Consider the following 72,089-nt stretch of genomic DNA (forward strand, 5'->3'; position numbering starts at 1 on the left):
TGAATATTCCACAATTTAACACTTTACAAATCTCAATTCAAGTTGGTCATTGGTTTCACGTTTAACGAAAGAGCTCACAACACCATCTATGAATGTGTTGCAACTTTCTAACTCCATATTTCATGAGGTGTCATCAAAACTTACTTATTTGGATACAAGGTTGAAAATATGCTCTACTATTTCAAATGTATATTCCAAAAAACATAATTGGTAGCGAAGAATGATTCATCATAGATCAAATCATATAGCATTCGATTCAACTTTTAGTAACATCATTGCATTATGATGTCCTTTGAGAAGCCAATTACTGAAACCATTCCACAACCTCTATGATCATCATAAATATTAAATACCCTTTATCTTCATGCCTAATTGATTCCCTACTTTTGTTCTGATACTCTTTGAAACTTTTAAAGTGTTAGAACTATACTTAATCCCTTGTTGTGGATTTGAAGGTTCCATATGCATTAGTGTGTACAAGATCAAACAATCGTTTGTCTCAATTACATGTTCATGTAAATGGTGACCAAATCATCTTGCCAAAATACAAGACTCGCATACATCATCTAACTCAAGGTTGAATGATTCCAAGTCTGGTCCAATTGGAGCTTCGTGATGTGATTCTCACTTATGTGGCCAAGGCGATTATGCCACAAGAACTCACATATCTAAACTATTAGAAGAATCAATAATCAAGTCATCATTGTTATTATTAGAAACAAAAACTATAATTTCATGAATGTCAATTACAAGAAGATATTTTAGACATAAAATGATCATCTTTATTAATAGAATTATCACCTTTCCATTAAGAAATGAAAATTAAAATTCATGTTTATACAATGCATAAGATGACATTTTGATTTCTAGACATCTTCGAAAGTAATAACAAGCGACTAGATTTATCCTAATTCCATTACTAAACACAAGATCGAAATCTTTAATCATTGAGACATGTGACATTCATCTATTTCAGTGATTAGGTTTAGCTCTTTATGCTTAACTTCCTTATTCCCTATAGATTCTATAATTCCATCCAAATGTGATTATCACATAATGCATCAAGGATCCATGAATTTGATTTATTTTGAGTTAGATTACTTAACTACTTGATGTAGAATCAAACATTTAACTTTACCATCTGAAAGTACTTAGGGAAACTTTGTTTCCTATGATCCTTGTCATTGCATTAATTTCATCGTGCAAGTTTCAAATCATGGTTGCTTGGAATAAAGGACATGCCCATTCCCTTCTTATTAAGTGTAGCGTCATTAGGCCTATTCTTTTGAGTCCATTTTGTATAAACGAGTTGGGCCTGTCCACTCGTATTTACTGCTAGGGTTAGTATATAATGTTCATGCATGCTATGTATCTTGAGAAAGCTTTTAAGTATTATCTTTGTAACCCTACTCTCCACCTCTACAGAAGTAATTCTTCATCGAGTTCCTTTGAGGCATGAGTATTAATCATTCAACACTTGTTTGATCACATTGTGTTCTTGTTTTTCCTGCTTTAATCTATTCGATCATAAAGGATTTATTCCTGTCAATTGGTATCAGAGTAGGGGATTGTGTACTTAATACGCATCTCTTTTGTTTGAAGAAATTATTAGGGTTTCCGTAAATATTAGATTTGTTAAGAGCCGTCACTGATCTATTGGTGTAACTATGTGATCTCGATATTAACCAAATAAGTCTTTATAGTTTGACTAATTGCAGATATTAAAAGATTTTTCACCACGCAGAACAACGATTCAAACATAAACTCTTTGAATATCTCAAGCAGCATCGGATCGACAACAAGAATCCCGATTCTTTTTCCTCAAGAATATAAAGTTTGGGCAATGCACTTTGAAGATTATGTTGTAGGTTCAGAAGATAATGGTTATCTGATTTGGGAAGCAATCACTCTAGGTCTGTTCATTCACACAAAAACCAAGAGAACAACCAAAACCCAGAAAGAATACAATCAACTGCGTATGACGTGAAGGATGTGCCTCAAGACGAAAAAGACAAACTCTTAAGCAACATTAAAGCAATGAGGATTATCAGATTCGCTTTGCAAGCAGACACCTTTCATCTTGTAAGTTTATGTGATGCAGCGAAGGCCATATGGGATAGGTTGAGAGAGCTCTATTCCACAGACGCAGATCTAGAACACTCGACTCAAACACTCTTGTTATAACGAAGCATGGTATTGGACGTGAGGTGATTGAGCAAAAGGTTACGTTCATGAACGGATTAAGATCAGAATGGAAGGCAGTAGTGTCAACTGTTAAAGCACATGAATAGTTCAAGAACTATAGTCTTACGAAGCTTGTAGGAATTCTGAAGGCAAGAGAGAGTGAAGTAATGAAAGTGGCAAAGGTGGTGTCCGGGATGGGGTCTTTAGCCTTGGTTGCAAAAGGAAAAATTGTTGCTTATGACAGATCTGATTCAGATCATTCTGAGTTCGAGCTCTCAAACGAAGATTATGCTTTAATGGTATCTAACCCTAAGCGATTTGCTAGAAAGAAGTTTCCCACGAGCAAAAATAGGAACTATCAGGGAAGCTATAGCTTAGAGAAAGTCAAAGAGGAGAACAAAAGTAGTTCTCAGAAAGAGGAAGAGAAGAAGGAGAAAAAGGTTGTTAGTGACTACGGATACGATTGCAATTATTGTTATGGTAAAAACCATCTAGCAAAGGAGTGTATGTTGCGTAGGAAGAATGAGAAGAATGAAGTAGAGGATGAGAAGGCCTATCACATGTGAAAGCTAGAAGAGATTAGGAAGAAGAAATCTAATGATGATTCTATGCCTGCTTTTGTTGTATAGAAAAACTTGGCTTAAAGTGAGTTTTGAGGAGCGAAAGAACATAATTCATAGTACTCAGGAAGACGCTTGATGGTAACTAAAGGAGGATCGCAAGAGAATGCAAGTAGGAGTGGAAGGAGCGAAGATAGTTGTTTCACAGCACGACCTGTTTCAGAACAGATCAACGAATGCGAACAGCTGATCAATAAGGTAAACTCTATTCTTGAATCACTTAGTATTCCTGTATCTAGATACGAAACAGAACTTAACGATCTAAAATTCACCTTTTCAAATATAAGCGATAGTTTAAAGCAAACCCGACTTTCAAACTCTAACCTAGCTGATCAATCGAACAGGGCAACATCTAAGAGTGAGGAGAGGCGTATCTGGATCCACAAGGTTGAGTCACATTTTTCTAGGTATAAGGACGAATCTATTTATTTGCAGAGAGATAATTTAATGCTTTTGAAACAACGAAACATTTTTTGTTTAATTGCAAAAAGGCTTTAGTTTAATATTATTTAACTGCACCTTGATTTTGAAATCGGTAAGAAAATCCATAAAATGATTTTGCCATGTCTAGAATTAAAGGAAGACGAAATAGATGCAGACTGTTACAATTGCGAATCTATTGTTTCATCTGAAGAAACCTCTGATGCATACAAAGTCGGACTTGAACGTACTGAAAATTATATTAAGTCCAAGGACCACAAGAACATGTTGAAACAAATTTTGGATGAAAATGATAAAAAGAAGATCAAATCTGAAACTGTGAAAAAATTTGATTCATTGAATGTTGTGGCAACCTAAAATTTCTATCTTGTACAACATTCAATTCAATCAAAGTCAGGCTCGCTTCTGCTATCTTTTAGCATTGTTTAGGGTCTATCTGAGTGTTATAAGCCTACACAATTAAGGTGTGGGTTTAGGGATGAGTTATCCTAAGTCATAAGTATTGCATTCGGGCCAAACACTCCTTCAAGAGGAGTGTACGGCCGTATACACGGATGTACGGCCGTAAACCCATCCTGGTCGTAAACTCATGCCCATATATATGCCAATCCTTCTTTTTCCCTCACTTTTCACACTCCCAACTCAAGAACTCGAATTCTCTCTCAACTATCATCAAGATTTTCACCTTAATCTTCAAAAATGTAAGCATTCCTTCCATTGATTAGTTGATACATTGCTTTATCTGGTGAAGATCTATGATTTCATCCATGAAATTACCTCTTTTGACTAGATCTTCAAGAATCTCACCTTTCACCAAGAACACTAAGAACACACACTAGTTCTTGGTGGCCATGAACTCTATAGAGACCATCAAAAGTGTAAGTATCCCTTGTATCTTCTAGTGAGGCTTGATAAACACTTGATTACTGGCCTTAAATCATCTTCAAATGCATAAACACCAAGGGTGTACGGTCGTACACTCCTCATATGGCCGTAAACCCTTGTTTATCCTATGATTTGTCCTCAAACTCATTTTATGTCCCAACATAGGATCATGAACACTAAATGGATGCAAGATAAGACCATAAAACACCTCTTTTACAAGTTTTTCCATGAGTGTACGGTCGTACACTTCATGGTTGAACACACATGGACCGTACACCTCTTGGATGTACACACCATTGTGTGGTCGTAGACCCCTTTGATACAGTCATTTGTGATTGTAACACTTCAATTTAAGTGTTTCCTAGTCCCTAAGGTTGTTTCCCTTCATAATTAGTTGTTATATACACTAATTATATACTTATATGTTTCATTATATGCTTAATAGGATCCGTTTGTGCTCGAGACTTCACTTGATACTTAGCATCCTTGTCACACCCCCGAACCAGATGGCGGAAACGTCCGGGGGCTTGCCGTGACTCAATTGTATACCATAACATTGAATATATATGAAACATAACAACATTCGTTACCATTCATCAACATAGTACAACCAGTAGTGTTTACATATCAAACATTGTTTAAACATTACATTCCCAAAAATTAATTGTTTGATTCATACGTAAATAAACTGCAACCGTCACTGAATGTGATTTCCCTTGATTCACTGGTTCCCTGAGAATACAAGTATTTTGAAAAACGTCAACATATGAAATGTTGGTGAGTTCATAAGTAGTGTTTAAAATCGAATGTTTGTATCGTTTGAAGAACCACCAGAAAATCCGATATTTTCTGAAAAGAAAAGCTTTTAAAAAGGTTTGTGAAGATCCATAGGTATGCTTTGTTTGTTTCTATACTTAAAAAAAAATTGTTCATTGAAGTTGTATGCCTTTTTAAATTTGTGTGTATTGAAAACCCTAGGAAAACCCGATGTTCTCCTAGTTCCTTGAATTACGTGATGTTACATTGAAACCATTGCATAGCGTAGAGTGTCAGTCCCGGGCGACGTTGGAAGGTTCTCGAGCATTGATTATTTACTACAAACCCGCGTTACACAAACACCCAGTTTGTAGTTATACTAACGACTCCGAAGGTGTCGTCGGTACTAATCACGTTATCCAATCGCCCTGACTATGAGTGGTCCCACATCCGAAGAGTAAGAGGTCACGAAGACCCCGGTAACTCCGTTAGCCGGTTGGGGATAAAATGTACGAGGGGTCCCAGACCCGCCTCGCATAAAATGTAGACCTTACTAGCAAGACCAAAGGACCCTTGGGGACCGGTGGTAAACAAGCAAGTGAAAGTCCATTTACGTTGTGTCGGATCGGTAAAACCCAACACTCCGTAAAAAAAATGTCTTCGGGCCTTAAGATCAGGTCATTGGGCTAGCTAGGCTCAACGAACAAGATTTTACACTTGTGGGGCCCAAAGATGGTGCATAGACGTCTGCGCACACTCGTATGTGTAAGTATAACCAAACGTTACTTGTATGAGTTGTAGTGTTAGTAGTTGTAGATTTTTATTGGCTCGAGACCGAGCCAATTCGTTTAACAACGACTTTTGGTATTGTAATGTTTTGTATTTCGTTGATAGTCGCGATGCCATTATTTGATCAAATTGTGTATATTGAACTAGCCTTGAAATATTTCTGTTTTCAGCCCCTCATCATTTGTAAAAATTACATTTTTAACCCTTTATATAAAATACTTCCCGGTTTAGTCCTTAAACTATTTTTCTTGACATTTTAACACCAAAAATTATTGAAATCAATATTTTTCAACATATTTTTCATAAAAACAGTTTAAGTTCCTGGAAATGCAGTTTTTACGGTTTTAACCCCTTCTTTTCGCAACTTTTACAATTTTGGCCCAATTTGGAAAATTTTTGCAACTTTGGCCCTTTTTAAATTTAAAAAAAGCATTTTAAACCTTTGAAAAGGATTTGGAACACTTATAGTCCACTGTTTTACAGAAAGTTACAGTTTTGCCCCTCCAAAACAGAAAAATTCGCATAATGGGCCTTATTGGGCCGAAAATTACAATTTTAGCCCATTAAGCTTAAAATGTATGATTTTAGTCCACTAAATGAGTATATTTCCAGAAATTTACTTATGAAAACTGTTTTAGCACACTTCATCCATCAGAATCTGTGAAATGTCGTTTTGGACCCTTATTTTTGCATTTTTCACATTTTAGGCCCAAAATTTGTGTTTTTAACCCAAAGAAATTATCATTAACTACTTAGCCAAATTTTTCTTGAAGCACTTAGTGTTTAGAAATATATTTGAAGTTAAAATCATGTAGCACAAGTTACATCTCGGTTTTGATGAGTTTTGAGGCTAGATCCAACATAAAAACACATAAAAGCATACATATAAGCATAAAAATCATACAAGGCACACAAATACATATAGATCTACACATATGACTTGTATTCTCCCCCCAAAAACAAGTGAAAACAGAAAAGAGGGGGTATGAAGCTCACCTTGGGGTGTTGGTTCGGTTTTTGCAAGGGAATGGAAGGAAAAATGAAGTGCTTTTGGCCTTGGTTCCCTTTGATGAAGATCTCGAGTTTGAGATGGTTCTAGGATGCTAGATCACGATTTTTGCATAGATTAGGGAAGGATTTTGATAACAAAAGAATTTAAACCATAGGTCTATGCATAATCTTACCTTAGGAGATGATTTACTTGAAAAATCCCTTTGGAAAGCCTCTAAATTTCGAGATCTTTGGAGAGGGGAAGGAGAGAGCTTCTTGAGTGAGTCTAGAGAGAAATGAGAATATTTTGTGTGTGTGTGGTGATGCTCTCGGCCGAACAAGAAGAGAAGAGGGAGAAGAGGTGATTTTGATATGATGTTTGCTTGGAAACATGTGTGGCATGCATGGAAATCCAACATGTAAAAGTGAGGTGTCAACCCAAGGTCAACTCCCCCTTTTTCCTTGGGTTTGGGCCGAGAATGGAGAGAGGAGAAGGAAAAATTTGGGCTTTTGCCCCTAAGCCCAACATTAGAGGTAGTTTAGGGTATTTATTGGACTTATAAAATAAAATTGTGATTTTTATGCTTTATTAAGCTAGGTTAGGTTAAATTATGGATCAAAACTTGTGTTTTATTTCATCCTAGGTTCTACCTAGCCCAAATTATTGAAATAAACGAGTGTGGGTCTAATTAGAGCCCAATTAGGGTCCTAAACCCATGATAGTCCAATTGGAAGGTCATTGGTCCATTTGGATCCAATAAGGAAGTCTTAGTCCAAAATGGACTTAACAAGAGCTTCTAGAGTCTCCAATGGTTTGATGACTACTTATAGTACTTGTATTTGATTGAAGTTTTTGATTCACATTAGGTTGAATGCATAGATTACATGGCTCAAAATTTACAGTTGTGACATCATCCCCCCGTTAGAGGGAATTTCGTCCCGAAATTCTGTTTGAAAGCTAGATTTGAGAAAACTAGAATAGGTGAGGGTACTTTTGCTTCATTTGATCTTCGCGTTCCCACGTGAATTCTGGCCCACGCTTTGCGTTCCACCGTACCTTCACGATCGGGATGCGACTCTGCTTAGTACGCTTCACCTCCCTGTCCATAACCTCGATTGGTTCTTCGACGAACAGGAGATTCTCATTGATTTCGATTTCGTCGAGAGGGATGTCAAGGGTTTCATCCGACAGGCACTTTTTCAGATTAGAAACATGAAACACGGGGTGCACACCATTTAGCTCTGGGGGTAGTTGTAGTTTGTATGCTACTGGACCTACTCGGGCGACGATTTCGAAAGGTCCAACGTATCGCGGGTTCAGCTTTCCCCGTTTTCCGAAACGTATAACCCCTTTCCAGGGTGAGACCTTCGACATTACTCGATCACCGACCTGGAACTCTAAGGGCTTTCGCCGTTTATCAGCGTAGCTCTTTTGCCGGTCACGCGATGCCTGTAGTCGAGCTTTGATCTGGACAATCTTTTCTGTAGTCTCGCGAATGATTTCCGGTCCCGTTAATGCTCCGTTCGACGTATGTGTTCCTGCCAGCTGGGTGTCACCTACTTCGGCCCAACATAACGGTGATCTACATTTACGCCCGTACAGTGCTTCGAAAGGGGCCACCTTAATGCTCGAATGATAACTATTGTTATATGAAAACTCGATCAACGGTAGGTGGGTATCCCAAGACTTTCCGAAGTCTATCACACATGCACGAAGCATGTCTTCAAGCGTCTGAATGGTTCGTTCGCTTTGCCCGTCCGTTTGTGGGTGATACGCCGTACTCATATCGAGATGAGTTCCCATTGCCCTGTGGAGCGACTGCCAAAAGCGTGACGTGAACCTACTGTCCCTATCCGAGATGATAGATTTTGGTACTCCATGAAGTCTTACAATCTCTCGTAGGTACAACCGCGTCAGCCTTTCCATCTTGTAAGACTCTTTGATTGGCAGGAAATGGGCAGATTTCGTCAGTCGGTCGATTATTACCCATATGGTGTCCAAACCGTCCGACGTCTTAGGCAGCTTGGTCACGAAGTCCATAGAAATCCCCTCCCATTTCCACTCAGGGATTACCGGTTGCTGCAACAATCCGGAAGGTTTCTGGTATTCCAATTTTACTTTGGCACACGTAAGGCACTTACTAACATAAGTTGCGATTTCCGCCTTCATGTTAGGCCACCAATAGTGCTGCTTAATGTCCAAATACATCTTGTCCGAACCAGGATGAATGGAGTATCGTGTCTTGTGGGCTTCCTTCATAACGATCTCCCTGAATCCTCCGATCTTTGGAACCCAAATACGGTTCATGAAGTAGTATACCCCATTCTCTTTGACTTCCAGGTTCTTCTCCATTCCGCGTAATGCCTCGCTAGTTCTATTTTCCGCTTTCATAGCCTCTGCCTGGACTGATGCAATTTGAGTGGTCAGATGAGACTGAATGGTTATCGAGTGCGTTTTCGTACGGCGATTTGTGTACTCCTTCCGACTTAATGCGTCAGCTACCACGTTGGCCTTGCCTGGATGGTACTTGATCTCGCATTCGTAGTCGTTTAACAACTCCACCCATCTTCGTTGTCTCACGTTCAGCTCCTTCTGATTCAAGATGTGCTGGAGACTTTTGTGGTCCGTGAAGATGGTGCACTTCGTACCGTACAGGTAGTGCCTCCAAATTTTTAGAGCGAAGACCACAGCCCCCAGTTCTAGGTCGTGGGTGGTGTAATTTACTTCGTGCGTCTTTAGTTGGCGGGACGCATATGCTATCACTTTTCCACGTTGCATGAGAACGCAACCTAAGCCTTGATTTGACGCGTCACAGTAAACTACAAAATCTTCCGTTCCTTCGGGTAGAGATAGTACAGGAGCGCTACAAAGAGCTTGCTTCAGGGCTCGAAACGCAAACTCTTGTCGGTCTGTCCACTTGAATGGCACACTCTTTTGCGTAAGCAAGGTAAGTGGCTTGGCGATTTTAGAGAAGTTTTGGATGAATCTCCTATAGTAGCCTGCTAGGCCTAAGAACTGACGAATTTCTGTGGGCGTAGTCGGAGTTGCCCATCCTTCCACAGCTTTGACCTTAGAGGGATCCACATGAATTCCGTCTTGGCTTACTACGTGGCCTAGGAAATTCACACTCCGGAGCCAGAACTCGCACTTGGAGAGTTTGGCGTAAAGCCTTTCCGATCGCAGCGTCTCTAGGACTTGTCGGAGATGTTGGCCATGCTCCTCTTTGCTTCGAGAGTAGACGAGGATGTCATCGATAAACACAATGACGAAGTTGTCCAAGAACGGTCTACAGATTCGGTTCATTAGGTCCATAAATGCGGCGGGTGCATTTGTTAGACCGAAGGGCATTACGACGAATTCATAATGTCCATAGCGGGTCCGGAAAGCGGTTTTTGGGATATCTTCTTCTCGGACCTTGAGTTGATGGTATCCGGACCGTAGATCAATTTTAGAAAAATAGCTAGCTCCTTGGAGCTGGTCGAATAGATCATCGATTCGTGGGAGGGGGTAGCGGTTTTTAACGGTGAGTTTATTCAACTCTCTGTAATCGATGCACATTCTGAAAGATCCGTCCTTCTTTTTGACAAAGAGCACCGGAGCTCCCCATGGCGAGTAACTCGGTCGGATAAATCCCTTGTCCAGAAGCTCACTGAGTTGGCTGGACAATTCCTGCATTTCAGCAGGTGCCAATCGATATGGTGACTTAGCGAGAGGAGTTGCTCCTGGGACGAGGTCTATTCGGAACTCAACCTGTCTCTCTGGGGGTACTCCTGGAAGATCTTCAGGAAACACGTCCGGGAATTCACACGCTACCGGAATGTCTTGGATGTTAATTTCTTCTTTGGCCTTGTCCACTATGTGGGCCAAGAACGCTAGGTTGTTCTTTCGCAGTTGTTTTTGTGCTTTGATGCACGAGATAAGACGAAGATTCGTGCTAGGTTTGTCTCCGTAAATTACTAGGGTTTCGTGATTAGGGAGACGAAGGCGAACGGCCTTCTCGTGGCACAAAACCTCAGCATGGTGGGGACTTAACCAATCCATGCCGATAATCACATCGAAACTCCTAATTGACACTGGCATCAGATCTATTCGTAAGACGTGTTGGTTAAGGGTTAGGGTACATCCAGTGTAGATTTCCCTAGTGGATTCGGTCTTCCCATTGGCCATTTCCACCGTATAGGTTTCATTTAGCTTTTGGGGTTGTTGTTTTAATAAGTGTTTAAACTTCTCGCTTACGAAACTCCGCTCCGCTCCGGTATCAAATAAGATGCATGCATAAGTGTGGTTTAGGAGGAACGTACCGGTCACAACTGCGGGGTCCTGAACTGCATCACTCTGACCCATAGTCAGCATTCTTCCTGCTCCTCTGTTTCCTGAGTTGTTGTTGTTAGGGCAATCTCGGCGGACGTGTCCAGTTTTCCCGCATCCGTAGCAGGTGTAACTAGGTCCTGCGCTGTTGCCGCTGGCATGAGGGTTGTTGTTGTGGCGAGGGTTATTGTTGTTCTGGTTGTTTCCTTGACTCTGGTTCTGAGAAGGATAAGTCCTGCAGAACTTTGCGGTGTGTCCCCTTCGGTTGCAACTGGTGCAATGGAACTCCCTACATTCTCCTTGGTGATGGAAACCGCACTTGTTGCATTTGGGATGAGTACCGGAATAGGGTCTTGAAGCATTTGTAGCAACTGAGGCTGGTGCATGTGGTGTGGCTGGAACCGGTGCAGTGACAGCGTTAACTGCCACTGTTTGCTGCTTTTTAGAGGCCTCGGGGCCCTGACGCCCCTTTCTCTTGTTGTTCCATCCTTTCTTACCATCACCCTCCTTTTTCTTCTCAGTCTCTACCGGTTTCTCGCCCTTCTTGTGGTTATGATCATATAGCCTCTTTGCCAATCTCTTCGCACTGTCAAAAGTTTCAGGATTCGCAGCTATCACATTTCCTTGGATGGGGGATGTCAGTCCCCAAATGAATCGTTCAATCTTCTTTCCCTCTGATGTGATCATACCCGGGCACAAAAGAGATAGTTCGCTGAATCTCGATATGTAAGCATCGATGTTCCCATTTTGCACCGTGAGATTCCATAGTTCCTGCTCCATCTTCTGTATTTCGCCTCGGGGGCAGTACTCAGCCGTCAGCATCTCTTTCATCTCTGTCCAGGGAATAGAGTTGGCTATAGGGAGTGTCATAGCTTCCACATGACCATTCCACCAAGTGAGTGCTTGGTCCACCAAAGTGCAGGCCGCGAACTTCACTTTCATCTGCTCGGGGCACTCGCATATCTCGAATACCGATTCTACCTTCTCGATCCATCGCTTTAGGGCGATCACTCCTCCGGTACCGTTGAAAGTTCGGGGTTTAGCGTTCGCAAAATCCTTGTAGGTGCATGCTCTAGTGAGTCCTTGGTTCGTCCCGTTGTTCGAACTTCCAGATCCTTGCCCGTTACCTCCTCCGTTGTTCCCTCGGTGGAGTTGTGCCATCGCTGCTGTGACTGCAGCAGACACAGCTGCCTGGAAAGCAGTGGAATCAGCTTCGGGCGGGGTTGGTCCTGGGTTTCCGCGAGTAGTTGGGCGAGGCATCTTTCTGTCATGAAACGGAAAGATGTTGAGTGTTCGTGGTTTCTGAGAGATTGCGACCCTACTATCTAGGTGTATGGTGCGAACCTAAACATTACTATCATCAAGCATGCAATCATAACGTCTCAACACATAGCAACTAAGAATAATTTATCAAAACACACAAAAGTTCATTAATAGTATCCGCATTTAGTACAAGAAAATTTGCTCGTAGGAGCATACATAGATAACGCTAATCCGACAGCATAACGGCTCCATGAGTAGTGTAGTCCCTTAATCATAGAGCCGGAGTACATAACATAGTTCCTAATAACCTACTATGATAAGTCTATTTCTAACCGCGATGAGCTGCGTCAGGAGGTGGTGCCGAAGATGTGGATGCTCCCTGAAGACGAGCAATCCAGCGTTCCGCGTCCCGGAGTCGAGACTCCCACCGAACCTGTCTCATGTGAAATTCTCGAAGGACGTCACGCGTCTCCTGTTCCGCACGTTCGACCCTAGTCCTCAATTGGTGTACCTGATCCGCAGTGTCCTGGGCAAGATCGCCCGTATTCCGTAACCGTTTCACCATGACTGGGAGGGCTCGATCAGCCGGTCCTCCATCCCTCAGGTCAAAGAACTCGCGTGACATGCCATACGGGGGTCGTTGTCCCTGCTGTCTGCTCCATCTCCAGAGGTCCATACCCCAGGGAGGGGTAGGGCCAGTGGGACCCACACGATATGCAGGCACTCGGATCGGGTAAGGGGGGTCGATGACTTCGGACTCTGCATCCGAATCACCCCCTTCGCTGTCATCGAGCTCCTCTTCGAAAGGTTCTTCGTCTTCTTCGGGTTCGACAGGCTCGCCCTCGACTTCTGCCTCTGGTTCCCCGTCAGGTTCCTCTTCGGAGTCCTCCTCGGGTTCCTCTTCAGGCTCTTCCTCAGGTTCCTCCTCAGGTTCCTCCTCGGGCTCCTCCTCGGGTTCCTCCTCGGACTCCTCTAGCCACCCGTTGTTTCCCTGATTAGGGAAGTAGGGGTCTCCCGAGTGATGAAAGCCAGCCATGCTGTCTGCGCGAGTACGTAAATATACTTCGTTATCCTAGGATGCCCTATCTATCATCAATACTAAGCAATATTCTCTTTTTGGGTGATAAGGGTATAGCTTTTGGTTACCTGACTATCCCGATCTCATCAAGACGTGTGTTAGTTTTACCTTGGAGAGAATGTAGTTGATCAGGTTACATTCACTCCTCGGTATCCCTAAGAACAGTCCCGATTTAACCAAGACACCAGTATTATTGTGTTTGATTCAGCGTTGGATCTTCATTCCTAATGCAAGCAAGAGTGTTTTATTTACTTGTTCTGTTCAGGGTTATGTTAGCCCCTCTTTTTGGTTTATAGTTGCATATCAATGTATGGCTCGACATGCTAGTTCACTATAAACAAGGCTCTGATACCAACCTGTCACACCCCCGAACCAGATGGCGGAAACGTCCGGGGGCTTGCCGTGACTCAATTGTATACCATAACATTGAATATATATGAAACATAACAACATTCGTTACCATTCATCAACATAGTACAACCAGTAGTGTTTACATATCAAACATTGTTTAAACATTACATTCCCAAAAATTAATTGTTTGATTCATACGTAAATAAACTGCAACCGTCACTGAATGTGATTTCCCTTGATTCACTGGTTCCCTGAGAATACAAGTATTTTGAAAAACGTCAACATATGAAATGTTGGTGAGTTCATAAGTAGTGTTTAAAATCGAATGTTTGTATCGTTTGAAGAACCACCAGAAAATCCGATATTTTCTGAAAAGAAAAGCTTTTAAAAAGGTTTGTGAAGATCCATAGGTATGCTTTGTTTGTTTCTATACTTAAAAAAAAATTGTTCATTGAAGTTGTATGCCTTTTTAAATTTGTGTGTATTGAAAACCCTAGGAAAACCCGATGTTCTCCTAGTTCCTTGAATTACGTGATGTTACATTCAAACCATTGCATAGCGTAGAGTGTCAGTCCCGGGCGACGTTGGAAGGTTCTCGAGCATTGATTATTTACTACAAACCCGCGTTACACAAACACCCAGTTTGTAGTTATACTAACGACTCCGAAGGTGTCGTCGGTACTAATCACGTTATCCAATCGCCCTGACTATGAGTGGTCCCACATCCGAAGAGTAAGAGGTCACGAAGACCCCGGTAACTCCGTTAGCCGGTTGGGGATAAAATGTACGAGGGGTCCCAGACCCGCCTCGCATAAAATGTAGACCTTACTAGCAAGACCAAAGGACCCTTGGGGACCGGTGGTAAACAAGCAAGTGAAAGTCCATTTACGTTGTGTCGGATCGGTAAAACCCAACACTCCGTAAAAAAAATGTCTTCGGGCCTTAAGATCAGGTCATTGGGCTAGCTAGGCTCAACGAACAAGATTTTACACTTGTGGGGCCCAAAGATGGTGCATAGACGTCTGCGCACACTCGTATGTGTAAGTATAACCAAACGTTACTTGTATGAGTTGTAGTGTTAGTAGTTGTAGATTTTTATTGGCTCGAGACCGAGCCAATTCGTTTAACAACGACTTTTGGTATTGTAATGTTTTGTATTTCGTTGATAGTCGCGATGCCATTATTTGATCAAATTGTGTATATTGAACTAGCCTTGAAATATTTCTGTTTTCAGCCCCTCATCATTTGTAAAAATTACATTTTTAACCCTTTATATAAAATACTTCCCGGTTTAGTCCTTAAACTATTTTTCTTGACATTTTAACACCAAAAATTATTGAAATCAATATTTTTCAACATATTTTTCATAAAAACAGTTTAAGTTCCTGGAAATGCAGTTTTTACGGTTTTAACCCCTTCTTTTCGCAACTTTTACAATTTTGGCCCAATTTGGAAAATTTTTGCAACTTTGGCCCTTTTTAAATTTAAAAAAAGCATTTTAAACCTTTGAAAAGGATTTGGAACACTTATAGTCCACTGTTTTACAGAAAGTTACAGTTTTGCCCCTCCAAAACAGAAAAATTCGCATAATGGGCCTTATTGGGCCGAAAATTACAATTTTAGCCCATTAAGCTTAAAATGTATGATTTTAGTCCACTAAATGAGTATATTTCCAGAAATTTACTTATGAAAACTGTTTTAGCACACTTCATCCATCAGAATCTGTGAAATGTCGTTTTGGACCCTTATTTTTGCATTTTTCACATTTTAGGCCCAAAATTTGTGTTTTTAACCCAAAGAAATTATCATTAACTACTTAGCCAAATTTTTCTTGAAGCACTTAGTGTTTAGAAATATATTTGAAGTTAAAATCATGTAGCACAAGTTACATCTCGGTTTTGATGAGTTTTGAGGCTAGATCCAACATAAAAACACATAAAAGCATACATATAAGCATAAAAATCATACAAGGCACACAAATACATATAGATCTACACATATGACTTGTATTCTCCCCCCAAAAACAAGTGAAAACAGAAAAGAGGGGGTATGAAGCTCACCTTGGGGTGTTGGTTCGGTTTTTGCAAGGGAATGGAAGGAAAAATGAAGTGCTTTTGGCCTTGGTTCCCTTTGATGAAGATCTCGAGTTTGAGATGGTTCTAGGATGCTAGATCACGATTTTTGCATAGATTAGGGAAGGATTTTGATAACAAAAGAATTTAAACCATAGGTCTATGCATAATCTTACCTTAGGAGATGATTTACTTGAAAAATCCCTTTGGAAAGCCTCTAAATTTCGAGATCTTTGGAGAGGGGAAGGAGAGAGCTTCTTGAGTGAGTCTAGAGAGAAATGAGAATATTTTGTGTGTGTGTGGTGATGCTCTCGGCCGAACAAGAAGAGAAGAGGGAGAAGAGGTGATTTTGATATGATGTTTGCTTGGAAACATGTGTGGCATGCATGGAAATCCAACATGTAAAAGTGAGGTGTCAACCCAAGGTCAACTCCCCCTTTTTCCTTGGGTTTGGGCCGAGAATGGAGAGAGGAGAAGGAAAAATTTGGGCTTTTGCCCCTAAGCCCAACATTAGAGGTAGTTTAGGGTATTTATTGGACTTATAAAATAAAATTGTGATTTTTATGCTTTATTAAGCTAGGTTAGGTTAAATTATGGATCAAAACTTGTGTTTTATTTCATCCTAGGTTCTACCTAGCCCAAATTATTGAAATAAACGAGTGTGGGTCTAATTAGAGCCCAATTAGGGTCCTAAACCCATGATAGTCCAATTGGAAGGTCATTGGTCCATTTGGATCCAATAAGGAAGTCTTAGTCCAAAATGGACTTAACAAGAGCTTCTAGAGTCTCCAATGGTTTGATGACTACTTATAGTACTTGTATTTGATTGAAGTTTTTGATTCACATTAGGTTGAATGCATAGATTACATGGCTCAAAATTTACAGTTGTGACAATCCTATATCGATCTTACATTCAAATCACTCACTACAGGTGAGTTCATACCCCTGCAATCAATTTATTAATTGTTTTAAATGATTTTAAGGGGGAATACAAGTTGAACACAATTAAATTTGTGTTAGTATAAACATTTATATACTTGTCAAATATCTCATTTCAAACTCATTTTCAAACTACTTTTAAACATTGTTAGACTTTATTGTAAAACCCTTTCTAAACTACTTTTAAACTCCTTTTTTTGACCTCTTTTACTTTCAAAACCATATTCATTTATGTATTAGTGTATAAGTATGCTTTAATGGACTTAGGACTATTGCTGATAACCTTGACTCATGTTCCTTGTTCGGTTGTGGGCTTAGGGTAGGATACACTAGTCCGACTGTCGATTAACTCATAGTTATACATGCTAAATACGTTTAAGAATATAAAATTTTATCTTTAAAAGTTATACTTAACTCAATTGTTCAAGCTGAACAATTGAGTCTTTTTTTACAAGTCAAGATCAAAGTAAACATACTAGTAAACTATAATATGTATAGTTTAGAGAACATATACAAGAACAGAAGAGATCATATACATATACATATACAAGAACAGGAAAGAACACACACACATATATATATGTAACGCCCGTAGATTCGGGCTAGTCAATTTAGAGACGATAGGCGTCAAAAATGAATTTTTAATGAAAGATTATTTAGAATGAATAATCTTAACTAAGTTATAGTATATGTTACAAGGTTTCCGTACATATAAAGAACACCGAAATCCGAGTTATAACGAAGAAGTTATGACCTGTCGAAGTTTCGCGACAGAACCGGCACGACACAGCGCGACGTAAAAAGTGAATTTACGTTAGAGCGATATTTAGCCTTATCAATCTAAACGAAAGTCATAGAGTTCATTAAACCGTGAGCATGCATAAAAAGAACATCCAAATCTGACTTCGTATGAGGAAGTTATGATTTTTCTAAGTTTCGACTTAGCAGTATGCAGCCCGAATGCTCGATTTGAGACCGAGCGGTTTTTAGCCGAAACAATCTAAATGAGAATTGAAGATCTCATTAATTGTAGTAAAACGATAAAAAGATAGGCGAAAACGGACGTCGGATGAAGAAGTTATGATTTTATAACGGAGTTTTCCTGTCCCGGCCTACTAAAAATAAATAATAAAAATAAAGTCAAAACTAGCCGACGGAGTCTAAATGAAAGTTGTAGATCGTAGTATCACCTACGCGTGGATAAAAAGAACGTCGAAAACGGAGTTCGTATGAGGAAGATATGAATTTTTGAAGTTTATTTAATAATTTCGATATTTAATTAAATAAAAATTGACCGATATTATCCATGGGGGGAGTCAGCGACCTTATCGTCGTTACGCCCTGCGTAATGAAATTTAGGCCCCGCGTAAATCGGGCTTCAGCCCCCTATAAAAGGAAGTCGAGTGCAGCCGATTCAGTTGCTCATTTCTTCCCGTTTTCTCGCGTTTTTGCATCCTTTTTCGTGCAAGAAATATCCCAAAGCCCTGGTATCATTCCCGAGCCCAGAAGCAAGTCCCGAGGCCCCGAAGATCCTGAGAAGTGCAATTCCCGAGCCGAAGCTCTGCCCGCGAGGAGTCCAGTTTTTGTGAAGATCTTCCAGATCTACCGAAGAATACTACTTCAACAAGCCGTAGTGTGTAGCTACTTTCTTCTAATGCATAATTATGAAGTATTTTATACGAAATACGTGTTATGTATATATATATATATATATATATATATATATATATATATATATATATATATATATATATATATATATATATTGTGGTTTATATGTGTGAGTGTGCGGTTACTCTCTTCTAAACACATAAATATAAAGCATTAGCTATGAAATACGTGCTATGTGTTATATATTAATTGTCTATATGAGATGGGCTTGGAATTGATGTTTTTATATGGGTGTTAAATGATTTAAACTATATATGTAATTTATATCTACAAATATGTTGGGTAGAACATGGGTAGATGAAATAGTTGATGTGTGTTAAACGAATGTGATAAGAGAAAGGTGAGGATATAATGGTGATGATAATTAGGTGATGAGAAACAGGTGATGATAATTAGGTGATGAGAAATAGGTGATGATAGAAAGGTGATGATAATTAGGTAATGATAAATAGGTGATGTGAGATGAGAGGAGATACCATAACCTTGACCGGCGATGTGGAAATTTGGCGATGTAGTCATCTACCAGAGTATAGATGGCGATCACGGACTATTCTAGATGACCCCGTGGAAACACCAGCAGGCTCATAACCTATAGGTGATGAATTACGAGTCCAGGCGATGTTGTGGCTACGTATTCATGCGATGATACTCTAACCCTTACTATGAATTACGAGTCCAGGCGATGTTGTGGCTATGTATTCATGCGATGATAGTCTAACCCTTATTATGACTTACTAGTCCAGACGATGTTGTGACTACGTATTCATGCGATGATCCTTAGGAAAAAGTCCTTAGGAACAAACATACAAGGAAATGTGATGTAAGGAGATGAGAGGTAAATACGATGTAGGAGATGACCCTTAGGATAATTCCTTAGGGAAGGTACTTAAGAAATAAATGGAGATAACGGGGATGGGTAATTGGGTTGATTGTTTGATGATTGAATATAATAATTATATTATTGTGGGTTGAAAACCCTATATGCTCACCAGGCTCCCAAGCCTGACCCACTCAGTTTAATTGTATCACAGGTATCGATACGAAGTTGCTTTGCACTGAGAGATTAAAGGAGATGTAAATCATTAGTGTAATTGAATGTAAGTTCTGTTAATGCTTATATGTCTGTATCGGAACATGACATCCCGAGGTTTTATTATTAAATGAAAATACATTCTCTTTGAGAAATGTTTTGATAAGTTATTATCATATATTGTTTTGTGAACAAATTCCGCAACCGTTTTCTTTAAAAGATTAGTCTGATTTTATAAAACAAAGCATAAACAAATCGGTCTTTTCTGGCCGAGAAAATGGGGATGTCACAGTATATATATATATATATATATATATATATATATATATATATATATATATATATATATATATATATATATATATATATATATATAGTACAGAAAGAACATGATAATTAGAATGTGAGATACTACTTCATGATACAACAATACATTGTTGTATCACATTTGTAACCAGAGTCTCCTAGAGGGAGAGCGGGCATTATGTGTATAGATCTATATGGGACAGACACTCCCACGCCCTGACTGCTAGCTACAGTCCCAGCCGGTAAGGCCAAGGGGTGACAAAATGTCACCTCACTATTTTCGATGCTGGAAGGTCATCGTGTATTCAGCCGTTAATCAGCATGGTTACAACTACATCACATTTTAAATGTTTAATTAACCAAACCGGTTTTAAAGGAAACAAGACTCCCTAAAGCATATAGTGCATTTAATACGACTATAAGTCTTCATTTTCCCATTTCATATTTCAGTAGTGATATTGTTGGGTTAAATCATTCTATTCTTCTTAAGAAAAAAAAGATAGTAATAAACGGGAAAAACATACTTTTATACAGATATACAGTACTACTATATTTTTCCATACTATTTCAATTATATATACAAATGTTACATTTTATACGAGAACAAACATGTAAACAGTCGGGCCTCGGGTAGAAGGCCACATTTCATCGTAAGCAGGAAATATAGGATTTTCTAGGAAAATTTTACAAACATTTCAAGGTTTTAAATACAAACATTTCGAGGTTTTAATTTCAAAAAATGACACTAAACACTTATGAACTCACCATCATTTATGTTGATACTCTCTTTCAAAATAACTTGTATTCTCAGGGAACCATTAGACAGGTACACCCGCGTAGCTTTTGAAGGATGGATTGGATTCAAGACTCGTCGTTATTTTGATTATACATTTTTGGTGTCATTTAAACTTTACCAAGGAGCACAAATGTATTTAAATATTCTATTAATGCAATGGATGTTGTTGCTTGTTTTATTCTTATGCATTGTTATAATACTATACATGACATCCTCTACCCCCGAATGTTTACGCCAATTCTGTTTGGGGGTGTGAAATCTCAATGAAAGGAAACAAAAACGACAAAGGAATGACAAAGGAATGACAGGTATAGAAGAAATCTCAATGAAAGGAAACAATTTTGGCAACCCCAAAATTCAGATTATGTTCACAACGAAAGGAGAATAAACCACAAAGCGAAAGCTCCTTCGCAAGTGAACTCCAATCCATTTTTGCATTGTTGTTCTCATAGTCCAAAGGACTTTTAGCAAAAAGGGACTCCAAAACCCTTCTTCTCAAAGCAACAAAAGGAGAGACCAAAGCCTGATCACTCTCAATCCACGAAGCTAACGACTCATAATGTTAAAGGAAAGGGAAAGCTTTCCTCAAAGCCGAAAACTCCAACTAAGAAACCAAATGCTTATCCTAAGGAAGCTGAAAAGAAGTACTTCAAGAATCAAGCTGACAATAAGAATAAAACCTCTGATTCTAAAGAAGCTAACTCAAAAGTTAACAAAATCGAAGTTTTCACCATCAAACGAAAAGATGAAACCAATCTTATAAAACGAACATATTTGGTTAATCTTGATATTACTTTTCCTTGTTCTGTGAAAGGCTCACAAGGACCCAAGAAACTTTGGTGATGAACAGTTCGACATTGAATGGTATATCGACAGTGGCTATTCATGTCACATGACATGAAAAAGGGAGGAACTACGAGAGTTCAGGGATCTCAAGGATGGCGGAAGCGTAAAATATGAGAATAATTCTTTTAGCAAAATAAAGGCTATGGCATGATAAAAAATGGGGAATTTTCTATTCATAAAGTGGCTTATGTTGAAGGCTTGCAACACAACCTAATCAGTGTCTCGCAGTTGGTGGTAAGAACCGGATTGAAAGTGTCATTTAATGATGAAGGATTAGAAATCGTTGAAAAGAAATCCGAGATTGTTCTTCTAAAATCACAACGAAAGGGTGAAATGTATCCACTGAATCTAAACCCGATACAAGGGAAGCTTGCCATTTGCCTGCTTCAAAAAGCTCACTCAAACGAGAGCTGGTTATGGTATAGGTGTCTTTCGCACTTAAATTTCAAAGACATCAACAAGCTTGTTCTTAGTGATCATGTGTGAGGACTTCCTCTACTGAAATTCGACAAGGATCATTTGTGTGCAGCCTGCGAGATGGGAAAGCAAAGTAGAAAAAGTCATCCTGCTATTCTGAACACGAAAGTCGTCAAACCTTTGGAACTTCTACACATCGACCTTTGTGGGTCTTTTGCTATTGAAAGCGTTGGTGGTAGTAAGTACATTCTAGTAATTGTAGATGATTTTTCACGTTTCACTTGGGTGTTCTCTCTTAAGCAGAAATCTGAAGCAACGCCAAAGCTCAAGGACTTTATCAAGCAAATCAAGCTTCAACTGCCAAAGCTGGTTCGCAACGTTCACAGCAACAACGGGCTAGAATTCAAATACCAAACGTTTGAAGAATTTCTTGCTGAAAAGGGAGTCACACACAACTTTTCTGCTCCCTACACTCCATAACAGAATGGTGTAGTTAAAAGACGAAACGGTTCCTTATGTGAAGTTGCATGAACCATGATAACGTTCGCATGTCTGCCTCTCTACTTCTAGGCTGATGCGATTACCCAAAATAGATTTATCCTAAACAAGCGATTCTCAATAACTCCTTATGAAATCATAAATAATTGCAAACCTAACATTAACTTTTTCCACGTTTTTGGATACAGGTGTTTTATCTTCAATTCCAAAGAACAGCGGAACAAGTTCGATGTGAAAGCTGATGAAGGTATATTCTTGGGATATTCACTTACATCCAAGGCATATAGGGTTCTCAACAAACGCTCAAAGAAGATAAAACAGACCTATTATGTCACGTTTGACGACAGTTATCTAAAGCAAATTCAGTTGAACGAAAGTCGGATCAAGGAAATCTTTCGTAAACCTTATCCATCTGTAATTCATGTGTCCAACCGTTATGAAGAGTTCATGTTACTCTTTGATGAACCTGAGAAAGCTATCACATCTGAAGCTAAAGTAGCGGATAATAAAGTTGACGAACTTAAGGAGATTATTGATGATACAGCTAAAGACATACCTCAATAGCCATCCACTGTGAAAGAATCTCAAGACACGTGTTCTACTTTCCAGGGGAGAATTCTAAGTCTAACACACAATTCCAGGGGGAGGATGCTACACCTCTAACCACAAATGTTTTTTTACAGGGGGAGAGTTTCGCATCACCATTTTCTACTGAGCATTCTTCTGATGGTGATTTTTTGCCACCAACTATGACCCATGAATCTCCATTCGCATGGAATGATTCAATTCCTGAGATCAACAAGTTTGCATCATTCGAGGGGGAGAATAAAGAAGCGAATGATGATTCGGACACTCAATCAGTTCTATCTGAATTCGAGGAAGTAAACGTTGAGCTAAATCCATCCTTAGATCCAAATTATCCTCCCATGACCAAATGGACAAGAGATCACCCAAAAGCTCAAGTTATTGGTGAATCCTCTGTAGGTGTCCTTACCCGTTCTCAACTAAAAGTGAAGCGAACTGCATTATTCTCCAAAGTTGAATTTTGTATGTTTAATTCATTTGTGTCCAATATTGAACCCAAAACCGTCAACACTGCTCTCGATTATTCTGATCGGGTGCAAGCGATGCAAGATGAACTCAATGAGTTTGAACGAAACAAAGTCTGGAGGCTAATTTCAACACCTCCAGAGGCATCGATTGTTGGTTTAAAATGGGTGTTTCGAAATAAAATGGATAAATAAGGGAATGTCATCAGAAACAAAGTTAGGCTTGTAGTCAAAGGTTACTGCCAAGAAGAAGGAATTGACTACGAAGAGACATTCGCACCCGTTACAAGGCTAGAATCCGTTCGCATCTTCTTGGCATATGCAGCTCACGAAATTTTTGAAGTTTTTCAAATGAATGTGAAGTATGCATTCTTAAATGACAAACTGGAAAAGATTGTCTATGTGGAGCAACCACCTAGTTTTGTAAACGAAAAATATCCCAACCACTGTTACATTCTTGACAAAGGAGTTTATGGTCTAAAACAAGCTCCAAGAGCTTGGTATGAAACACTAACTTGTTTTCTTTAAAATGTCCAAATTCAAGCAAGGTTCGGTTGACCCAACACTCTTTCGCAAGAAAGAGGGTGACCACTTGATGATCGTACAAATTTATGTTGATGATATCATCTTCGGATCTACTAATCCCAGCCTAACAACTGAGTTCCGAAAACTAATGGAAACTAAGTTTGAGATGATCTCAATGGGTCCTAATAACTTCTTTCTTGGATTAAACATAAGACAGGGACCGGAAGGAATTATCATCAATCAGGAGGTTTACACAAAGACCCTACTTTCTAAGTTTGGAATGGTGGGAGACTCAAAGGCGAAAGTTCCAATGGCATTCGAAACCAAACTAACTCCTTCGCTGGATAAACCTATTGCTGATATACCAATCATGATTTAGAAAAGAATCTTCATTAATGATATATTAGAATTAAATCCATATAACATTTAACATTCTATAAATTATATTATATAACTCTATTTGAATAAATAAAATAGTTGTCAATATTTAATACAGTGAAAAAAAATGATATATTGGTGGTCAATGAACATCTAATTAAAATGCTTATAATTATATAACAATATCATAACTATATAAGATAATGAAATTCGTTCAACTAATAGAACAAAAAATATTGTCTCTTTGTCTTTCAATGATTATAGATATTTATCGTTTTCAATGTATTTTCTACACATTTCAATAACACCAATAACCATATATTTTTTTATAATCATTATGCAATATCTGTAGACGATTATATGTTTTTTTAATGTATTTTCCGAGTTTAACGCGGATTATAATCTAGTTTAATAGAAAAGCAAACCAAACTCCCAGATGTATTCATGATCAGGAAAATGAAAATGCATTAGGGAGCAAAAAAAAAAAAAAAAGTCCAACATAAAGTCACAGGCGGCAAATGAAGGCAAAGAATTCATCAATATATAACTGCTAGACCTAAGAACAAAACACAAATTTCCCTCTTGCAGACTAAAATTCATTATATAACATCTTCTTATTCGATCTCATTTTCACACTTTTAAATGTTAAGAATAAGAGAATAATATGGTAATCATAAAGAATTTACCTGCCCATAATAACAGTGTACTTTTATTTCATTACCTATAATAGCAATATATACTTTCATTTCATTACCATTAATAGCAACATATTTGGTCCTCTAAGTGATAATAACAATCATGTCACACATAAGATATTTTATGCAAGAGACAACCTTTTACTGAGCTCAATATAAATCAAAGGTTCATTTTTATTATAGGTAGTTTCCAATCCACCCTAAGGCCATAAGCTTACATGTCTGTCCTTTTAACCGATAATTAATTACACTTGTAACAACAACACATCTTGTTTTTCTTTACATATCCATACGTGCATAGAACCCATTCATATATATTATAATTAAGAATTGGTTTATAAAAAATAAAAATAAAAAATAATAATAATAATAAATAAATAAATAAATAAAACTTGATTTATAATGAAGAGAGCAGCTAGTTTTCAGAAACAAAAAACAAATTAAAGACCAAAATCACCATTTGAAAAAGTTCTGTATCCAACACTCTTGAATCTTGATCCTTCTATCAATGAAGGAGCGAGGTCAGCCAGACTAGATCTAGGTCGACATTGCAGGTTGCACCGCTGGCGTTGCTTTTTCTAGGGTTGCACCGTGGCTCTGCTGCACCGCCACCGGTTTATCTGTGTTTTTAACTCCACCAGTTGGTTTCTGAAAAGGGTTCTTTTCAGTGTTAACGTGACCAGCTGCAGTGAACGTGGGACTATTAGGACCACCACTAGCGGCGGCGGCGTTTTGGGAAAAAGCCTCTTGTTTCCGGAGCTCAGCCAGCCTGATCCTGTCTTCTTTCCGTAACGTAGCCATGTCTTTTTCGATTGGATCACTCGTACTTATCTTCTCAACCTTCTCTTCTAACACCGCCTTTGTCTTCTCCATTCCTGACAGCGCCGACGCGGCGATGTTCGCCGCCGTTTCCTTCATGGCCTGCATCTGTTATCTGAACGTAATTTTAATCTTCCTTCAGGTTTACTTGGTTTCTTTCTGTGTAAATGGTTGATTGAGGAATGAGGAATGCAGTACGTGTACAATATATGAGGAGGGTTCGACGATGGAGATGAAGTGACGAACATGCGTTTGACACGTGGGAGCTCTAAACTGACACGTACCTTATGACCTGACAGTCTAACACGTGGCAATAATCGAAGCTAACCCCCTTGAAATATGACGACGTTAGTGGTATCAATTTACTCCGTTGATAATCCACGATGTGCAAGAGGGAAAACAAGAGATTATTATATTGGCTTGACTTGGGTCCGAAATATAGTAAAGTAATTTTCATGAGAGTATAAACTTTGAATATTATTTGATTTATCTTTTAACTCATAGTTAAATCATGGAATAACCTTGATGTGTACTTTTTATTTATTTATTTTGAACCAATTATAGCTAGTGATATATGTATAGATGTGTTTCTATAATATGAGTGTATTTGTTTTTCTTTGTTTTTTTTTTTTTTTACTTTTTGCTTGTTAAAATTTATGTTTGTAACAAGACGAAATTATATATTAAAAAACATAACTTTTCACTATATCATCTTTAATTCATCTTGGATGATAAGGTTGTCTAGCAAATTGATTTATGTATTATCTATGAAATTCAACGGACATTTCTAGTTCCTAATAGTTTGGTGTTGTTTTTTGTTCACATTTATATAAATCCCCACACCATATCAAGCATATTCTACTGTTTCTTATTTAATTTAACAAATGCAATTATTGATTTACATTTTACATTGATACGACAAATATAGAGTTGGAAAAGTAATTTATATGATAAATTTAATCAAATATGTGTCAAATTATAATGCCTATCTTAAAGCATCATGGTATCTAATTTTCATGAGCAACAAGATTCATTAGATTCGAATCTATCAAGTATATCACCATGCCACATATTAAGTACTAACTTTTTATTTAGTGATTACTTGTTGCAGTTTAAGCTATTTTTACAAGAAAAAAAAGTAAATTTCAACCAAGTTTATATCCATTTGCACAAATTTCCATCTCAACGACTTGTACATACATTTTGTTAAACATAAAAAGTTTATGACCTAATAGTAATATTTGGTTTACAATACCACATATGTAAATCATCATTATCCTTCATCCTTGCATTATTTATGTTGACTCGGTCAACTCTCGTACTCTTGAATAGGATCAATAGGAGATTGATCCACATCCAATCTCGTAAGAACTTCCGGGACCCCACTTGTGTCTCTTAATATCTGAACAAACACAAACTCCATTATAAAAATCTTTCAAATGTAATAATAATTACATTGCAAGTATATACATGCAAACAACTTACTAGAATCTCTTCATCAAGATAAGAAATCATAAACATCCTCTGAAAAGCCCCATCTGAATCAGTCATTCATTCATTCAATAAGACAACAACACATTCAGACTTATAAAAAGAAAAAGAAAGAAAACTGACTTAGGGGAAGTCTTAATCCACCAGAAACAGCATCTTTAATTGGAGATGGAAGTTGTTTCATGGTGTTAAGTGCTTGAGTTAAAGCCCCTTTTAGTTGTTCTGGAATTGTCCCTTCATCAACTGTTGGAGTTTCAAGGACTCCTTCTATATATTCTTCTTTTATTCTAAGTGGCCCTTCAACTGTTAACTTTGTGCTTATAATAAACTTGTTTTCTATCTGCAGTGCATATTCATATTCATAAATCATATATTATATATTATATATAACATATAATATAGGATAACAATTTACAATAATATATTTTGTTACCGCATTCAGAAATTTCATGTTTGCAGTAATCTTTGCATATCCATCCTTAATCACCACATCCATCTTACTCATATTTGCTATTGATGTAGGAAATCTCCTACATTACATATATAATGAAAAATAATAATAATAATAATAACTTAAGAATATAGAAACATAATTAGAGTTAGTTGATAATTAATAAACACTTACTCGGATAATAATCTGGCAGCAAATAATCCAGGGCTTCCATATCCAATCCATTCAAAGTTCCATCTGCCTTCAAAAAATGGTGACCTGATAACAAAGAGGTAATTTATAAAAATTGGATGATTTTTGAAGGTAATAAATGTTTATTAAAAGTAATTATGATTACGTTGTTGGACGTGGTGTTGGATTAAGGCGTTCAAGGCCAACAATTCTCTCATTCACATCGATTTTTTGCATATCTGATGTCTTTCCACCAATTAATGCCTCAAATCCTCCAGCATCTTTGAACTAGAATAGAAAGTTCAAATATTTGTAGAAACAAAGCTTCAATCCAAGTGTTTGCTAGGGTTTTTATGATATTGTTATCCACTACTGTTATCTATTTTAATCAATCAAGTTCGATTCTAGAGCATCCAACAATGGGAGCTTTTTCAAGCCAAAAAGCTATTGGAGGAGCTTTTTCAAGACGATTGCTAATTAGAGAAACAAAACATTGGTAATCAAATGGAAAAAGCTCTCTTATTGTGGAGGATACAAAGAGCTTTTTCAGGAGAAAGCTCTTAAATAACACAAACAGTGAGGATGAAAAAGCATATATTCTGCAGTTGGGAGATAGATGGAGATAAAAGAGAATTAACTACTTGTTATTATGATAGTGTACGATTTTGATGAGAACTCAACTAGATTTGCTCTTAGTACCAGATAAGTGATCTTCACAATTATGCATAACTCAATTAGATAGTAACTCTACTTATCAAGGCAAAATCAAACCAACTAGCTTTATCTAGGGACGATAAACACCAAAAAAATCATGAAAATTGTAAAAATCAAGCATTTGAACCATACATTTATCAGGTCCAATTCTCGAAATTAAATAAACCAATAGAAGAAGGTTGCTGAAAACTGACAGCGAGGAGTAACGATTCTTTGGCAGAGAGTCTCTCCATTTCCTTAGCGTAAGTAGCAGAAGCTCCCTGAACCGTGGTCTGCTGCACCATTGCTCTGCAAACTTCAAATTTCTTACGATTTCTTGTGAGATTTCTATTGGGGAACTTGGCATAATTTACAGGCAAAACAATTACAGAAGAATAAGACAGGGAGTAAGATGATAAAGCAGAAACCGAAGGAACAATGGATTGAATCGAACAACAAGCCATTGATTTCAAATTAGAATACAGAAATAAACCCTAATTTCGGGTTATTGAACAGATTGACGAAATGGGAGAGGATTGAATCTAGGATGAGAATGGAGAACAGCATATGCTAACAGAAAGGTTCGATTGAACATCAACGAATAGAGAAAATGTACCGAGTACTACCGGCTATAAAGTACCAACCAATGTCCTACCATGCTTGCTCAAGAAATGTCCTAATCGGATGACCCGAAGTTCAACCCAAATAAATAAGTACATGACTTAGTTTTGGTAAGACTTTGATTTAGGTTATAACATGTTTAATCAAAGCTCTATAACGTAAGTAAGGAGTGACTTAGCGGTAACGTCAAGCCTCAAGTTTTTCCGAGCTTTGGCGAGTCACAACGTTTGTAAGGAGTCACAACGTTTGTAAGGTGTAACAACCACAAATTCGGGTTAGTCAATTTAGAGATAATAAGCGTTAAAAATAATTTTTTTTATATAAGATTATTTAAAATAAATAATCTTGACCAAGTTATAGTATATGTCACAAGGGTTTCGTACATATAAAGAACTCTGAAAATTATAACAAACAAGTTATGATCCGTCGAAGTTTACGGCAAAACCGACACGGCACTGGAAATCGTTAAAAGTGAATTTACTATAAAATATTGTGTAGCAGTGGCGTAGCCAGAATTTTGGTTTAGGGTAGGCCAAACAATTTATAAAATTCTGAATGAGTAGAAAAAAAATTCAAATGATAACAAAATATAACAATGTATGCATTCTAAAGTAAATTATTCATTTAAGTTGCACACGATGCTCTCTTACATCATTAAAATCATCTAAAATAGAATCTAAACTGAAAAACTTAGTGATATCTTTCTCTATGTAAAGAACCAGACTATCAGCAATAAAATCATCATCCATTTTATTACGTAGTCTATTCTTTACAATTTTCATAGCAGAAAATGCACGCTCAGTAGTTGCAGTAGACACTGGAAAGGTCAACACAAGGCGAATCGATCTGTCAACAAGATAGTAGTGACTTGTTTTTCCTGTCTCTGCCAAACCTTGACAAACTTCAGCAATAGATGATAGCTTTCCCAAAAATAAATGATCCTTTACATAAGCTTCAAAGTGCTTCAACTGGAATTTTAAAATATCTATTTCTTGGTCAGTGAAATCAAGATAATAATATTTTCTTGCAAGTTTGCAAATAGAATCAGAATTGAAGTGTTTGTATCCCTTTTTTGGATCCAAAGCAGCACTAAGTTCTAAAAGCTTTACAACTCTTTCATTGAACCTCGAGTCAATTTCCTGTAACTGAAAATCAATTGCTTCATTAAATATATCAAAATGATAGTGATGCTCGGTAGTAATAAGACCTCTCTTTCTGTTGCTTCTTCCTTCAAAATAAGGATCTTTGAATTCAGGAATACTAATATCATGCTTCTTACAAAATTCCATGACATCATCGAGAAAAGACCCCCATTCATCATCTCTAAGGGTTTCAATCAGTTTCTTTGTATAGGAAACCATCGTCATTGCACTCATGATATCTTGAGACTTTTGTTGTAAAGCTTGACAAAGAACATCAATAATTCCCAAAATTTGTTTCATCATATATAAAACGAAAACAAACTCAAAAGATGTCATTCGTTTCAATGCAGTACTACCATCACCTCTTGTTTTGTAGTTGGAGCCCGCTTTTTTTATGTTCTCCAAAACTGTACAAGTTGGATTGTACATCCGAAGAAGACTGCTAATAGAAGTAAAATGTGAGCTCCAACAAGTGTCTCCAGCACGCTTTAAAGTACCAATTTGATTAGCCCCTTTTCCAGTTTCAATTTCACCAGATTCTAGCATTTTCGCAATTTCAGCAGCTTGAGTAGCTTGTAGTTCATCTTGGCGTTTACAAGAAGCACCTACAACATTTACAATGAAAGATAAATTTCCAAAAAATTCATGTACAGAGTCTACTTATCTAGCTGTTGCAACCAATGCAAGTTGTAACCGATGAGCCATACAATGTATATAATAAGCACATGGATAATCCTTGAGAAATAATGCTTGTAATCCCTTCCATTCACCACACATGTTGCTAGCTCCATCATACCCCTGCCCACGAAGATTCTCAACAACAAGTTTGTAAGAAGTAAGAGTTGCACATATAGAAGAATACAAAGTGGAAGATGATGTGTCTTTGACATGGACAAGATCAAAAAAAACGTTCTTGTATGAAACCTTTACTGTCAACATATCGAAGAACAATGGCCATTTGCTCTTTCTTACTTTCATCACTAGCCTCATCAACGATTATACAATATTTAGAATCACAAATATCTTCAACTATCTTTTTTCTCACTTTCTTAGCAAAAACATTTAAAATTTCTTTTTGAACCTCATGTGAAGTGTATTTTGCATTGCCGGGGGCATTTTCTAAAACGACACCTGCAACATCCTCATTGTAAGAAGTCGTGTGTTTGATCAACTCAATGAATTTACCACGGTTTTTTGAATAAATTTTCTCATCATGCCCCCTAAAAGCAATCCCCTGAAATGAAAGAAAACGAACAACATCTATTGATGTTTTCACCCTTAACCTATTCTTTTCAATTTGATCAGCAAATTGTTTTTGAATCATTTTATCAATATGTCCTGATTGATTCATCAGAGTGTCACAAAACCGTATAGCATTATTATGCTGAGAGTTTGGTTCATCTCCCATGTGTTTCAAAAATGAACAATATTTCCCTTTAACTTTGTTCCAGTTTTTAAAACCATTGATTGTGAATGCATCATGACCATTATGGGTATTTGATTCTTTAAGAAATAGATAGCAATAAAAACAATATGCTCTATTTTTACTTTGAGAATATTCAAGCCAAGGAAATTCAGAATACCATTTAGACTGAAAGCGTCGTGGATGACTTTTTGACCCAGATGCAGGATATTTAGGTAACACCGGTTGATGTGGCCCAGATCTTAAGTATGGTCGTCTGATTTCATCCCGCATATTGGTTGCATATTTCCAGATAGGTAGACGTAGGCCAGGATCATGTTCAATAGAACAAAAGCTAGGATTTTCAACCGTCAAAGATGGTGGAGGGTTACCATCTTCTAGAGGTTGTTGAGGGTTCTCAACAGGTAATGAAGATGACGTGTTTTTATCCTTTGAAGATACTTGATTATCTATTTATGTTGTGGTTTTCTCTTCGCCTCTTGGTAAAACATTGCGCATAAAAAACGAATCTAACATTTTTTGCTTTGGTCTCATTGCTCAACAAAATTCACTAAGCACAAAAAATTTCAATTACAAACATACTCTTGTATTTTTATACAATTACAAACTTACAATAATACAAATACTTAATTCAAAGAAAACAATAATAACCTAATTTTTTATAAACCTATGATAAAAATATAAAATATATGATGAAAATAAAAACAATAATGATTATTGAAGTAATTGAGTATTTAGAAATATAGAATGACAGAAAAATGATTAATTTAATGAAGTAATTGAGTATTTAGAAATATAGGATAACAGAAAAAAAAATTATTTACTAACCTAATGGTGATGGCGACGATTGATGATTAGATGAACAACTGCTGGAAATTGAATAAGAAACAGTAAGGAAGCGAACAATTGAAAAAGTGTCGTCATATATTTTTAAGGTATATATTACAAGCGGCAGTAATACATATGGAATTTCACTTTGATTTTGAGGTGGGTCATTTAGATATATGAAGCCCAACATCTTTTACATAATATATATATATATATATATATATATATATATATATATATATATATATATATATATATATATATATATATATAACCAAATATATATGGGTAGGCCAAGGCCCACCCTTGTCTCTATGTGACTACGACGTTGCTTTGTAGCCTAAGCGATCTAAATGAAAGTTGTAGTACTCGTAAATACCAACACGTTGATATAAATAACGTCGAGAATAGAGCTTATATGTTAAAGATATGGACGAGGTTTAGTCTCTACTCTTCAAGCACGACGAATTCGATACAGTTTTGTAAATCCGAGATAGAATGAGAATTAGCCGACGAGGTCTAAATGAAAGTTGTAGTACTCGTAAATATCAACGTATGGATATAAAGAACGTAGATAACAGATCTTGTACGTGGAAGATACAGACGAAACTTAGGGACTACTCTACGATAAAATCCCTATAAATAAAGGATGAATACTTCATATTTTCTTCACACCATAAGCCTCTCTTTATCTCTCTCTAACTTCTCTCTGGACTCCTTAAACCCCTCCCAAGTCTAGGGAACCTCCCTAGCACGAGAAGGAAGCCCAGGAGCGCCCGGCGACTCCGAAAAGAAGAGCCTTTGGCTTAGAAACTCTGCTTCAGCGGAGCCCGATTTTGAGAAAAAAAAACCCGATGTAAGTGAGCTACGTCTACCATACTTTAAATATAGATTATATAAATATAATATCGTTATTATGAACCTATAAATCAGATTTATCAATCATTCGAAGTCGTTATACTGATTGATCTACATACGGGAATGATGTCTAGGCTGCAATTTAGTGAGGTGTTTAAAGTGAGATTTCCAAACAGTATACTTCGTATACCAAATGGACTCTACCTCAGATATGATCCTACGTGGTTGTTCGTTACTTGGTAGATCATGAAAGTAGACTTTGAGTTAATGATGAATCTAGACTAATAATTAGTCGTAGTGAATATTAGACTAAAATCTAGTAGTAATGATACTAGGTTTCATCGAAGGAAATCATATTATTAAGAAGCAAAGCACTGCTCGAATTTTGAGTCGTCACTGTAACAAGTGAGTGCATGGTCTCTTTCATCTTACACATATATATGAAGTCGTGTTACACTAAGAGATTAAGGAGATATAAACCACTAGTGATAATGAATATAAGTTCTGTTTATGATTATGTTTCTGTATTGACGATGCCTTCCCAAATGTTTTAAATGGATAAAAATATTTTTCTTCGGAAATGCCTTGATAACGTGTTTATCATGTTTTACTGGGAACAAATTGCGCAACATTTTTATTAAAAAATGTACTCTGATTTTTATTAAAAGAATATCTCTATTAGGGATACAATTCATCAAGATTTTGTTAGATATAATTAAATAATTCAAGCATGAATTTGATTAGATTAAATATTAAAAACGAGCATTATTTTAACAAAAATTTAAAATATTGTATAATTAATAGTTAGAATAACTTGAAATAAAATTATCATGGAGAAATAAAAATAACAACAATTGAATAAATAATTCTAGATAATATCTTCTTGAATTACAATTAGTACATACATCTAGACAAAGAATTATTTGAAAATTTAGAGATTTTGAACATCTACTAATAAATAAAGAAACTCTTGGAGATATTTTAAACATGGATTGAACATTTTTTAGAGAATGAATATTATTTTTTACCCCTCTTTACTAAAACATAGTTTCTATTTATAATCATCTTGAAGTTTTCAAAGTCTTCCAATCTTATATATATATATATATATATATATATATATATATATATATATATATATATATATATATATATAGATATATATATATATATATATATATATATAACATATCATAAATGGTCCCAATGGTAATGAACTTAACGGTAGGAAGCTAACAGAGTGAGGCATAATAATCAAACATCAAAAGTTTTGAAACCACGTACCATCTGTGAAGTTTTTTAAACTTAGGAACTAAATTTCAAATTTTACGAAATCATAGGGACCATTTATGAAGTCTATATATTACAATCTTTTCATCTTTATTCAAATTCTGTAAGAATTTGTGAGATTTCCTTAAGCAGTCAAAGTACTAGTATTTGTTAAATCAAAATGTTAAATCAAAACCAATAGTTCTCAAATAAACCTATTACTTTATTAAGCATATATATAAAGAACATGTATTAATATCGGTCTTCATTTATAGAGGAAAATATGAATTTTAATATATTTTGTTTTTGTGCTTTAAAAAAAAAACCTAAGTTATAATTTATAATATATTGTTAAAAACCAATACCATAATGACACTTTTCTTGATGGTTGGGCTACGATTCATGAGTCATGACTGTGGATTAAAACATTTATTTATTTTTTTCTTTTTGTTTTTTCTTAATTTTGTTTTATTATATAAGTGATCCTGTCAAGAATTGCAAAAGTTTCCCTATAATCAAATACATCTTTAGATTTGACATCGAATTATCGATCAGCATTTATCAGTAAAATCTTGTATGTTCTTTTAATTAATTTTTAATTAATATATTCATAACTAATCATCATTACTCTGTTATTTCGCATTTCATTTATTCCGGGTTGGAACTTCTACTGTTTTTATTACCGTGATGAGTTGTTTAAAATTTGAATAAGCAGATGCGTGCGTTCTCGTCAGTTCTTGAGTTGTTAGGGTTTTTCCATCATCTCTTCGAGTGATTCTTTTTACTAATCGCCACATTATATTGTACTGATCACCAATTCTCGTTCTGATATACTTCTTCGTAAGTTCATCGATTATACAATAACGATTTGCTATAATCAATGTAATTTGTAGGCAATTAATTGTCACTGTTTTTGTGTTTCAACTAAGATCGATCGCGATTGATCATTCGTTGTTTACATTCTTGTTGTTGCATTAATCTATAATCATTTCAATTCTTTCTTCCGTTGTATACAGTGTGGTGATTGAGAGGAAAGAACGATGTACGACTGGGTAGAAAGGATAGTACAGAGAATCTGGCAACCTCTGTCCAATCGCTATGCCCGTATGCACGGCCGTGGGCGTGCAAATGGAGATGGCTACGAAGGCCAATGGTCTACTGATCTTGAACAACATGCCTTCGGCGAATACTCTTTCGCAGTTATACAGGCCAATCAAGCTATGGAAGATTTCAGTCAAGTGGAAGTCGGCCACAACGCCACCTTTGTAGGTGTTTACGACGGCCATGGCGGCCGTGAGGCTGCATGGTTCGTCCGTGAACATCTCTTCAATAATCTCATCCGTAAGTCCTCCATTCTTTTCTTTTCAAGTAGTTACGAATAATTACTGTTAATGAGTAGATCATAACGATAAATCATATCTAAATCCATTTATCATTGTTGTTTTTGATCTTTGAAGGTTTTGCTCAAGAAAGGGAGGGATTGATATCTGAACAAATACTTAGAAATGCGTTTACTGAAACTGAGCAAGGATTCATCTATTTTGCGCGTGAAGCACTGAAACACATACCTAACATCTATTCAATTGGTTCTTGTTGTCTGGTTGGGATCATATGGAATAGAAGATTGTTCGTCGCTAATCTGGGTGATTCGAGAGCTGTTTTAGGGCGTGCGAATCCGCGAAATCTAAGCAAAGTCATCGCGCAGCCACTTACAAACGATCATAATGCGAGCATGATGGAAGTGAGACGAGACCTGCAACTCGATCATCCAGAGGACCCAAACATTGTTGTAAGAGATGAGCACGGCGTATGGCGAGTTAAAGGCATTATCCAGGTTAATTCCATTAATTCTCTCTTAATCTAAACAGTAATTATAAATATTCCAGAATCAAATCATAATCTCATACTACTTCTACTGTTCTACGATTAGATTTCTCGATCAATCGGAGATTTATACCTAAAGAGTTCTGAATTTGATATTGATGATCCAAATTTCCCACGATTTCGCCTAACCGAACCTATCAACAAACCTGTATTGAGATCCGACCCGACTGTACAGAGTAGAGACATAGAAACAACTGACAGGTTCATCGTTTTCGCATCCGATGGACTTTGGGATAATCTTTCGGATCAGAAAGCTATCGACATTGTTCAAAAGAATCCCAGATCTGTGAGTTTTCATTTAATCTCGTTTCGTTTTCCCTCCATTAAAATCTCTTACGCTTTCTAAAATTCAAATCGATTTCTGTAATTAGGGAATTGCGAAGAGACTGATTAAGAAAGCATTGGAGGTAGCTGCCAAAAAACAAGGGAGAAAGTATAAAGCTATTAGGAAGTTTGAAATGGGGAGGAGACGAACAGTTCATGATGATATTACGGTGGTCGTTCTCTACATCGATCATCATCTGGTGGCGAGAAGCGCGCTTGTGACGGAAGTCTCTATGAAGGCGTTTGAGGACTCGACTGAATCACAGTTCAAGTATATACACGGCGGTGCAAGTACTTCAGGTACCGGCGGTGCAAGTACTTCAGGTACCGGTGGTGCAATTACCTTCGGCGCCGGTGGTGCAAGTACCTTCGGCGCCGGTGGTGCAAGTAGCTCAGGTGCCGGTGGTGCAAGGAGCTCAGGTGCCGGTGGTGCAAGTAGTTCAGGCGCCGGTGGTGCAGGTAGTTTAGGCGCCGGTGGTGCAGGTAGTTCAGGCGCCGGTGGTGCAGGTAGTTCAGGCGCCGATGGTGCAGGTAGTTCAGGCGCCGGTGGTGCAAGTAGTTCAGGTGCCGGTGATCCAAGTGATTCAGGTGCCGGTGATCCAAGTGGTTCAGGCGCCGGTGGTCCAAGTGATTCAGGCGCCGGTGGTGCAAGTGGTTTAGGCTCCAGAGGTGCTAGCAGTTCAAGTTCCAGTAGTGCAAGTAGTTCAGGCGTGGTTGGCGGTGGTGCAAACGGAGGTGTAATTAGTTAAGGCGCGGGAGGTGCAACTAGTTCAGGCGATGGAGGTGTAAGTAATTCCGGCGAGTGACAAAGTTTTTGCAACGAATGCGTCGTCTCTGGTAATTGTCGATTCTATAACTCTTGATTCTTTTTTGTACAAACAGGAATCTGTGCAGTTAATATGATTTTGAACATAGATTTTGGTAAAACATTAAAATGATAGTTTCTTGAATTCATATGTTCTTGAAATTCAAAAAAAAAAAAAAAGTTTATGGGTTATGTCTATGAAGCATTGTTAGTAGTTAATTATCAGTTTAATCACGTAAAATGGCGATAAGGGTGCATCATCTAATTGAAAAGTTTTGATCAATATGAATTTCATTAGATACTGAATAACTGATTTAGCTTTTTAGTTTTTAAAAGGTTTGTAACACATCACTTCATCAAGAGGATGACAGAAAATCTCTCCAAACCTTAATTAATTACGCTTTTTTTTTCCCCTGGCTTTTTGTATACAAAGGAAAAACATGAATTAATTTCTATATTCCTTCATTAATTTTCTTTATTTGGACTTCCAGCTGCTTCTTTTTTTCACAACAAACCCTTCAAGTCCCAGCATATCACCAACTAGCATACTTTATTTGTAATTTAAGTTAGTTAGCTACATTTAAACATAACCATAGTTAATAACATACATAATCCACTTTCCAATTCAAGATTCTACTAACATCATTCTTTTGACACATGTTTTACTAAAATAAATATGCTTTTACTCATAAAAATATTAATGTTTGGGTAATGATTTATACATAACATTTTTTAGCTATACACAACAATTTATGTTTTAGATGGTTGTATTGTACAAATGTGTAAAACACAATTTACTGTCTATGGCTAAAAATTATTGTGTACCAATCATAACCATTGACGTTTAGGCTAAATGGGATATTTTGGAGTTGAATTAGGTGGATTTACAAAAGTGAAATTAATGCAAAAAATACATAATGAATGGAAATAGCCAAAAATAAAAACGACTGTTAAAGAAAACCCAAGAAAACGATCTTCATTCTTTTAATCTCTAATCCTTATAATTTCGATAAAACACACACATATAATCTTTTAAAAAAAATCCTCTAATTAATGACGGTTAATCATATTTATGATGATAAAACCTAATAAGACTTCTAATTGTTTAAGGAAACAACTAAATAAAAGGAAATAAAGTCTTATAATTCAACGATTTGAGTGATCTCTTTTCTTATGTTGTAATTTGTAAACTTTTGTTTGTTTGTCTTTCTCCTCCGGCTAGTCTCTTGTGAGTCACGTGGTCTTTTTTTTTATAATATCATTCGTCGTTTCCACAAAAAAAAAAAAAAAAAAAAAAAAAAAAAAAAAAAAAAACTAAATTAATCAAATAAGAAAATAAAAATAAAATACCCTTATTTTTATCAAACTCATTACATAAACCCTTAAAATACTTTCAAATTTTGGTCCCAAAATTACTCATTTAGGATTAGGAAGTGGCATTATGGTTTGCGTAGGTTACAAGTTGAAGCCCGAAGGCAAGTAGTATTTGGGTTGGTTGGTTTAGTGATTATACACAACAACTTTTAGTCATACATAATAATTTATGTTTTAGATGATTATATTGTACAAGTGTATGAAATATAATTTGTTGTATATGGCTAAAAAGTGATGTGATATGGGTTAAAGAAAATAAATTTGCATGGGTTGGTTTCATATATGGGTTTTTTAACTGCAAATTATATTGTACAATTATATGAAATATAATTTGTTGTATATGGCAAAAAAATATGTGATGTGTGTTAAAGAAAATAAATTTGCATGGTTTGGTTTCATATATGTTGCATGGATATTATATCATGTGATAATGCAAGGTGAGGCATCGATCACATAGTTTCTACGGGATTAAAAGAATGAACCTATTATTTTAATCATCAAAAGCTATAGGAACATTGAATTGAAAACTTGAGGTACTGTATCATGCATGTATCGGATATATGCTTATTATGGTTCTTCTCACACGATTTTCCTTTGCTTTAACTTTGATCCCACAATTCTTCAAACATTTTTTGTATTTGCTTTAACTTTGCTTTAACGACCAAATTTTGGAAAACTCCAAACAAAAAAGTTGTAGGTAATTATGTCTTCTTTAAGAGCATTTTAGATCACCTTAAATGGAGTTATGAACTGACGTATACGATCAAATCCTTTTACCAATTATTTGCACATATTTCCACAAAAAAAAAATCATACAATTCCACGCATAAATAGATATTTCAAACAAGTATTAAAGTACAAGTCCCCTTCCCTTTCGGAAAAGCTTTACCTTTGAGTCTTTTGAGTCTTGTCTGGCGGCATTATCAGAACCACTCCCAATTAACTTGTTGCCTTGGTAAAATGGAAAATGTGTGACTAGTTTTGGGATTTTCCCTTGAATGCATATATGAATAACTTGATTATAAAAGGGTTTAGTTATTTGGATTTTTTTTTAAAGGATCCATTAATAATTACTTTAATAATTAGTTTAACTTTTTTCTTAAAATAAACTAATCATTACCAAATAATTTTTTTTTTATTAATTATTATTACATAATATTAGACCCTTATGATTATTTTATATTTTATTTTAAATAAAACTAATTATTACATAATAAAATAGCTTAATATAAAGATTTGTTTATAGAAAAAGAAGATTATTTTTATAAATAAGTATTAAAATAAAAATATACTTATTTTTTTTCAAATATACAAAATAAAATATTTTAAACAAAAAAATTTAATTTATTTTCGGTTTTTAGTGCAATTTATTAAAATCATTTTTATATGAAAGCATAATAAATACGATATAATAATAATACTTAATTTTCATTTAAATATTTAATATTATTTTATTTTAATTTTTTGGTTTATATAAATATTAAAATATATAGAAAACATTAACATGTTTGTATTTTTATTTGATTATAAAAAAATAAAATATATAATAAATAAAAAGTTTATAGGAATTAAATGATAAATACGAGTTTCAAAAAAAATTAAATTTTAGTAATCATAAAAACCATTAATATTATAAATGCACGGAAATTTATGCCTAAAAAATCATTAATGAGGGGTCCTCTAAGAAAATCTGAGATCTAATTAGTAGGACCCTTATAAAAAATCATGTCGTTGCGTGATTGAACCTCCAGTTCAAAAGTTAGAGAATTTTGAATTATTTTATTTATTTATTCGTGAACCAACATATTTAGTAGAGTGAAAAATAATTTCAACTTTGTTTTGGATTAGCTATTTTTTATTTTTTTTATGTATTGTGAGTGCATAAAAAACTTCTTATAAAATATTATTAAATAAATTTGTTAGCGCTAAATTCAAAATTAAAGTTGCTAACAAACATCTCCTAAATTCATTACCATTATACCATGTATTCACTCAGTACTAATAAATTGAATATGTTACAAGCAAGTTTTCAAGACAAAGGTGGTTAATCTTTATTGAGACATTATCGAGCACAAATAGAATTTTAAAAGTTTTAGTTTTAAAAAACTTATTTGCTCATAAAATTGTCTTTAATTATACAAGGCTTTTCGTCTACGAGCAAAATGTCTAAAATACCCTTCCTCATCACTTTAAGTTCTTTGACATGCACATAAGTTTTACATACTACATTATTCACAATATTATACAAAACTTATACTATTATTTCAACACATGATGTTACAAATAAGAAATCAAAAATGTCTTTATTGTTAGTATTATTTAAACATACCTTCACTACTCATTACCTCCCTTCATGTTTGACTCATGGGAGAGAAAGCAACCAAGAAAGTTGGGAAATTAAAAGAAATAAGAGATACTAACCTAAATTTATAGTCAGCGGGACATTTAGAGAAGAACGAAACGATGACCACTAACTCAAATATCAAGACTCAAGACTGTAAAACAACAATTTTCAACAAGAGAGACGAGCACCGACGGTCCACTAACACCATTATTAGGTTTCTTAGGGTTTAACTTGTTATTTACTTTTGGTGCGTTTATAAGATATGAAAACATTTCCTAGAATATATATTAAAAACAAATTTATATTTTTCTTTGGATATAGAACTTTCCTTGAATTGTTGATAAAATTTTGAATTTATGACTAGATTTTGATTTAATGATTTTCTTTTATTTTTTTCATAATTAAAATGAATTAAAGATTGCGACATAATATTACATTGTGTATATAAATAACCAATTACTAATTTTTTTTATAATGGTAACACATAAAAATGCATTTTGCGAAAATACCAATAATATAACAATAGATTTGTCCCAAAATTTGGACCCCCCTAAAATTGGAGGCCCTGTGCGACCGCACCATTCGCACACCCCCAAGACCACCACTGAGTGCGTATTGGATTCCAAATGTGATCATTCATTCCAATAGTTATTTTGTAAGCGTTATCACAATCTACTTTCGTGTCACTTTGGTTTCACTGTCCTTGTCTTCTAGCAGGCCGATTCATTCTTCTTATTTGCTTGGTTTGAAAAGTGTGACATCTTCGGGGTTATCATCGATTCACCATCAACTTAAGAGTTTCTTTTTGTGCCTTTGACTCTTATGTCTACCGAACGTTAAATATAAAACATGATTTATATATCGTTATCTGCCGAATCATATATGGTATGTTGGTTTAAATGGATTTTTGTAGGTAATCTTCATCATGTAGATTCTTTTAAGTAGTCTAAAATACGTAGTTGTTTTCTCGTATTCTTCAAACATGTATGTGTGTAATTATTTATGTATTGGTTACGATGATACGTGATATACCTTTGAACATTTATGTGTTTTGAAAGTTTTAATAAGTTAGGGCTTTCACATTTATATAAAGATAACAAGTAGTATTATAATCAACATATAGAAAACATAATGAACCAACTAATATTTACACAAATTAGTTTATTGAAATGCAATGTAAGACTTACATTCATTTGGCTATAAATAAAAAGGAATCGTTGCTAGGTCGCTCTTCGTTTATTTTGATTTGAGACCAATATATCTAAGACAAGTTAGAGATTGCTAGAGTATATGCTTATGAAATATCAAAGCCAAAACTACTACCGATTTCATCAAAACATATTAGATCACACAACTAAGACCAAAAATTGGATATTTAAGAGAGGATCCAAAACACTTTATAACTTCTTATAATGGTTGCAAGGAGGATGACATAAAGACTGCAAATAATTGTGACATTTAAAGGATAACAATGTACAAGTATTGCTTAGTGCAAACCATGTTGTACCAAGGATAGGGCCAATGTGAACCCACCCAAGCCTAAATTGGTAGAAGCTTTGGTGTCCTCCTTATATAGTTGAAGACTCACACACCTCTTTAGGGATACAAACTATCCACAATAGATTGGTTTTACGATGGTTTGTGTTTCAGTATACTCATATTGTGAAGGATTCATCAAAACTCAGAAGAGCTAGAACTAAGTTTGTTAGAATACTGTGACATCCCCAATTTCACGGCCATAAAAGATCGATTTGTTTATGCTTATTTAATCACAGTATTCTTTTCAAAAGAGTGATAATGCGAAATTTGTTCCTAAAAATATGACAATATCATTATCAAAGCATTTCTGAGGAAATGTATTTCATTTATATTTAAAAACCTTCGGATGCCATGGTCAATACAACAACATAAGCATAAACGTAATATTACAGACCTTACAATATATTATTATTCTAATGGCCTGTTCTCCTTTAAATTTCTCTCCAGATTTAAACTCATCACATTTGTGATCTTGTGTTGTTACATGTTATACAAAGAAACTAAGTGAGTCAGGCTTGGGAAAGCCTGGTGAACATATAGGGTTTTCAACCCACAATAATTAAATTTATTAATTCCATCAATCAATCAACCTGGTTACCTGTTTCTGTTATCCTCACTTTCTGTCCCTAAAGCATCTAAATTAAGGGACCTAGCCTAAAGATTTTTCATCAGGGTGACAACATTACTTAGGGGATTCCTCAGCAATACATGTCAAATAAGACAACCATAGGGGGATGGAATACATCGATGAACACATCGTTTACAAACACTTACAAGTTGCGAGCCTACCAGCGTTCCACTAGATTGTCTAGAATAGTCTATGGTCGTCATCTATACTCCGATAGATGACTAAGGCCTCGTTTGATGGTTGCTGACTGAGAAAGTGCTGACTGGGAAAGGTCTGTATGGGTATGAAATCTTGACTGAGTAAGTAATCCTATTGTTTGATTGTACATCTGACTGAATGTGCTGAGTGATGAAAAATGACCATTTTATCCTGTTGTTATATACAGTGATGGATTAAGTTGTTGAATAATTATAAAAACGTACATATTGTCATAACATTAGACCAAGAACATTTTTTTATTACAAAACCAATTTTTGATTTATCATTTCACAAAAGGGCAACAACTCAAAACAATAATAGCAATCTACTATGATAGAGTTATATATTTCAAACTTCATTTTTTACTCACAGTCGTTTCAACATCAAATTATTGCTCAAGGTGACTGGGAACATGACAACAGGAGGCTGAAAACGTGAACAGTGTTGCTGTCGTTTCTATACCATGGTTTTTATTCCCAAATTGTCCTTAGAATGATCCCTTTGAATGGTTGGAATTATTATTCTTGTTCATTCTTTCTTTATCTAGATTTTCTAAAGATACATGTAATTAATTTTTAATTGCAATTTCAGATTTATTAGAGTTAGGTTAATTGGTTTGAGATAGCTGCTGAAACTTTGAATTTAATAAGTTTTATGTTTTTTATTTTTGTTTTAGTTAATAGGTGATTATCTAGAATTGATATTTAGGTTGACCGGATTTATGGAGGTGTACTTGGTCATTAGCTTGGTCATTATCTAGAATTGATATTTGGGTTCATTCCTTCTTGAGGAGGAGTACGTAGCATGGCTTCAATTCATGACTCACATGGATATTTTGAAGCCTATATATAGGCTTTAGTGATAATGAATAAAGTAGCAATTTTCTTTTTCCTTACTTTCAGTATAATGAATATTCAATTCATGCGATCAGAAAGTTTCTTTTCTTCTTCTTCTTCCTATCATCGAATTTGAGTATTAAACAAGAACAAACTCTTATTTTATTTTTTATATTTAGCAGATTCTAATTTTATGGATTATACATCAGATTGCGTAACATCAAAGATAACTGATTCTGATTTCAAACATTAGTAGCATAAAAGGAGAAGAATTACCAGTTTTCGATGAATAGTGAATGACAGGGAAAGCGAGAGAAATTGATCGGAGATGGCGACTTCTCTTTAGCCGGCGAGATGGTGGCGAGACGTCAGCTAGATGGTGGCGACCGGCGAAATGAACGGTAACCTGTCGATGGAGGAGGCGGCAATTTTTGTGTGTTGCGTTTTTTTTAGGTTACAATTGAAGAGGGTAACGAAGGAAGAAAGAAACAGAGGGGTAGAAGTGTCATTGTTCCCAGTCAGCATATGTTACAAAGTTGGCCCGAAAAGACATTTGGGCCAGACGGCTGACCGAGAAAGCGTATCATCAAATAGCCAATGTCTGACCGAGTCAGCCCATATGTCTAACTCAGACCTAGTCAAACAATATCAAACACAGCCTAAATCAACTTAAACATTGAGGCCTCTCATCATTTTAATTCATCACTCATCATTTATTTCATCATCTATATCATCTATCCATTTTTACCCATCATAATTATAGGTATAAAATACATATACAATTTAAATAAAAAATAACATGTATATTTTGTTAATTCAACATAAATATCAAGAACACATATAATATGCATATATATCACGTAATTTATATTAAATACTGCATATCTATGTATAAGATGAAAGTAACTATGCACTCATATGTTATAACGAGTGTAAGCCTCAGGTCGTAATAGTTCCGATTATAACTCCTTGATCTAAAATTTGCCCAGTCAATTATTATCAAAAGGGTATAACGAAAAAATTATCGTTTCACTACTTGGGTTCACCCTTAAATGTATTTAAACCAAACATATCTTATAGCATATAATTTGAAATTTTAGGTTCGTTACAACTTTCGTTAAGATTATTTATCGTAAATAATATTTTTTATTTTTAACGTTTGCATTAGCCATATTTATTAAGTTCTTTTAAAAATAATTTTTTAACACAAATATTATATTCACATAATATTTGTCAGATGTCCATGCATATAACATATACGTGCATAATTATCATTCACTTATTATTAAAAGGTTACAATTGTTAATCGACGTAAATACATATTTTATAATTATGCTAAACAGGAAACACGAGCGTTACAAATACGATATTGTCCTCTCTAGATATGGATACCTTAAGGAAGTCTTATGATTCGTTGCGTCTAGAGGTAGCAAGAACTAACACGACACGAAATAAATGAGTTTAAATAAGATATTTCAACTCGTTTAATTAAACGGGTTGACACGACATGACACGAAAAATAAATGGATAAGGTTAGGGTTGATAATTTCAACTCGAATATGACTCAAAAAATAACATGTTTATGTATAAGTTTTCTAAATATTTTGAACAAACTAGAAAGACCAAAAACAAAACAATATGTAAAAGAAAGCCGTTGGGTTAACTCGTTTTGTAACGTGAAATACACTCAGCCGTCTTAGTTAAAACTTTCATTTTCGTTTTTTTTGTTATCACCCAAATTACATAATCCCCTCAACCATTCCCTCCTCCTCATGATCCCTCCCTTCTCCTTCCAACTTATATTCATTCCATCTAGCTCTCTAAACTTAATATAAATTTAGTCATTCTGCCTCCCACTTGGTACATTTCCTTTTCACATATCCAAATCATACCCTTTCAACATATTTAATGTTTCAACCTCACATACCACAACACATTTTAAGATATACCCCTAACCCGAAACTCAACACGAACTCGACATGAAAATAAATGAACACAACACGTTAATTAAACGGGTTGGGTTAGGATCAAGCTGTCTCAACCCGTTTACTGTTTTAACACGGCACGAACCCGACATAACACAACGCGCTTGCCAAGTCTAGTTACATCTACTATAACCAGACCAACACTTCAAAGGTATTGTATTCACAAACATAATTAATCGTGATTTAGTTGCTTATATAGTTCTAGAGTCACCACATGAGTTGGTTTTCTAGTTTCGTTTGTATTGTATTTCGTTTGTACTTGTAGTATAGTTGTTTTGCATCATACTAAACCAATAATTACGATTACTTATTTTTAATATTATTATTAGAATCATTGATGAGTTAATTTATAAACTTTATAAATATAATCTTAAAACAATTGAAATCATAGAGGACCTTATTTTCGATACCAAATGTGGCAATAGTATAGGATTGATGATTTAATTGAAATTTAGGTAATGGTTTAAAAATGTTTTGAACAATCATAACTATGTTATTGAGTTGGTATCAGGTGATATCTTGTCTTCTTAAGGTAATTTTCATAAAAAAAAAAAAAAAAAAGTGGATTAAAAATAGTTTAGCTTTAGATTAGATATGTTGTTAAAAATAAATAAATAAATAAATAATGGAAAATGAACACATTGTGTTAATTTTGACTTTTTAGTCAAAGTCTCGTGCCACCGATTTTCTTAAGGTAAATAACACAAAAAACATTCTTTTTACATAAAAATTCGATTTTGACACTGTGTTTTCTTTGTATCAATTTTGACACTGTGTTTTAATAATTTGTTACAATTCTGACCACTTACCGGTTAACCAGGTTACATGCTGACGTGACATGTTGACATGATATGCTGATGTGTCAAAAATTGAATTTTTTTTCTCACGAAAAACACTAAGTTTTCATTTTTTTTTCGATTTTGACACTAAGTTTAATTTTTTCTTTCAACTTTGATATTATGTTTTTTTGTTCCAAATTGAACATCATTTTTTTCAATTTTGTTCAATGTTGACAATCTTCTATTTGAAACCGTATAAATATTTTTTTAATACATTTAAACCATATAAATACGTTTTTTTTTCATTTAAAAACCATAGTTTTGTATAAACATAAATTTTTTACACCCAAACCATATTTTTATGTATAAATATGTATTAGTTATATAAAAATTATATTTTATATTAAATATGCAACTTTAAAATGTGTTTGGAGGCGTGTAGTCGATCAAAACTTGGATATCAAGTTTGCAACCCATCAAAATTTACATCTTTTTAGAAGCTTATGGTTAGTTTGATTCTCATGATATAACTAATGCTTTGAATGTAAGAAAAAAAACACCTTGTATCTAAATAAAAACGTGGTTTTTAAAAGAAAAAAATATGTTTATACGGTTTAAAATGTAATAGAAAAAAAAATATATTTATATGGTATCAAATGGAAAATAGACAAAATTGAACAAAATTTGATAAATGATGTTCGATTGGAACAAAAAAAAACATATTGTCAAAATTGAAATAAAAAAATTAAACTTAGTGTCATAATCGAAAAAAAGTGAAAACTTAGTGCTTTTTGTGGGAAAAAAATCAATTTTGACACATCAACATATCATGTCAGCATGTCACGTCATCATGTCACGTTAACATGTAACCTGATTAACCGGTCAAGTGGTCAGAATTGTAACAAATTGGAAAATACATTGTCAAAATTGACACAAAAAGAAATACGGTGTCAAAATCGAATTTCTGTGTAAAAAAAGTGTTTTTTGTACCATTTACCAATTTTCTTAACCTTCCCAGATTTCGATCCAAAATTGGTTTCCTAGGGTTTTTGATTGAAAAAATTTCTTGCCGTAATGGAAAGATCGGGGGTTTATGATTAGCATATCGATTCAAGATACCCTTTTGATTATCAGAAACTAGAAGCCGAGACACCTCGCTCGTGAAACGCCGGTGATTTCGACCGGCGATTCGCGTTTTCCCGGCAAACTTCGTTTCACCAGTCCGGTGAACAACCTCCTCACACGCCAGTATCGATAATTACTAACAATCATTCTTCGAAGAAGCCTATACTTTCTCGTACTTCGTCAAAGATATACATATTTCCGACAACGAAGGTTTTTCCGCAGCAACGGGAATATGGATGGAAGAAGATTTTTCCTCTTTCAGTAAAAGTGAAAAGTTTTCAATTTCAGCCTTTGTTCTTTCTTTCTATAAATGCTATTAGATCGGGAAATAGGCCAGTGAAGAGACTGGTTTTGTTGATTTCACTTAACGTGGCCTGTTCTACTGCCGAATTGCTTATTGGTCTTCTATCGGGTTGACATTGCTTCTGGTTTCCTAATTTTCAATGAGTCCTTTTGTTACTCCAATGTGATTGCATTATTTGCTAGATAGTCCATAAAAAAGCTTTGTTGTTTGCTAGCATGTCTTAAGTTATTGTTTTGATCATCAGAAAACATGGCATTCATATGTGCACAAAGTATGTAGCTAGGATTCACAGTTGGATTTCTGTGATGTTTTGCTTGATTTGCATATATCCATACAAGAAACCAGTAGTTAGTGTCTGTTTCTTATTTTTTTTTTTTTTCAATTTCAACGCGAGTGTTTAATTCACTCCATAATTTTTCTGTTGGTTTCTATTCCGGTTTGGTATCAGATGCATTTCATTTGACGTTTGGCTGTGGCCTTTTGACCTTTTCTTTATTTGCCATGGTTGCTTCTAGGAGAAAGGCTGATCGAATCTACACTTATGGGTGAGCTTTGAATATGTATTTGTTGACCTAGTCATCTTCATGAGCTAAATAAATTGCTTTTGGTATCAGGTACAAAAGGCTAGAAGTTTTATCAGCTTTTACCAATTCTGTAAGTATGCACTTATGTTTTCCCTTCATTCATGTTTAACCTATTCAACATGGGAGAGAAAGCAACCAAGCAATTGGGAAATTAAAAGAAATAAGAGATACTAACCTTAACCTATATTTAGCGAGTCATTTAGAGGGGAACCAAGTGATGACCACTGAATCAAATACCAAGACTCAATATAGTAAAACAACAACTTTCAGCAAGAGAGACGAGCAAACACCAACGATCCACTGGCACCATTATTATGTTTGTTAGGGTTCAACTTGTTATTTACTTTTTGGTGAGTTTATAAGATATGAAAACATTTTCTATAATATATATTATAAACAAATTTGTATTTTTCTTTGGGTATAGAACTTTCCTTAAATGTTGATAAATTTTAGAATTATGATTAGATTTTGATTTAATGATTTTCTTTAATTTTTTTCATAATTAAAATGAATTCAAGATTGCGACCTAATGTTACATTGTATATATGAATAACCAATGACTAATTTTCTTTAATGATAACACATAAAAATGCATTTTACGAAAATACCAATAATATAACAATAGATTTATCCTAAATTTGGACCCCCTTAAAATCGTAGGCCATGTGCGAGCACACAGTTCGCACACTGCCAAGACCCCCACTGAGTGCATATTAGATCCCAAATGTGATCATTCATTCCAATAGTTATTTTGTAAGCGTTATCAAAATATACTCGTGTCACTTTGGTTTAACTGCCCTTGTCCTCTAGTAGGTAGGTGCATATAGGACATGAGTAATATTTGGGTTTGATTTCGTAGACAAGACATGAATTGTAAAAGGGATTGATATTGTGGGATCGGCATTGTAAATGGGATTTGATTCATAGACTAGAATGGCATCATTTATATGATTCGAATCATTTCATGGATTGTATCTATCTCGTCTTCTACAATTCATTCTTCTGATTTGCTTGGTTTGAAAAGTGTGTCATCTTTGGGGTTATCATCGATTCACCATCTATTTAAGAGTTTTTATTTGTGCCTTTGACTCTTATGTCTAGCGAATGTTAAATATAAAACAAGCTTTATATATCGTCATCTACCAAATCATACTATCATATGGTATGCTGGTTTGAATGGATTTTTGTAGGTAATGCTTCATCATGTAAATTCTTTTAAGTAGTCTAAAATGTGTAGTTGTTTTTCTCGTATTCTTCAAACATGTATGTGTGTAATTATTTATGTATTGGTTACAATGATACGTGATATACCTTTTAACATTTATGTGTTTTGATAGTTTTAATAAGTTGGGACTTTCACATTTAGTTAAAGATATTTTTGGCCACATCAAGGAGTGCTATAATCCATATAGAAAACATATTGAACTAGCTAATATTTACACAAATTAGTTTATTGAGATGCAATGTAAGACTTACATTCATTTGGCTATAAATAAAAGGGAATCATTGCTAGGTCGCCCTTCGTTTGTTTTGAATTGAGACGAATATACCTACAACAAGTTGGAGATTGCTAGAGTATATGCTTATGAAATATCGAGCAAACATTACTACCAATGTCATATAAACATATTAGACTGCATAACTAAGACTAAACTCTGACCATTTAAGAGAGGATCCAAAACACTTTATAACTTCTTCTAATGGTTGTAAGGAGGATGACATAAAGACTGCAAACGATTGTGACATTTAAAGGATAACAATGGACAAGTGATGCTCCGCATAGACCATGTTGTACCAAGGATATAGCCAATGTGAACCCACCCTAACCTAAATTAATGGAAGCTTTAGTGTCCTCCTTATATAGTTGAAGACTCCCACACCTCTTTCGGGATACAAACTATGCACAATGCATTGGTTTTACGATGGTTTGTGTTTCAGTATACTCCTATTGTGAGGGATTCATCAAAACTCAAAAGAGCTAACACTAAGTTTGTTAGAATACGACATTTTCCTCTGTAGATATAGATATAGACACGGTCTATTATGATTCTTTGCATCTACTATAACCGGACCAACACTTCAAAGGTATTGTATTCACAAACATCATATAATTGTGATTTAGTTGCTTATATAGTTCTAGAATCACCACATGGGATGGTTTTTTAGTTTTGTTTGCATTGTATTTCGTTTGTATTTGTATAGTTGTTTTGCATCATACGAAACCAACAATTACGATTCCTTAGTTTTAATATTGTTATTAGAATCATTGTTGAGCTAATTAAAGATTGTTTGAACAATCGTATCTATGTTATTGGGAAATGAATTAAAGAGCTATAGCTCAGTACCAGTATCAGGTGTTGTATTTATTTTTTATGTCGATGGTTCAAGTCTCATTTAAGATATAAATGAATTCAAAAGTAGTTTAGGATTAGATTAGATTTGATGTTAAAAAACAGAGTAAATTACTGAAATCGTCCTTATGGTTTGGTCAAAATTGCACGTTTGGTCCCTAACTTTTTTTTTGCACTCGGATCGTCCCTGTGATTTGATTTTGTTGCGTTTTTCATCCCTATGGTTTGGTAAAAATTGCATGTTTGGTCCCTAACTTTATGTATGTAAGGAACGAAAAATGCAACAAAATCAAACCACATTGATGAAAAACACAACAAAATCAAACCATAATCCGAGTGCAAAACAAAAGTTAGAGACCAAACGTGCAATTTTGACCAAACCCCGATTTTAGTAATTTACTCTAAAAAAAATAAAAACCATAGTGTTAATTTTGACTTTTTAGTCAAAGTCTCGTGTCGCCGATGACTCTTTCTTAACCTTCCCAGATTTCGATCCAATATTGGTTTCCTAGGGTTTTTGATTGAAAAAATTTCTTGTCGTAATGGAAAGATCGGGGGTTCCTGATCAGCATACCGATTCAAGATACCCTTTCGATTATCAGAAACTAGAAGCCGAGACACCTCGCTCGTGGAACGCCGGTGATTTCGACCGGCGATTCGCGTTTTCCCGGCAAACTTCGTTTCGCCAGTCCGGTGAACAACCTCCTCACACGCCAGTATCGATAATTACTAACAATCATTCTTCGAAGAAGCCTGTACTTTCTCGTACTTCGTCTAAGATTGACATATTTCCGGCAACGAAGGTTTTTTCGCAGCAACGGGAATATGGAGGTGATAGAATATGGACGGAAGAAGATTTTTCCTCTTTCAGTAAAAGTGAAAAGTTTTCGATTTCAGCCTTTGTTCTTTCTTTTTATAATGCTATTAGATCGGGAAATAGACCGATGAAGAGACTGGTTTTGTTGATTTCACTTAACGTGGCTTGTTCTACTGCCGAATTGCTTATTGGTCTTCTATCCGGTCGAGCAGGTATGCCTATATATATACATTGCTTCTTGTTTCCTAATATTTAATGAGTCCTTTTGTTACTTCAATGTGAGTGCATTATTTGCTAGAGAGTCCATAAAAAACCTTTGTTGTTTGCTAGCATGTCTTTAGTTATTGTTTTGATCATCAGAAAACATGGCATTCATATGTGCACAGAGTATGTAGCTAGGATAGGATTTCCGGTTGGATTTCTGTGATGCTTTGCTTGATTTGCATATATCCATACAAGAAACCAGTAGTTAGTGGCTGTTTCTTATTTATGAAGTTTGAGTTTGTCCCTGTTTTTTCACTTTCATTGTGAGTGTTTAATTCACTCCATAATGTTTCTGTTGGTTTCTATTCAGGTTTGGTATCAGATGCATTTCATTTGACGTTTGGCTGTGGCCTTTTGACATTTTCTTTATTTGCCATGGCTGCTTCTAGGAGAAAGGCTGATCGAATCTACACTTATGGGTGAGCTTTGAATCTGTATCTGTTGACCTAGTCATCTTCATGAGCTAAATAAACTGCTTTTGGTATCAGGTACAAAAGGCTAGAAGTTTTATCAGCTTTTACCAATTCTGTAAGTATGCACAATTTCTTCACTATTCTCTAATGGCATCTCTCTCTCTCTCTCTCTTTGTCTTTTTTAATAACCAAGGAATCTAAACATGTTTCCCTAATCTCCCTTGATATGAATTATGAAACCTAATGGTTGTATCACCTCATGTCATTGTAACATTTTAAATATCACTAATGCATTGATTATGTTTATAGTTCCCCCCATTTGTATTCATGGGGCTAACATGTTGATTTCTAATTTGTGCTTCATGTTTAGACAGCTATTTCTTTTGTTTATGGCGTTTTCCTTGGCTGTTGAAGCACTTCATGCTTTTGTACAAGATGAATCTGAGCACAAGTAAGTCCCACTTGCTTTCGCTAATCAATGATTCCATTTGCATAATTCAACAACTCAATATGTAATGTATTATGCCTCTTGTTTTATAGAAGTAATTTGATATTGTTATTTACATTTTTACCATTGTCAAATGCAGGCATTACTTGATCATTTCTGCAGTAACTAACCTGTTTGTGAATCTCATTGGCATTTGGTTCTTCAGGAGTTACGCTCGTGTTAGTCTTGGTAAGTTTTCCTTTTACTTTTAGGATATTTGTGATGATAAGTTATAGAAATATGAAAACATGATATAATTGATTTTACCTTTCTGTTTTTCAGTTTATAGAAATGCTGAGGATATGAACTACCACTCAGTTTGCTTGCATGTTGTTGCTGATTCCATTCGTAGGTATAATTGCATATATTATTTTGTTTTCATGTTTTTCACACTATCATGGATTAATTCATTGAGGAAGACTATAAATTCTCTTAAAGGTGGTTTTGTCTTTTGTGTTGTTTTTTCAGTGCAGGTTTGATTTTGGCATCTTGGCTATTGAGCCTTGGGTAAGTTTTACATTAATCAATAAACTAATACTTAAATTTAATTCTCTTTTGTATATGTAATACATTTCTGTTTTTGTTTTTTCAGGGTTGAAAATGCTGAAGTTTTGTGTTTAGGATTAGTTTCATGTTCTGTTTTTATGCTTGCGATGCCACTCTTCAAAACAAGCAGTGGCATCCTTCTTCAGGAGACACCCCCCAGTATTCATTCCTCTGCATTGGCCAAATGCTGGAGACAGGTATTCATTAATAGCTTCCTACTTTCATTTCTTTCTATTTACAACATTTGACATGTTTTTTTTTTTTTTTGCCAGGTGGCATCTCTTGAAGATGTTGTTGAAGTATCTGAAGCGCGGTTTTGGGAATTCGTGCCAGGTCATGTGGTTGGATCAGTATCACTGCAGGTAAAAAATTAAGAGAAAACAGTTTGCAATGTTTGATTTTTTTTTTTGGTGAACTTGTGGATTAAAATTATAGTGATTTGAGTTATTTTTGTTGGAAAATGAACAGGTGAAAGAGGGGGTGGATGAAAAAGCGATAGTTGGTTTTGTACGTGATTTGTATCATGATTTAGGAGTACAAGATTTCACACTTCAGTTGGACACGTCAGCATGAGCCAGATTATCATCTCATGAATCATATAAGAAAATATTAAATAGTAAATTTCATGACATTTTATAGTGCACACATATTACATGAGTTCAAATAATTTGATGGACTAAAAATGAATATAAAAAACATTTAAATTAGGATTTGCAAGCCAAACAAACTAATGAAGAAATCAACAATAACTGCTTTATTAAGTCACAACTCAAACGTAATGTATATCTATTGTTGGTGATTTTAATTTTTTGGAGTTCTTTAGTAGTTGAAATTTATACCACTATCAAATGAGACTATAAAGTATAAACTATACTCATGGATATTTACATTGCATTGTATACATGTATGGGCCGGTTTGACCATCGACGTGACAAATGAGAGACAATACGATATGCAGTTGAAAATTCAAATATTGCTTCAGAGTGACTTTATATGATCTAATGTCTATATCCAAGTTCTTGAATATCATATACCATGTTATGTCATATTCATATCTTTCTAATATTTATAAGGCTTCTCGGTGTGGTATGCGGTTTGGAATCGCGGTCATGCCACGTGAGATAGGAACACCGCCCCCAGGGTGCGGTTTGGGGCGGTCGAGACCGCACTACAGCCCTTGAAGACCGCGTTTTGTGATTGACTATTCCTTTCCTTGACCGTTCAAAGATTCGTTCCATTTAATTTTTTTTTTTTTTTTAACCTTTTACTCCATCTATATATACATATGTTATCATTTTTACATTTACACAACCTTTAAACACATATAAATACAATCATTTTATCTAATTTTCTTTGAAAAAATGTCTTCTTCCAAAAGACCTAGCAAAGAAAAAACACCAGTCAGAAACACCAATACCCTATACTTTCATTTGATCAATCGATTTTCTCACCTCCGTATTACCACTATGGCGGTATGTTTCATTCTTTTCCACAACGACCAGGGCAACCACATCCACAAACACCACCACTACCACAACCCGACCCGGATTTTAATCCATTTGATTTTTTGTCCCAACCCGAGTTTATGCAACAAACACAAACACAACCAGAAACGGTCGTTTCTGATTATGAACCGGAATTCGTTACAGAAACTCAGCCGACTCGAGTAACGAATAAAAGAAAAGAGATGGCAGAGGCTAGATGTTGGGAACCTTTGGAAGCGTTGGTGTTGGCACAATCTTGGATCGATATTTCAGAAGACGCGACGGTTGGAAAAGACCAAAAGCAGTCATACTTTTGAATTCGCGTTTTACACAGGTTCCATAAAGGAATGAACCGTGGAGAATACCGTTCAAAACATCAAGTGTACTCCAAATGAGGGAAGATGAACAAGGAAGTCATGTTTAATTACTTGTGGAACAACATGAAACGTCAATGGAAAAGTGACGAAAGTGATGAAGTCATTTTGAAGAAAGCCTTGAAAGTGTATCAAAAAGAAAATCTGAAGGCTTTCAAGTTTCTTGAAGTTTGGAATTTTTTGAAAGATAACAGGAAATGGCTGAGTAGCAAAACATCTGACCAACATATCGACAGTGGGACAAAACGCAGCAGAACATCTGAGTCCGACCATACTACATCAGATGTTCGTGTTCAGTTTGATCTGAACGAAGATGAACCTGTTCCAGTTTCACCACCTTCCCGACCATTGGGAAGAGACAAATCAAAAAGCAAAGGCAAAGGCAAAGCGTCAGATTCAGATGATTTGAAAGAAATGGGAACCGACATGAAGGATATAAAAGAGAGAATGAACAAGATTTTGAAAAATGCTTCTGAAAGAGAGCTTCGGAAACAAAGGGAGAGCGACATGCGAATACTAGCAATGGACACGTCGAATATGACCGGGGCCGAGCTTGAAGTGGTTTTGGCGATGAAGGAGGAAGTGAAAAACCGTTACATGAATCGTGGCTAATTTATAGTTTTTTTTTCACGTTTTTAATGGTTTCTTGTGTGTGTTTTTTTTAAAGTTGTTGGTTTTTTGTTTCTACTTTGTTTTTCTAAATTTTTAGGTTTTTTTTTTTTTTTTTTTTTTTTTTTTTTTTTTTTTTTAAATTAAGTAATGTATGGTATTTGTATTTTTTAATTAATGAAGTATTATGTTTTTAACATTATGTTTTTTTTATTAAAAAATAAGTTTTATTAAATTAAAATAGTTAACAAAAAAAAAAAACAAAAAAAAAAGGAAAAAAAAACAAAACTAAAACTCTGGCACCACACCCTTGGTGTGGCAAGAAACCACACTTAAGTGGTAAAATGTGATGTGACACTTATGTGGCGAGGGAGAGAGTGTGGTTTCGGTAGCACCACTCCCCCAGCCTAATATTTATTGGTATTTTTCAAATCTTAATTGTCATAAAATCATAACTTGAAACCAAGTGCTATATTTTTTGGTTTATGTCTCGCCCCAAAACAAATTGGACTTGCACATAGTAGTCCTAATTCGGATATTTTGTGATTTTGGCCCCTCCATGTAACATGCATTAATTATTCTTATCAATGAGTCACACATGCTTTATATATATATATGTTCAGGTTCATTTGAGACCATTCTAATTTTGTGAGACCATGAGACCAAATCTAAAATTAATTATAAAATGCAAAATAAAAGGAAAAATTCAATTTTTTTTTTAAATATTATTTTCCGAACTTGAGTTAACTAAAAAGAATAAAAAAAATCCCGTTTTTTTTTTTTTTTTTTTTTTTTTTTTTTTTTAAATACGTGAAATATTCTAATAGAATATTACACTGACATATTCTAAAAAATAATTTTAAAATGCAAAATAAATAAAAAAATCTAAACATTTTTTTAAAAATATTATTTTCGGAAATTGAATTAACTTAAAAAAAATAAAAAAAAAAAAATAAAAAAATAAAAAATCCAGTTTTTTTTTTTTTTTTTTTTTTTTTTTTTTTTTTTTTTTTTTTTTTTTTTTTTGAAAAATACGTGAAATATTCCAATAGAATATTACATTGTACATATTCGAAAAAAATTTTTAAAATGCAAAATAAATGGAAAAATCCAAAAATTCTTTTTTTAAATATTATTTTCGAAACTTGAATTAACTAAAAAAATTAAAAAAACTAAAAAAAAGTTAAAAAAATAAAAAAATGCGTCTCACGGTCTCACAAAATTAGGTTGTCTCACATGAACCTAACCCTATATATATATATATATATATATATATATATATATATATATATATATGTTGCTGCCAATTCAAAAAATAATTAAGCTTCAATAATCATCCCCTCCAATAAAATCCTAAATGAAAAGCCATACTAGTTCATATGATCTTCATTGCTTTTGCATACTATGTGATTATCGTGTTGAAAATGTGGCAATTAGGCCAATCTATCAACTTTTGATGCATGGAGCATATATGGCAATATAATTTAATTTTATTGAAAATTTTGAAAACCTAATAAACATCTTTTGTTTGGTGTTGTTTTTTACAAAGGTTAAACCCACCATGTTTAATTGTTTACCATTGAGCTCCATTATGGTGACAAGTGAGAAGTTTACAAAATTCCCAAGGATAACATTTAATCAAGTCATAATAAGTACGTGGACCTAGTTGATAGAGATGGATTCTATCTACATGAGTTGGATGTTATGCTGCTGGAATTGGTTTCTTCGATACCGCCAGTTATACTTTCGCTTGCCAAACTCTGATTTTGATTTTGGACCAAGAGAATCAGAAAATGATGTTGATGTTCTAAACCTTGCATAATATGTTAAGGAGAATAAGATCTTAAAGGTATACACTGATCACAGTGAAACTAATTTACTTGCATATTTCATGTCTCCAAGAGCTGCACCTAGGGTCATCATTGACGAAATACCATATGGTGGGCATGGGACATACCTAGACCCACTTCCCCATTTGTTGTAGGTAGTTTTTTCCTTGTATACCAGTCACACGAAGAGGTCCCATAAGCCAATTTGTCTATGTATTTGGCATCATTTGTCTCACTTAGTACGACAAGTACAACAAGGATAGGAGATGGCAGGCAACTAAAGGAAGCTCATATTGTAGTAAGAGGTCATGCTTGGATTTGGCAGATGATACAACATTCGGTGTAAATGTGTGTAATTGCTAATAAGGTTGAGTCAATGGATTTATATGACACATAGCCTCGGGAAAATAATGATAACAATGATGTACACATGGATTATGTTCCATTAGCAGATGAAGTGAATGTGCAACATGCTCAAGCTACATACCAATCATGTCATGGGGTAGTTTGTAATAGTTAATTGTAGTATTTTTGGTCACAAACTATCATAACCGTTTTATTGCACAAATGGATAATATACTTGTTTCTATTGTCATACCACTTTTTGGTCACAAATTGTCATAACAGTTTTATAATGGTTAATTGCATTATTTTAATATGGACTATGTGAGTCTACATACCGACTGATACACATATACTGTGTAGTAGCTTTAAACAAACACAAGTATTAGGAATAACTTCCTCATTATCAATATGATAGGGTTACACCATGTTTTTAAGTGACCAAATACCCAACCTTAGTTCAACCTCCCCAAAACCATCAAAACGCCTAATCCAACACAATGTTACAACCCTAATACAAAAATTCGAAAAACCTTAACTCAAGATCCCCTTTCAAAAATCAATACAACAACCACAAAAAAACCAAGCATATAAACAAATAAAACTTCCATTTATTTCTTTTTCATCAAATTTTTAATTAAAACTTTGTGGGTGTTAATGTTTCTCAATAATCCACGTATAATTATAACGGATCTTGCATACATCAGAGGATTAGTGCATCTTATGAAACCGTATTTGTAAAACTTCAAAGTAAGAAAAAACAAAATTACTTTCAATTTTGATACTCCTATAATGTTTTTAAAAACATTGAACTCTTTAGGGCAAGCATGAAATTTGCAACCACAACTGGTTGATGTCCAGAACTACACACAATCGCCACTTTGCCACATAAAACATAACACCATTTGGAGTTTTTCAACCGAAGGAGAGTTAGATGGAAGAAGAAGGAAGAAAATGGGAGCTATAGAACTATGACTTTTAAAACTACTTTTTTTTAATTCTTTGAAAAGGAGATTTTAAGAAGTCAGGATTTCTAACTTCTTAAAACAACTTATAACTTATTAGGTTGAAAAATGAGATTTTAAGAAGTCAAAGATTCATTTTTGGTCATTTTACATGTATAAGCTAAGTTTTATAAAAATAATTTATTGATTTTTGCCACTATAAAAGTTAATCCAAACATTTTTTTTAAAAATTCATTTTTTCCACCTTCATAAGTCAATAAACCTTTTTGGCTAAAAATCATTTTGGGGTTCAAAATGAAATCTCAAACATCCTTCTTTATTTATTCATCCAAGGTAACATATGAGAGACAAGAGAAAGGAAAAATTATCTTTAGCCTTAGAAACATGTATCATCAGTTAACGTGGATATTTAACGTCTATTGTATTGAGAGACAAAATTCACATAAAATATTCAAATTTGGCTCATTAATGCAAGTCCAAACTTTCTATGACTGAAACTAGACTTATTAAGGTAATTAACTTTTCGGTTTGTTCACATCTGTGTAACTATCTCTTCTTTTGGTACACATCTAGATAACGAACTTTTTGAAAGTGTTCACATATGACCATTATGACCGGTTGTAGCCGGTCATAATGGTCATATGTGAACACTTCCAAAAAGTTCATTACCTAGATGTGTACAAAAAAAGATAGTTACCCAGATGTGAACAAACCAAAAAGGTAAAAGTAAATTACATGAATGGTCCCTGTGGTTTGGGTAATTTATGCATTTGCCCCTAACTTATTTTTTAACTCGGATGGTCCTACTATTTATTTTTGTTGTGCGTTTGGTCATTGTCTTACCTCAAAAGACTATTATGCCCTTTTTAATTTATTTTTTAATTAATTTTCTTATTTATGTATTTATTGTTAGATACTTATGGGACCACATCATATATATATATATAAGGTTATCATTAAATCCAATTATTATGGTAAGCATATAAATTGTTGATGGACCGATTTATAGAATATTTACTTACCCTATGGGTTGAGTTCCCGGTTTGACTCAAGATCCTCAAAATCCCTTCCATCTCTCACATTAGGGTATATCTCCATCTATATATACATGTGATGAGGAGCAATCAAGATACACGAAATACACATGTAAATTCGTTTAGGGTTTGCTAAGGGATTCTAGAGAAAGCTCTTGAGATCAACTGGAAAACCCAACCCTAGTTCTTCAGATCCGGAGATTATAATGAAATCAGGTATGTAATCGTTATTTATTGTTTATGTTTTCTTTTTACCAGATTCGAGATTAAAGATCCAAAGTTATGCTTCCGCGTTTATGTTTTAGTTATCAAAATGTCTAACAATTGGTATCGAGCCAACTCGAATATGTTACTAGAAACTTTTTTTAACGGTTCATTTAAAATCTCCAAAATTAATGTCTTGAAATATAAATACCTCATACCTGTTTGATTCCTTTTGTAACACCGTAAAAATTTAAACAATTTTTCGCATTTCACAAAAACATACTTTCATGAATAATTCATAAAAATGTCATAGTATAATTATCAATTCATAACAAAATCAATCCCAAGATCTCATCACATGAAAACTCTGTGTGTGTACTGATCATGCCGATGCCTTCCCGCGATCCTCACTAGTACCTGGAACACATAACACAAAACACTGTAAGCACGAAGCTTAGTGAGTTCCCCAAAATACCACATATAACACATATTAGCCACTCAAGGCTATAACTCTGTGGGTCCGTGGACCCTCTGGTCTTAACTATGTGGACCTTTCGGTCCTAACTATGATACATACACAACATAAATCACATAGAAATAATGCAGTGCAACACATCAAATAATAGCATACAATAACTCTGTCACATAACTCTAAATACCACTCATGGTAAAGTATAGTGAGAAGACTCACCTTAGATGACTCAGTAAACCTCGATCTCAGAACACTGCACTAGCCTCCACCTAAACACATAGATAATTACTCTAATTAATACAACTCCAAAGGCAAGGCTAACCTCTCTCTATAAGTCCTCTAAGAAGGGTAAAAGACCATCCTACCCTTCTAATGGCTCTAATGTCCAATCATTTACTAAACCCTCAAAGTCAACGAAGTCAACGGTCAACCTTGAGTAGACTCGTCGAGTGCACAAGTGTGACTCGACGAGTCCATGTGTGTCCTTCACACTCCTGGTCCTCACTTGACTCACTGAGTCAACCCTCCACTCTTCAAAACATCATTGATTGCGAATCGCAGGACAACCCGTCCCAACTCGTTGTGTCCGGCTCTTGACTCAGTCGTGACTCCAGTCCTCTATATTCCCTCTGAATCACCGAGTCACTTCCCCAACTCAGCGAGTCACCAACTGTGTGATTCTCGGGAAAACCCTAGTCCTACTCGTCGAGTCTGCTCTTGGACTCAGCGAGTTCATGCCATGCTCAAACTGAAATGACCTCCTGAGGTCAGATCTGCTCCTCTAATCCATAGATCTGACCTTCCCAAGCATGATAATCACGTAAAGCTCAGATCTTGGTGCTCATGCAAAGGCCCAAAGGCTCTATTTGAAGAAATGGCCTCAAAAGTGACATCCTAAGCTCATGAATCCCACAATAATTCATAAAGCTTAAAGGGTTAAGGTCTCTGGACCTCTTTGGATCCAGATCCAAAGCCTTAACACAAGAAGGGACCAAATAGTCATCAAATCTAGTCTCTAAAGGGTCTAGAAAACCCTAACTCCAAAAATTAACACCAAAACTGAAGAAGGATCGAATCTATACCTCAAATATGAAGTCTCTGGCTCTGAAATCCAAAGAATAACACCCTCTTCAGCTTCCTCTTGCCTTGGTCACATTCTTCTTGCAAGAACACCAACACAAAGATCAAAAATGACCTCTCCTTCCTCACAAATGCTCTAGCTCTCTTAGGGTTTCTCTCTGGGGTTTAGTAGCCGCAAATGACAGCCATAAGGGCCTTTAAATAGGTCTCATACCCGAGAAATTAGGGTTTCATTATATAGTGCGAACTCGCTGAGTCCACGAGTCGACTCGTCGAGTCCGGTCGTTAACTCGGATAAGAATTCGCGACCCTACTTGGCGAGTCTAAGCATCAACTCACCGAGTTCCTCAACAAAACCCAAAATAAATGAATAATATAATATACCTGGGAATCCGGATGTTACACCTTTTGGTGTCAAGATTTTCTTGTTTCATTACAATGCTTGTTTTCTTGATCCACTATGAAAGAACTTGAGTTTTTGAGCTAAGGTTTCTGTTGACCTTGGTAGATCGTAGATATGTTGGTTATTTAGATAACCAAAAACATAAATGCGGAAGCATAATATGAAGATCTTTAATCTCGAATCTAATTAAAAGAGAACTTAAACATGAAAGAATGATTACATACCTTTTCCATTGAGATTTTCGAATCTAGAGACTAGGAAGAGTTTTCCAGTTGATCTCAAGAACTCTCTCTAAAATCCCTAAGCAATGAACCATACAAATTTCTTAGTGTATTTTCGTGTGTGTTCATTTGCTCCTCATCACATATATTTATAGATGAAGATAAACCCTAATGTGAGAGATGGAAGGGATCTTGAGGATCTTGAGTCAAACCGGGAACTTAACCCACAAGGTAAGTAAATATTCTATAAATCGGTCCATCAACAATTTATACTCTTACCATAATAACTGGATTTAATAATATATCGTACATATTTATGAAGTGGTCCCACAATTATCCAACAATCTCCCATTGGACCACGAATATATAAATGTACGTATAACTGTATAAGCGCTTTAATTAATGTTATTATAACATTGGTACCCTTAAACAATCTCGTCCACTAATCATAATAGTATAGGATCAAAGTGGCCTTCGCTACAATTTACGTAACTAAACCTATCAATGGTCACATATACATATATAACTAACGACATAGATTAAACATGATGTGTGGTTTTAAATTCTAAATAGATTTACAACGAGTTCCTCTTGAGATTGAAGTGAGATCAAACTTCAAATAAGTGCAACTAATAATGGAGTTAACTGAATTCTTAATTCTGTACAGAAAAACATAATTGATCTTAAACAAAACATAAAACACCATAAAACTCCCACTAAAACTAAATATCACACCAACGTGTGTAGTATGCTCATGAAAGACCTAGGGAGGTAATCCCTTTATGAGCGGATCCGCTTTCATGGAGTTTGTTCATATGTGCTATATATATTTCCATTTTGCACTAATGTGTTAACAGAAGGAAACTTGATGTCAATGTGTTTTGACTTAATAGAACTTCTGTTGTTGGAATATAACATTATTGACTTATTATCACAACTTTAGTGGTCTTTTAATACCAATAATGTGTAGGCTCGTGATAAATTTCCGCAACCATATTCCATGCTACAAATTATGCTGCCATTATGGAAGAAGTTACCGAAGTCTATTCCATGAAATGGTTTCATGCTAAAATGTAAAAGTATCCTGATATGGATAAGCAACCATTTTGGCATCTAATAAAATCAGATTCTTAATAAAAATGATCTCCAAAACATCTGAATTTCCTATAGTTGAGCATATAGACTTTTGTTATATATAGATATCTCAAATCCATTTGGTTGCCTTCCTATGATCCAAAATTGAGTTGCATAGATATCTACACTTAAACCAAAAAAATAAATTTACTCCCACTTAATCTGTGATACATAAAATCATCTATTGTATTTACCTCAAAACCAAAAGAGATAATAAAATTGATGAAAAATGTGGTACCACGCATAGGATATCAAAAGTTGAGGTTGTTGAGTTTGTGTATTCTGAATAGGAGATTGAATAACATTGTCGACCACTTTTCCATAATTTACATACTATCGAAAGCAATAATAGGAATCAAGATTGATTCCTCCTTAAAGACAATGTTTTAACCTTGTCTCTCCCCCAAACTCAACATCCTCAAAGAATGTTGCTCTATCCAAAAATGCAAGGTCAATACCCCTACAATTGAGAACTAACATAATGCCCTCATTCCATTCCTTAAAGTTAATCTCGTTGAGTACATGACTCATAAATGTGATCAACGTTAACAAATATAATACCATAATTCAAACATAAGCAAATCTATTTTTATGCTCATTAATCCATAAACCGTAATCAATAAATTCAATTTATGACATCTTTATAAGGTATCAACACAAGATTAATATCAAGTCTTTGGACAGTAATACTAACTTGCAAGAGATAACCTTATTTTAAAGATAAACATTGACAATAAATCATGTCAATTAACAAGCCTCTCTTTGGATTGACTTATTAATCACATGGAACCAAAAAATCGCCACATGTTTATCACCACATATATGTTTATTCGGCCAAATATCAGTTTACCTTTGGGTTGGCTAATACCCTCATTAATAAACACATAAATTATAAATTTTGATAATAAGAATTGATAATATATCATGTCAATTAATAAGCCCCTCTTTGGATTGACTAATTAATGACATGTAACCTAAAAATTACCACACATTTATCATCAAAGACGTGTTTATCCGGCCAAATATTAACCTACCTTTGGGTTGATTAATATCCGCAATAATAAACACAAACCATACAAATTAAGTTCTTTGTAAATTAATTTTCACAAAAGGTATCACTTTGGCGATATATTGTGTCAATTAATTTATCCTTAAAATAAATAATAGGTCATAAATGAAATTTATCAATAACCAAAAATAAATAAATAAATAAATAAAAATTACAAATATTAGTCGGTATCAAAATTACCGTTTTCATAAGTGTAATTTATTGGCCAACTAAACATATCAAAATAAACGATGATATGTAGACAAGCATATCTTTCCAGATGTAAACATGAATTAGTTTTGTGGGCATGATATAACAAATTTAATAAACATTATCCTAAATTTCATTCAACACCATGAATAATTGTTAAGTTTATAATTTGTTAATGCCATAAATGTTTACATAACTAATTGGCCCATGCATACACACACAAATGGGTGTAATTGAAAGAAAAAATAGTGATTAAAACTCAAATATAAATCCAAAGGAGTAGGGTCACGTCAACAAAGGAAATAATATAGTTTGACAACTCTACAAAGGTTTGACGTGAGCACTTTAACACACTCGAATGCAATAATTAATTTGCAACATTTTCTTTCAAAATCTTTGTAGCTTTATTATTTATCAAAGGAGTATGGTCACTTTTGGTAACGCCTAACAGGCCTGATTTCATTTACCAATACACCAAACAGTAAAATCAGTAAAGCAAAGTTCCAATAGTCAAACTCAAGGTACAAAATATATGCACACAATCTTGCTTCTAGTACAACTCAATGCAGTAAACTAATATTAAAGGAAGCCTTAAACCAAATGTGTTGTTATCAAGGTAATCAAGACACATAAAAGGCACGGTCTAGCAAACTCAAATAAAAAAAATAATAATAATAATAACCAGCTATGGATAGCATATAACCATTGGTCCATAAATTATTCGAAGCTTTAGAGTCTTTTGAAGAAAAAAAAAAAACACAACATATACTCTTGATCTCAAGAAGTAACAAAAAATGAAATATCTCAAACCTCTTTTTCCCTCATCGTCGGATTCGAAAGTACAATACATAAAACAATTTTGAAGCAACGAGGACAATAAGGTATGTTTGCATTTAAAGATCAAAAGGACTAAGACCATCACACAATTTCTGATAACAGATTCGAGTATGTCTCTGATACCAATTGTTGGTTATTTAGATAACCAAAAACATAAACGCGGAAGCATAATATGAATATCTTTAATCTCGAATCTAATTAAAAGAAAACTTAAACATGAAAGAATGATTACATACCTTTTCCATTGAGATTTTCGAATCTAGAGTAGGAAGAGTTTTCCAGTTGATCTCAAGAACTCTCTCTAAAATCCCTAAGCAATGAACCATACAAATTTCTTAGTGTATTTTCGTGTGTGTTCATTTGCTCCTCATCACATATATTTATAGATGAAGATAAACCCTAATGTGAGAGATGGAAGGGATCTTGAGGATATAATTCTTACCATAATAACTGGATTTAATAATATATCGTACATATTTATGAAGTGGTCCCACGTTTATCCAACAAGATAAGCATATATATATGTATTTTAAAAGGAGATTTTCTTAATTTTTGAATAACAAAAAAGCAAGACATGCGTAAGGTAATGATTGTCCGTGTTTGCTTCTAACTTATGGCAGTTTAACAAATTTATGTATATATATATTTTTTCTGCATTTTTTTTGGAAGCGATGAACAAGTATTTTTGTACAGCTGTAGGGTGTAGTCTTTTATGTGTTCTCATGACAATTTATGCCTACTTGCTTCCTACTTTGATAAATAACTCACATTCATATACAATATACTTTTGTATTTAACAGAACAAATATAGCTTACAAATGAATTATCCTTTGGATTTTTTGGTTACTATGGGAGCACTGGTGTAAATATGTTAATTATCGTTTCTCACATAATTGCTTTTGATTAATTTTAATCCAAATTAACAATTATTTGGAAGGTTTGATATTGATTTAATGTTTAATATTAAAGAATCAAGTATTTATTTTCGAGAAAGTTGGCAAAGTTTCAGTTTTCATAGTAATCGGCTTGTACAATGGTATTAGCAAATTTGGTCTTCATAAAATTCTTAGCTGAGGATTCTTAAATTTATTTATGTTGTGTTATCTTGTTTATTTTTAGACAAGTATATACTATTTTATAAAACTATTATCGAGCAAAGATTTGAAGACTTTTGGTTGTCTATAAATTCAATTATGATATTATTTTCATAGTAAATTAACGGATACAATATATCACCAAAGTGATCACTTTTGTGCAAACTAATTTACGATAAATTTAAATATGTTTGTTTATGTGTTTGTTAATGCGGATATTAATCGACCCAAAGGTAGTTTAATATTTGGCCGAATAAACTCATGTCTGATGATAAATGTGCAACAATTTTTAGGTTACATGTAATTAATAAGTCAATCCAAAGAGGGGCTTATTAATTGACATGATATATTGTCAATTCTTATCATCAAAATTTATAGTTTATGTGTTTATTAATGCGGGTATTAGACGATCCGAAGGTAGACTGATATTTGGCCGAATAAACATATATGCGGCGATAAACATGTGATGATTTTTTTTGGTTCCATGTGATTAATAAGTCAATCCAAAGAGTGGGTTATTAATTGACATGATTTGTTGTCAATGTTTATCTCTAAAACAAGGATATATCTTGCAAGTTAGTATTACACTCCAAAGACTTGATATTAATATTGTGTTGATAAAATGACTCTTGAGGGTAATTAACTTTTGCGTTTGTACTTATTTGGTCCCTTTCCTTTTTTTGTATTCAATATACCATCGAACTTGTTGTTTGCGTTCACCATAACCCTTTTGACATGTGATAGCCGGTCAAATGATTATGGTGAACACAAAAAACAATTTCGATGCTATATTGAGTACAAAAAAAGGAAAGGGACCAAATGAGAACGAACTCAACAGTTGGTTACCATCCTGAGTCATTTTTCCCGAAAATTTAAATGAAATTAAAGTTGCAAAATTATCAAAGATTGCAACCTTCTTTGGCTATAACGTATATGAAGAGTGTTTCAAAGGGGTAACCTTGTTAAAACATGGTCTACGTTATGCTTATTATGGTTAACTGTCAACACCTCTCTACAAAAGGATATGACTATGTATGAGAGGTATATTTATCAGCATAAACGTTTATCTCAAGGTATATTATGGTGATGTATCTACAAAAGCAACATGATATTGTACATATTGATGTTGTATCTTATCCCATGAATTCGATCTTAAAGCTAAGTAAACTCAAAAATCACAACACTTGTGATTCCACTCGTTTGTAGACTTGTTTAGAATCCATGATACGATAAATCATTTGATTGAAAATGTAAATGTAGTCATGAAATGCGTCTGCTTAGTCAAGATTTCCCTAATAAATATTCAAGTGCATTACAAAGTTGTACATGTATGAACAATGTTCTTTCGTGGGTTATGTTTTGAAGAGAAGCAAGAATGAATCTCATAAAGTCATTAATATCAGTAGGGGATGACGTGGGATTTGCTGTAAATGAGTAAAAGGAAAATGAATCAGGAGGGTAACCAACTGTTGCATTTGTTCTCATTTGGTCCCTTTTTATTTTTTTGTACTCAATATACCATCGAACTTGTTGTTTGTGTTCACCATAACCCTTTGACCAACTATCACAAGTCAAAAGCCGGTCAAAAGGGGTTTGGTGAACGCAAACAACAAGTTCGATGGTATATTGAATACAAAAAAAAGGGACCAAATGAGTACAAACGAAAAAGTTAATTACCCTCAAGAGTCATTTATTGAATTTATTGATTACGGTTTATGGATTAATGAGCATAAAAATAGATTTGCTCATGTTTGAATTATGGTATTATATCTGCTAACATTGATCACATCTATGATTCATGTAATCAATGAGATTAACTTTAAGGAATGGAATGAGGGCATTATGTTAGATCTTAATTACATGGATAATGACCTTGCATTTTGGATAGAGCAACGTTCTTTGAGGATGTTGAGTTTGGGGGAGAAACAAGGTTAAAACATTGTCCTTGAGGAGGAATCAATCTTGATTCCTATTATTGCTTTCGATAGTATGCAAATTATGAATCAGTGATCGACAATGTTATTCAATCTCCTATTCAGAATACACAAACTCAACAACCTCAACTTTGGGTATCCTATGCGTGGTACCACATTTTTCATCAATTCTTTTGGTTTTGAGGTAAATACAGTAGATGATTTTGTGTATCACAGATTAAGTGGAAGTAAATTTATCCTTATGGTTTTAGGCATATATCTACACAACCCAAGTTTGGATCATAAGAAACAACCAAATGGATTTTGAGATATCTATATATAACAAAAGGCTATATACTCAACTATAGGAAATCAAATGTTTTGGAGATAATTTTTATTAAGAATCTGATTTATTAGATGCCAAAATGGTTACCGATCCATATTGGGATACTTTTACATTTTAGCATGATGAGCCATTTCATGGAATAGACTTTGGTAGCTTCTTCCATAATGGCAACATAATTTGTAGCATGGAATATGGTTGCAAAAATTTGTCACGAAGCTACACATTATTGGTATTGAAAGACCACTAAAGTTGTGATAATAAGTAAGCAATGTTATATTCCAACAACATAAGTTCTGTTAAGTCAAATAATATTGACATCAAGTTTTCTTTTGTTAAAAAAATAGTGCAAATGGAAATATATATAGCACATATGAACAAACTCCATGAAATCGGATCCGCTCATAAATGGATTACATCCCTAGGTCTTTCATGAGAATACTACACACGTTGTGTGATATTTGGTTTTAGTGGGAGTTATTGATGGGTTTTGGTCATAAGACATCCTATGTGCTCATCAAACCCTAATGCTTGGATCTAGGTTTCTCTATTGTACATGCTTTGAATCCAAGACTTCAAACCCTAATACTAGCATATAGAAATCGATATTAACATATAAGAAGGTTTAAGATATTACCTTGATTGTTATGTAGCAGTAACAATCCCAAATCTCCTTGATTTGACTTTGGAATGCTTAGAGTCACAAGTGTCACTCCTCTAATGGCTTACAAACACCAAGAGCAAATGGAGAAGGTATAAAGAGAGAGGAGAGAGGTTAGAATTCGTCCTTAGGACTCCTTGGGAAGAGATACACGAATTCATGAGCCAAGGGGTGTTTATATAGGTGTATAGATAGGGTTTCAGTCATTATCCTTATCTAGTTGCTTATCCACAAAGCAACCCATAAGATAATCCTTGAATCCTTATCATAGTCGAATTCTAAGGCATTATCTCCTTAAATTCGTTCACCTTATATATAAGATAATCCTTACCTTATTTTGTAACTATCACATAATTACAAATCAGCCCCTCTAGTTTAATTAATTACATTTGATCACAAAATTAATTCCTAATTAATTATTGACCAATATTAATTAAACAAATATGATTTCTCCTTTAATATATTATTCTTATAACATATTAATAAATCATATTATCCTCTCTCTCTCTATATATATTTCTCCAATCAAGTTGCTTTGGTGAAGGCAACCCAAAAGGACCATGCACCATCGGGTCAAGTACATACCAAAATAGTTACGGACTTAGACACTAATCCAACAGTCTCCCACTTGGATAAGTCTAACAACTATTCTGCGTATGACTTCGGATCCCGATCTGTAATCATAGCTTTCTAAAGCCGCTGTCAACTCTAATCATATCAGATACGCGTGTCCTTAGATAAGGGATCATATATTCCTCCATTCTAGATATCATATGAGATATGATTTATAATAATTCTCTTTGTACTATATCTCGATTTCCGATTTATGACGACTGACCAATTGAACAAATCAAATTAGCCCTAGCCCGGCCGAGAATTTACGTTTGTCATCACTAAACCATCGAGGGGCCCAAAGATATCGCTTTTATCCTACCTTGGATAAAAGGAACGGATAAACTTTGATACAATGCTTGCTTGCACTCACTAACCAAATCACACACAACAATATGTTTTATAACACCAAGTTACTAGTGCGTTTACATATTATCAATGTGCAACCGATTAGCAAGATACAACTCACACATCTCAGTTTCAAGAATATAAGATGTTATCGTCTCACCAATCACTCGTGATACAATTCATGGAGTGATCCATGTGAGCGTGGGTTTAATCCAATGCTCAAATCATATTCATAAGCACTCATGAACGTTGCAGCAAACATTTGCTTATGTATAATACTCTTTTAGACAATCCACATACCAATTCACGACAGTCTTCATTCATATCTACTTCCAACATATGAATGATTGTGGTCCGTTCGAATAATTCGATTATTCTTAATAAACTCAATTATTCTGGAAGTCAAAACTTGCAAGGTGAAACACAAGAATAATACTAATCCCATATGGCCTCAAACCTTTGAGTATAAATAAAACACATTTTATTTATCACCATATCGATTACTCATTATTTGTCGTTTCGGGTAATCAACTTCTTACTTGAATTATTACACTTGTCCCATACTCCTAGCATGCACACAATGTTTACCTATGGTTCTTACTTTTGTGAAATAGACAAATCGAACACATTT

General features: G+C 34.7%; 5 protein-coding genes and 1 pseudogene across 6 annotated transcripts; 3 read left to right on the forward strand and 3 right to left on the reverse strand.

The window, feature by feature from the left end:
- Positions 1–21,863: 21,863 nt before the first annotated feature.
- On the forward strand, positions 21,864–22,805 carry LOC145009841 (uncharacterized). Its single transcript, XM_078968469.1, has 3 exons — positions 21,864–21,995; positions 22,047–22,159; positions 22,430–22,805. The coding sequence occupies exons 1-3, from the start codon at positions 21,864–21,866 to the stop codon at positions 22,803–22,805; spliced, it is 621 nt and encodes a 206-aa protein (XP_078824595.1).
- Positions 22,806–25,262: 2,457 nt separating this feature from the next.
- Positions 25,263–25,882, reverse strand: LOC145012577 (protein LE25 pseudogene; annotated as a pseudogene).
- Positions 25,883–26,846: 964 nt separating this feature from the next.
- Positions 26,847–29,189, reverse strand: LOC145011673 (putative plastid-lipid-associated protein 13, chloroplastic). The gene is made up of 7 exons (XM_078970403.1): positions 28,729–29,189; positions 27,987–28,108; positions 27,824–27,907; positions 27,632–27,728; positions 27,322–27,538; positions 27,193–27,245; positions 26,847–27,109 (listed from the first exon to the last, which is right to left on the reverse strand). The coding sequence occupies exons 1-7, from the start codon at positions 28,975–28,977 to the stop codon at positions 27,017–27,019; spliced, it is 915 nt and encodes a 304-aa protein (XP_078826529.1). The 5' UTR covers positions 28,978–29,189; the 3' UTR covers positions 26,847–27,016.
- A 565-nt stretch (positions 29,190–29,754) lies between these two features.
- LOC145009842 (uncharacterized) lies at positions 29,755–31,972 on the reverse strand. Its single transcript, XM_078968470.1, has 3 exons — positions 31,201–31,972; positions 31,002–31,157; positions 29,755–30,881 (listed from the first exon to the last, which is right to left on the reverse strand). The coding sequence occupies exons 1-3, from the start codon at positions 31,970–31,972 to the stop codon at positions 29,755–29,757; spliced, it is 2,055 nt and encodes a 684-aa protein (XP_078824596.1).
- A 3,334-nt stretch (positions 31,973–35,306) lies between these two features.
- On the forward strand, positions 35,307–37,778 carry LOC145012585 (putative protein phosphatase 2C 43). The gene is made up of 5 exons (XM_078971383.1): positions 35,307–35,494; positions 35,671–35,995; positions 36,112–36,488; positions 36,585–36,824; positions 36,910–37,778. Exons 2-5 carry the CDS (start codon positions 35,695–35,697, stop codon positions 37,609–37,611), a joined length of 1,620 nt encoding a protein of 539 aa, XP_078827509.1. The 5' UTR covers positions 35,307–35,494; positions 35,671–35,694; the 3' UTR covers positions 37,612–37,778.
- Positions 37,779–52,183: 14,405 nt separating this feature from the next.
- LOC145013188 (Cation efflux family protein) lies at positions 52,184–54,872 on the forward strand. 2 transcript variants are annotated; one of them, XM_078971992.1, is made up of 10 exons: positions 52,184–52,743; positions 53,106–53,214; positions 53,284–53,323; positions 53,583–53,659; positions 53,796–53,884; positions 53,978–54,047; positions 54,134–54,202; positions 54,288–54,438; positions 54,514–54,603; positions 54,710–54,872. In XM_078971992.1, exons 1-10 carry the CDS (start codon positions 52,257–52,259, stop codon positions 54,812–54,814), a joined length of 1,287 nt encoding a protein of 428 aa, XP_078828118.1. In that variant the 5' UTR covers positions 52,184–52,256; the 3' UTR covers positions 54,815–54,872. The 2 variants fall into 2 exon arrangements, with proteins under 2 accessions (XP_078828118.1, XP_078828119.1); XM_078971993.1 differs by having other exon boundaries at positions 52,186–52,743; positions 54,164–54,202.
- Positions 54,873–72,089: the final 17,217 nt, after the last annotated feature.

Source organism: Lactuca saligna, chromosome 8 (genome assembly GCF_052625555.1).
Source record: "Lactuca saligna cultivar CGN05327 chromosome 8, ASM5262555v1, whole genome shotgun sequence".
Lineage (NCBI taxonomy): Eukaryota > Viridiplantae > Streptophyta > Magnoliopsida > Asterales > Asteraceae > Lactuca > Lactuca saligna.

Excerpts from the sequence above, each read along its gene's own strand:
- LOC145009841 (XM_078968469.1), top strand. The coding sequence starts at position 21,864 with ATGGGAAAGCAAAGTAGAAAAAGTCATCCTGCTATTCTGAACACGAAA. Across the intron at positions 21,996-22,046 it reads GTGGTAGTAAGTACATTCTA|AAATCTGAAGCAACGCCAAA; the intron begins GTAATTGTAGAT and ends TCTCTTAAGCAG. Across the intron at positions 22,160-22,429 it reads CTAGAATTCAAATACCAAAC|GTGTTTTATCTTCAATTCCA; the intron begins GTTTGAAGAATT and ends TTTTGGATACAG.
- LOC145011673 (XM_078970403.1), bottom strand. The coding sequence starts at position 28,977 with ATGGCTTGTTGTTCGATTCAATCCATTGTTCCTTCGGTTTCTGCTTTA. Across the intron at positions 27,539-27,631 it reads ACATGAAATTTCTGAATGCG|ATAGAAAACAAGTTTATTAT; the intron begins GTAACAAAATAT and ends TATGCACTGCAG. Across the intron at positions 27,110-27,192 it reads ATCTTGATGAAGAGATTCTA|ATATTAAGAGACACAAGTGG; the intron begins GTAAGTTGTTTG and ends GTGTTTGTTCAG.
- LOC145009842 (XM_078968470.1), bottom strand. The coding sequence starts at position 31,972 with ATGCGGGATGAAATCAGACGACCATACTTAAGATCTGGGCCACATCAA. Across the intron at positions 31,158-31,200 it reads TCGATATGTTGACAGTAAAG|ACACATCATCTTCCACTTTG; the intron begins GTTTCATACAAG and ends TCCATGTCAAAG. Across the intron at positions 30,882-31,001 it reads ATTTCTCAAGGATTATCCAT|GTGCTTCTTGTAAACGCCAA; the intron begins GTGCTTATTATA and ends TAAATGTTGTAG.
- LOC145012585 (XM_078971383.1), top strand. The coding sequence starts at position 35,695 with ATGTACGACTGGGTAGAAAGGATAGTACAGAGAATCTGGCAACCTCTG. Across the intron at positions 36,489-36,584 it reads GAGTTAAAGGCATTATCCAG|ATTTCTCGATCAATCGGAGA; the intron begins GTTAATTCCATT and ends TTCTACGATTAG. Across the intron at positions 36,825-36,909 it reads TTCAAAAGAATCCCAGATCT|GGAATTGCGAAGAGACTGAT; the intron begins GTGAGTTTTCAT and ends TTCTGTAATTAG.
- LOC145013188 (XM_078971992.1), top strand. The coding sequence starts at position 52,257 with ATGGAAAGATCGGGGGTTCCTGATCAGCATACCGATTCAAGATACCCT. Across the intron at positions 53,215-53,283 it reads GATCGAATCTACACTTATGG|GTACAAAAGGCTAGAAGTTT; the intron begins GTGAGCTTTGAA and ends TTTTGGTATCAG. Across the intron at positions 53,885-53,977 it reads TTACGCTCGTGTTAGTCTTG|TTTATAGAAATGCTGAGGAT; the intron begins GTAAGTTTTCCT and ends TCTGTTTTTCAG.